At 38.3% G+C, this 72,089-nt stretch overlaps 3 protein-coding genes and 1 long non-coding RNA gene across 8 annotated transcripts; 2 read left to right on the forward strand and 2 right to left on the reverse strand.

Moving 5' to 3' along the window:
• The first annotated feature begins 9,811 nt into the window (after window positions 1-9,811).
• On the forward strand, window positions 9,812-10,711 carry LOC122195866 (uncharacterized). Its single transcript, XR_006186824.2, has 2 exons — window positions 9,812-10,214; window positions 10,478-10,711. It is a non-coding gene; the product is annotated as an uncharacterized LOC122195866 (long non-coding RNA).
• A 1,028-nt stretch (window positions 10,712-11,739) lies between these two features.
• On the reverse strand, window positions 11,740-14,279 carry LOC111881156 (methyl-CpG-binding domain-containing protein 7). 3 transcript variants are annotated; one of them, XM_042898096.1, is made up of 8 exons: window positions 13,939-14,279; window positions 13,254-13,349; window positions 13,024-13,146; window positions 12,887-12,952; window positions 12,674-12,817; window positions 12,404-12,568; window positions 12,084-12,317; window positions 11,740-11,972 (listed from the first exon to the last, which is right to left on the reverse strand). In XM_042898096.1, the coding sequence occupies exons 1-7, from the start codon at window positions 14,149-14,151 to the stop codon at window positions 12,099-12,101; spliced, it is 1,026 nt and encodes a 341-aa protein (XP_042754030.1). In that variant the 5' UTR covers window positions 14,152-14,279; the 3' UTR covers window positions 11,740-11,972; window positions 12,084-12,098. The 3 variants fall into 3 exon arrangements, with proteins under 3 accessions (XP_042754030.1, XP_023733321.1, XP_042754031.1); XM_023877553.2 differs by having other exon boundaries at window positions 12,069-12,317; XM_042898097.1 differs by lacking the exon at window positions 11,740-11,972 and having other exon boundaries at window positions 12,139-12,300.
• A 20,782-nt stretch (window positions 14,280-35,061) lies between these two features.
• On the forward strand, window positions 35,062-37,286 carry LOC111881151 (uncharacterized). Of its 3 annotated transcripts, none has more exons than XM_023877544.2 (6): window positions 35,062-35,293; window positions 35,466-35,514; window positions 35,647-36,561; window positions 36,658-36,723; window positions 36,808-37,006; window positions 37,108-37,286. In XM_023877544.2, exons 2-6 carry the CDS (start codon window positions 35,512-35,514, stop codon window positions 37,170-37,172), a joined length of 1,248 nt encoding a protein of 415 aa, XP_023733312.1. In that variant the 5' UTR covers window positions 35,062-35,293; window positions 35,466-35,511; the 3' UTR covers window positions 37,173-37,286. The 3 variants fall into 3 exon arrangements, with proteins under 3 accessions (XP_023733312.1, XP_023733313.1, XP_023733314.1); XM_023877545.3 differs by having other exon boundaries at window positions 35,064-35,293; window positions 35,389-35,514; XM_023877546.3 differs by having other exon boundaries at window positions 35,064-35,293; window positions 35,410-35,514.
• A 1,518-nt stretch (window positions 37,287-38,804) lies between these two features.
• Window positions 38,805-41,192, reverse strand: LOC111881152 (ras-related protein RABE1a). The gene is made up of 9 exons (XM_023877548.2): window positions 40,869-41,192; window positions 40,604-40,734; window positions 40,044-40,116; window positions 39,865-39,965; window positions 39,713-39,778; window positions 39,540-39,637; window positions 39,394-39,456; window positions 39,201-39,293; window positions 38,805-39,115 (listed from the first exon to the last, which is right to left on the reverse strand). Exons 2-9 carry the CDS (start codon window positions 40,674-40,676, stop codon window positions 39,035-39,037), a joined length of 648 nt encoding a protein of 215 aa, XP_023733316.1. The 5' UTR covers window positions 40,677-40,734; window positions 40,869-41,192; the 3' UTR covers window positions 38,805-39,034.
• Between the last annotated feature and the right edge of the window lie 30,897 nt (window positions 41,193-72,089).

The raw sequence follows: 72,089 nt of genomic DNA on the forward strand, positions 1-72,089 counted from the left end.
CCGCTATGGACTTAGTGTCTGTTGGATGAACCCTGGCAGTGATGTACTTCGTGCCTATTCCTTAGGAAAATCCTTAGGAATGAATGAATGATGAATAAACGATTCTTAAGGTAGATCCTTAAGAATAAAGAAGATAATGGGTATGGAAAGTTGGGTTAATTCTTCGATGATGAAACATAATAACTTTATTATTGTGGGTTAAAAACCCTATGTACACACCAGGTTTCCCAACCTGACCCACTCAGTTTACTTGTATCACAATTATCGATACGAAGCTACATTACACTGAGATATTTCATTTAAGGATATGTAAATCACTAGTGTAAATGAATGTAAGGTCTGTTTATGCTTATGTTTTTGTACATCCCAAAGTTTTAATATAAAAAAATACATTTCTTCGGAAATGCTCTGATAATATATTTATCATGTTTTCTGGAACAAATTCCGCAATATTATTCTTTAAAATGAATACTCTGATTTTCAAATAAGCATAAATAAAATTTTTAAAATGACTGTGAATTTAGGGATGTCACAGTTGGTATCAGCGCATTAGTTTAAGCGAACTAGGAATAAGGATTTATTTCTAGACTTAAACTTGGAATGCTAAGTGATGATCGTGAGGAGTGTCTCTAATATATTTTAGGAAGTACACCTGAATAGACACAAGCACTAGCTTATTTAAGGAAAGTGCCTAAAATGCTTTTTTTGTGCTAAATGATTTATGATGCTTTATGATGATATCGTTTGATCGGATCTATGGTCTGTTGTCGACCGGATCTTGGAACTTTATGTGTTCAGATTTCTAAACATTTAATTACAGTATTAGACCAGCATGTAACTTTTCGGAGTAATAAGAAGATTTATACGTCTGATTCCCCTATCTAAATTCTCGTCACGGCACACCGAACGTCTGATTTGGTGTATAGATCGAAATGGTGAGAACTCGCAGCGGATTAGGAAATGCTAATGGAAACCAACAACCACGAGTGATTGAACGTGAACCAGAGGTAGCAGCTGCACCCGAGCCAATCACGGTGGCAGGAGTCCAAGCAATGATTCAGGCTATGCTGGCCGAACAAAGGGAGGAGATGAGGCAAATGTTTCTTGATAGGGATGAACCTATTGTGCCTTTTGCGTACCCCAAACTGAATGAAGAACTATTAGAGGAGGGAAATTACAATCGTATTGTGAGTCAAGTTGGAACTTGAGTGGTCAGGAGGAACGACCCCGTACAGAATGATTAACAGGGATGGGCGCATGTATAAGAACTTCTTGGGTGCCAAACCACCAAGTCTTTTTGGAAGCCCAAAGTCAGTGGAAATTATGGACTGGATCTTCGAGATGGAAATGGTATTTGAAAGCTACAACTGCAGTGATAAGCAAAAGACCGTCTTCGTAATCAAACAACTAAAGACCATTGTTTTAAGTTGGTGGAAGTTGTTGGCAGATACAATTCCACGGGGAGAATCCATGCAGATGCCTTGGGAAGCATTCATGGAGCAGTTGAAAATGCAATACTGCTCAGAGATAGATCGGATAGACCTAAACAACAAGTTTCAGAACCTGAAGAAAGGGAAGATGAGTGTTGATGAGTATACCACCACATTCACCGAGTGGATGAAGCTATTCCCCTACTTGGTGCCTACTGAATTCTCCAAGACAGATAGGTTTGCTAACGGATTGCAAACGGACTTTCGCAAAACGATCAAAATGGCAACTACTTTAAAGACAGCGGTTAGGGCAGCTAAAAATATAGAGACCTAGATAAGAGAAAATGGTCTAGAAAAAGATAATGCAGGAGAAAAGAGGAAGCTTAAAGGATCCTTAATATCCGATAAGAAAGGAAAATTCTCGAAGTCTAACCTGGATGACCAAAAGTATGGATCCAAGTGGTGTAAAAAGTGCAAGAAGAAGCATTATGGGAGATGCGACGGAGAAGTGACTTGTTACAAGTGTGGGAGGATCTGTCACTATTCCAGGGATTGTACGCTTAATGATAATGTATGCTACAGATGCGGAGACAAGGGACATATGTCAAAATATTTCCTGAAGAAAAATGAAGCAGCAAGACCGAATGTGCCACCAAAGCCAAAGGCAAGAGCATTCCAGATGATCCTCGACGAAGCAGGTGACAATGAAAAAGGATCAGGAGTGAAGATCTATATATCTGAAGATCGGGATATAAAGTAGCCATGCGGATAGTATCATGTGGTGTAGCCTATTAGAGGCATATTATAGGTTGAACTTGAACATATATGTAATCATTTCAAGAAATAATATAAAGCTTGGTTATGTTATCTGATGTGTTAAATAACTATGTGAAATTCTTTTATGGTAACTTAGAAAAATGCGAGGCAATACTTGGGACAAGTATGAGTAGGTATGAATGGTAGTAGAGGCCTATACTATCGGAAGCACATGACTCGTACTTGGATCAGCGAAAGTCACAAGGTTACTAAGGCACTAGTAATTGATTATGTTTTGTTCATGTCTGTCGTTACCATCATTTCGGTAATAACTAAGAAGATGATTGGTAATCCAAACATAGTGGTCATATGAAACCGATTCAGACTAAGATGAGTATGTTACATGGTTCAAAAAAACGAAGATCGGTGTAGCATCTAACTTAAGCCAGGCGATTGAAGTGAAAGATAATCGAATCGATCAATAGAAGTATTGTGATCGTTGTTAACATAAGAGCTTATAGCTAGAAATTCTACATGCTAAAATGTGATTATATCACATTAGAACATGAAGGAAGGTATATTCCATTCAGGAAATTTGACTCTAAGAGACCTGAGTCTAAGCGTTGCATCATACGATGAGAGGTCATTAGAACATGACCCATCAGTCTGTCATGATAATCAAAGTAAGGAACTTCTCTTAAGTTAAGTCTGTAGGAGTCTCCAATAAGGATCGATTTTGTTACTCGAAGGTTACGATTGGAAATCCAACATAGAATAAAGAGCGGGTGCAAGATTGAGCACCGATGTCCAAAAGTTAGATACTCCTTCGAAGGAACATAGAAGTTACGATTATTACGTAGGATGAACATATAACTTATGGAGACATTATACACGCCCTGTTTCGTTGATGATTTCGGGACGTAATCATCCTAAGGGGAAGATAATTGTAACGCTCGTAGATTCGGGTAGTCAATTTAGAGATAATAAGTGTCAAAAATGACTTTTTGTTAAAATATTATTTAGAATAAATAATCTTAAATAACTTATAGTATGTGTTACAAGGGTTCCGTACATATAAACAACGCTAAAATCCGAGTTATAACGAAGAAGTTATGACCCGTCGAAGTTTTACGGTATACCGGCACGACACCGCGTAACATAAACAGTGAATTTTTGATCAAATACTTTTTAACCTTAGGGATCTAAACGAAATTCTTAGTATATGTTAAATCGAGAACGTACACAAAAAGAACGTCCAAATCTGACTTCGTATGAGGAAGTTGTAATTTTTCTAAGATTTGGTATAGTAGTATGCAGCCCAAAATTGGAATTTAGATTGATCGATTTTTAGCCAACACAACATAAACTAGAATTGAAGATCTCATTAATAGGATCTCAACAATAAAAAGACAATCGAAAACAGAGTCCGTATGTAGAAGTTATGAATTTTACATGGTCGTTAAACAATGTAATCTTCTCATACTATTAAATTTATAATCAATCGAGAATTAGCCGATTGAGTCAAAAGGAGAGTTGTATATCTTGTCAATACCAACGCGTAGATATAAAGAACATTGAAAATGGAGCTCGTATGCGAAAGCTATGAAATTTAGAAGTCGGAAAGGTGCTGCTGCGAAAGGGGTGATGTGCTTAATCTGGACCATTGCTTCCTCCCCATGCCTTGCCACCAGATGGTGATACTTGGCAATCAACTCAACGAGTTGGAGGCTCAAACTCACCGAGTTGGGCAATTTTTCATCCTATAAATACCATGTGAGAGCACCCCATTTTCCTCACACCTTAGCCTTTCTCTCTCTCTCTCTCTCTCTCTCTCTCTCTCTCTCTCTCTAACTTCTCTCTAAACCTTTCCAAAAGCCCCACTAACTCCTAATTGCTAGAGGAAAGCCTCGGAGCGCTATAGTAAAGCCTTGCAGCGCTAGAAGGCTATGAGAAGAAGAGCTTTCTACTAGAAAGTTCTGCCCTCACAGAGCCCGATTCCTAGCCAAACCTCCCGGTAAGTGAGTTATGCTTACCTTACTGCAAGTATAGCTTATGTTTAAGTTCAATATCGTTATTATAAACTTATAAATACTAAATATATTATAAATATAATATACAAAGTGTTATTATAATATCTTTTAACTACTTGTGGAACGGAGAATCTGGTTTGAAGGGTCGCATAGGGTTGTTGGACAGTGTCGTTTACGAAATCATTATACCAGTTTACGGAATCATGTCGTTCTAAAAATGGTCAAATTTGTTGCCTACACAGTTCTTTGATTTTACAAGGTATGAGTCGACGGTAGAAGCTCATGAAGCTGGAATGTGGTTTGAGAATGTTGAAAGTTATCCTCATTTGCGTAAGTTGTTGAAATTTGTATACGTTGTTGTTTTCTGCTTTTGCTCATTTTTTGTGCTTGATTATTAGTAGTAATTATAGTTTTTAGGTGATTTTTACACCAATAGATCATAATCATTATTGGAGATGTTTAATGTTTTTTATGATTATCATTTTGCAGGAGATTCTCAATGTGCATGATTATTGGAGATCTCTAAACGTCACTTTTATTGCATTTGTTAAAAACAATCACCTCTTTCACATAGACCTTTTTAATCTATGCGTGAATAGTTGGTTTGAGCTTTTATTATTTTTTTTATTATTATTTTATTTGACCTTTTCACCTTGATGGATTCTCAACCGTTCAGAATTGGAAAATATCTTTTGTTTGTTTTTAGCACACAACGTGTTTTTTGAAATGCTTCAAATGATTTTTTTCACCCTTTACCTTTTGTTAATTGTGCTTCTGTATTAGTAATTTCATCCCACTGAATGTGGTTCTTGTGACCTGCCACCTAAGGATATTTCCAAACCAAATGATTGGCAAGGTTTTGTTGACCAGCTAATCACTAAAGATGATGCTACAACGCCATATTAGGGAAATATTTGTTAACTATTAGAAGTTAACTTGGAAATCCACATTTACTTTCTCTATTAAGTCATGCTTTATGTCATAAGTAAAGAAGAAGTGGTTTGTAAGATGGTTTAGGAAGATTAAATATATAGCTTAATGTTTGATTTTGGAATCTGATTCTTTTGACACAAAAACTAGATGTAAAAAAACATTGAACTCTTTTGTATAACTTTAGCTAAATGTTTTATTTGTTCATTTGTTCTTAACAGGAACTAGTGAAACACAAGATGGAAGTAGCACACCGTAAAGAAAGAAGGGAAGACCACAAAACTTACAATTTCAAACACCAAATGGTTCATTAGAAGGTGTGATTAAAATTGTTATTCTCTTTTTAGAGCTTTAATCATCTGGCAAACAAAAATATTTCTGATGCTTTAGTGGGCTTAATGGGAATGCGACTTAATCTGGTAAACTTTATATAAGTGTTTCTTTTATACTTAATGTAGAAAGAAGTTACAATAGAGAAAATTTGGGAAAGGAGGCTTTCCGCTTTAAGTCCCAAATGTTTTATGAATTTGGCCTTATTATTGTTTCCTTTATTTTTGCGTTCAATTTCCCCAATATAGTCATCTTTTGACATATAGACTTTTATTTCTCTAGGGTTCTATGGTTATAAATGAGAGTATTTGGATGGATTATAAGGTATGTATTAAGATATAGCTCGAGATTTTGATTGTGCGGTTGATTTTTGTTGCTAGGTAGCTTTGGGGATTCATGTTTTAGAATTGTTATGTCAGCAGTCAGGAAGCATCAACTCTTGTAGCTTCATTTCCATGGCTATTTGTAATTCTCGCTTTTCTTTATGTTATTGCATTCGAAATTACCAAATTAAGTGAATTTGTTTTTCCAGATATAGAAAAATAAATGAGATATCAAATATTTTATAGAGATAAACTCACCCAAAATTCTTATTTTTATATATTCACATGAGAATATAATGTGGTATATTCACATGTTAGCAATACATGATATATTTGCATATCACCTAAAATTACTATTTTTACTCCCAGAGCTATGTGTTTGATTACTTTGTTGAAACACTCATCTTGTTTCCCTATTTCCTCACAGTAAGTTACTTATTTGATCATCTTTAAAAGCACTAAAGTTTAGTTTATATGTCAATCACATATGAATTACATGTGATTTACATGTAAAGTACATGTAATTCGCATATGAATCACATATGATTTGCATGTTAATCACGAGTGAACACATATGAATTACATGTGATTCACATGTAAATAACATGTAATTCACATATGAATGACATGTGATTCACATGTAATTCACATATGAATCACATGTGATTCACATGTAAATCACGAGTGAACAAATATGAATTACATGTTATTCACATGTAATTTACATATGAATCACATGTGATTCACATATACATCACATGTAATTCACATATGAATTACATGTGATTCGCATGTTATTCACATATGAATCACATGTGATTCACATGTAAATCACGAGTGAACACATATGAATTACGTGTGATTCACATGTAAATAACATGTAATTCACATATAAATTAAATGTGATTCACATGTAATTCACATATGAATTACATGTGATTTACATGTAAATCACATATGAATCACAAGTGAATCACATATGAATTACATGTGATTCACATGTAAATGACAAGTAAATCACATATGAATTACATATATATACACACATCAACTATCTACCCAACATATTTGTAGATAAAAGTATATATACAATTTAAAACATGTATACAACATTCAATCGATACTCATTTCACTAAAAAATAATATATAAACACATAGCATGTATTTTATGGAGAATATTTTGTATTTATGTGTTAGAAGAAAGCAACTACACACTTAATCAAAACGTATACTTAATACAATCAACAATACTTATATTAAATTGTGTTTATGAAAGATACTATGTACTCACTTGATAAGACGATGCTCGGACAGCACTATGGCTCTTAAAGCAGTATTCTTCGGTGAAACTGTGATATCTTCACACACTGGGCTTCTCGCGGGCAGAGCTTCGGCTCGAAAACTCTTTTCTTCTCGGGATCTTCGGTGCTTCGGGACTTGCTTCGGGTGTCGGGATGATACACGGGCTTCGAGGGTACTTCAAGACAGCTAGAGAGGGTATCGGGAGTGAGAGAGGGGGGAATTAGCAACCATGGCTGGCTGCCCTTCGATTTCTATTTATAGGGCTGAAATCCTAAATTCACGTTGTGAGCCACTAACGCTCACGTCGTGAGTTTGGTTGGGAATAGGTTATTGCTTTCGTCATCAGGCCACTTGCTCTCGAAGCTTCCATCACATGTTCAAGTCGTGAACATTGTGTTCACGTCGTGAACTCTGACATAGGTGGAAGTTCGTGCCCCGAACTTCGGAAATTCATATATTTCGCATATGAGCTCCGTTTTCGACGTTCTTTATATTCATGCGTAGGTGAGATTATACTCTACAACTCTCGTTTAGACTCCGTCGGCTAATTTTGACTTTAACTTTTATTATATTATTTTTAGTAGGCCGGGACATGAAAATTCCGTTAGAAATTCATAACTTCTTCATCTGACGTCCGTTTTCGTCTGTCTTTTTACCGTTGCATTACTATCGACGAGATCTTCGATTATCGTTTAGATTGTTTCGGCTAGAAATCACTCGATCTCATATTCGAACTTTGGGTTGCATATCGCTAAGTCGAAACTTCGAAAAATCATAACTTCCTCATACGAAGTCAGATTTAGACATTCTTTTTATGCACGCTATCGGTTTAACATATTCTACGACTTTTGTTTAGATTACTAAGGTTAAATATCGCTCTATCGTAAATTCACTATTTACGTCACACAGTGTCGTACCGGATCTGTCGTGAAACTTCGACAGGTCATAACTTCTTCGTTATAACTCGGATTTCAGCATTCTTTATATATTCTGAAACCTTGCCAAGACCACTACAACTTCCTTCATAGATATCAAATGGGTGGGGTTCAATAAAGAACCATAATTAACCAAGGAACCAATCTTTTTTTCAACTTTTAAAACTTATTTTTTTATCAAAAAAAAACTAAAAATACAGAAATTCATAACTTTTTATCCTTTTTCCAATGATATATATTTCGATTTTTTTTTTTTACGACAAATTCACAATGTGAATCTTCGAAAATTCACAACATGAATCCGGATTCTCACGGTGAATCCGAAAAGTATTTTTCACATTCACAATGTTAATATATGAATTTAGATATTTTTAGATTGTTTTTTCGATAAAGAATAAGCTTTAAAAATTGAAAAAAAAAAAATTGGTTTCTTGAAGAACCCATAATTATGGTTCTCTATTGAACTTTTCCATATATATATATATATATATATATATATATATATATATATATATATATATATATATATATATATATATATATAAAGTGTTACCTAGTGAAAGCCACGAACCAAAATCTGACCCAAAAATCCGAATCTGACCCTCCAACCCGTAAACCCGTATAAATAAATGGGTTGATGGTTCGTATATAGGTTTATGTTTCAAACCTGTCAACCCGTGACTTGTATAATTAAATTGGTTGTGTTCGGGTTGGTGTATTTTGACCCGCCAACCCAAACATAACACAATAAACTACAGTTTTTTTAACACAAACCATAAGCACTTGGACATTCGAGTGCTTCTGATTAGTAACAAAAATGCTTCTAATTTGTACATTCTAAAACGTTGTTCTATGTCATGTATAAATATTTGTATCAATAATCACGTAACCTAAATAGTTTTCAATAATTATCTAAACACCAAATAATTAACAAATTAAATCATAGATGAGCAAAAATCATGACGTGCGATGAGGATGCAGGGAGATTAAGTTTACTTTGGATAAACTCTACTTTGGATTTAATCGGTTTCTTATTTATTATCAACTACTTTTTTTATTGGTTTTTTACTTTAAGATTCTCCTGTTGGATAGATTTGAATTCCTTCCCTCTTTCCCATTCGTAATAACTTTAGAAACTATTTCTTTTGTTTTCTTGTTTTGCCCTTGCCTAATTTATTGCTAGGTTTCGGGTTCTATTAATATATTGTCGTTTCTAAAAAAAATGTCTAGTTTCTTGTTAGGTTTCGGTTCTATTAATATATTTTTCCGTTTCTAAAAAAATCTATCGGTTATAAACTTTCAATATAGTTATATACCTATTATATTGTTTTCAACGGATTTAGAGAAGATAAATATGATAGAAAAAAAAATAAGGTAATTCAGAAATATTTTAGGAGTAAATTAGAGTATTAATGTGTTGCGCTTTCAAAAAAGTCATTTGAATCAACCAAAAATTCTGTAATGAGATCATTTTTTTTTTGTTGTTGACAAATTAACCTCAGACCAAAAATCAATAATATTTTAGCTTCTTCAAGGTTTAGTAAATGACAAAATTGTAAGAAAGGTCCCTATGCTATGTAGAAAATTGTCATTTTAGGCCAAACAGGTTTTGACTAGCACCAATGGTCCAAAGGTTTTCATTTTGTTGCGAGTTTAGTCTATTTTTGTTTAATTTTTTATAAAAGGACGATTTTGCCCTTTGTATTTTATTTTTTTATTTTTTTAATTACGGAAAATAAAAATAAAAAAAAGAAAAAAGAAAATATACTCTCTCTCTCTCTCTCTCTCTCTCTCTCTCTCTCTCTCTCTCTCTCTCTCTCTCTCTCTCTCTCTCTCTCTCTCTCTCTCGTTTCTGCTTACAACCAGCTAAAAAAGAAGAAGTTGGCGGCTGTCACCAGCCTAGGTTGCCCCTCTGTCTCCTTCCGGCCAAGTAACACCACCCCAAACACCCACTTCGATCCTTACTGCCCTTTGGACCTCGACAGTCGACGACAAGAGAAAGTAGATCAAGATCTGAAGTTAGGGTTTAATGGCAGCTAGGATTTTCAGATGAGGCATTTCGTGACTAGAAATCGAGGGTGAGACACTTGCGATGTACTACACGGCGAAGCTAGGGTTTTTTAAACCCACGACGAGACCTTGGGCAAACCGGATTCACAACGAACACTACCATTCCAGGTCTGGTTTCAAAGACCACCTCAAATTTGTGAGAGATAGAGGGAAAATAAGAAAAATGGCGTTTTATATCTGTGTGTGAGAGAGATAGAATCGATTTTTTGGTTTTGTATATGTGTGTGTGTGTTTAATCTGTGTGTAAGTGTGTTTTTTTTGTGTTGAGTCTGTTGATAAATCGATGTATGTTTGTGTTGATATGTTTATGCGTTCTTCAGATTTCGTGTATGTGTGTATGTGTTCATCTGATTTTGTGTGTGCTTGTTCAGCTTTGGGTGGTGGTGGTCGAACGGGGGTGGTGGTAGATGTTCTTGAGTGCTCTTGAGGAGGAAGAAGAAAATAGGTAAAAAGATGTGTGTAGGATGGATGAATGTGTATGTATGTGTGTGAGAGAGAGAGAGAGAGTATTTCCTTTTTTTATTTCTATAATTAAAAAAATAGAAAAAGAAAATACAAAGGGCAAAATCGTCCTTTTATAAAAAATTAAACCAAAATGGACCAAACTCGCGACAAAATGGAAACTTTTGGACCATTAATGCTAGTCAAAACCTGTTTGGCCCAAAGTGACAATTTTCGATGTCCTTGCAATTTTGTCTTAGTAAATTAATAACTTACAATGGTCTGCTTAAAATATTAAAATTTATGATCAAATTAACCTCGGACCAAAAATCAACTGCTTACATGGACTATCGAGAAGACACTGGACTGTGTTTGGCAACTACTCGATCACAGGGTTTGGAAAAACATTATGAAGTCTAGCAGGTGCTTGGCTAATCTCAACATTGATCGTAGTGAGGTTGTTTCATGGAATCCGGAGATAAACAAATGGGTCTCTAGTTTTTCGTCAGAGAATCAATTTATTGTCAGTTTGTTACGAGAACGAATCGAGTTGGCGAGTCATATTGTTAGTGATGGGTCCTTTGATTGGTGCAAAGTGATCTCATACAAGATTCTATGTTTCATATGGAGGGCCAAATAGGAAAGAATTCCAGTTGTTGTGGCACTCAGTCAAAGGGGAGTTACCCTTCCTATCATTATATGTAGTATATGTAATGTTGGAGAGGAAACTAGTGATCACGCATTGATTTTATGTCATAGTGCAAAATCAATGATGGAATCGATACTATCTTGGTGTGAAATCAGAGGCGAATGCTTTACATTGGTGAAAGACATGGTCCTTTTTATCTCTCGATGGTCTAGGTGTAGAAAGAAACGGAGCTTGCTAAATGTAATTCTTTGCGGAGCTTTATGGGGCATTTGGACAGCTAGAAACAATGGATCTTTGATAAAATTCCAACAAATCCGGCGAGTATTGTAGAAAGAATAAAGGTTACTACTTTCTCTTGGTGCAAACATAGAGGTTCATTCAGGAAAATTGACTGGAGAGTGTGGAACATTAATCCTTTCTTTTGTTTGTAATTTGCTCGTTTTTTTTTCTCTTTCTTTTTTCGCTTTACGTTGTACTCTTTTTCCCCATCGTCTTGTTGGGGTTTTAATATATTTGCCGTTTTCCAAAAAAAAAAATCTAATCTTTAACTTTTAAGCAGACCCTTGATAAACCAACAAAAACTAACCATCCACATTTGACTCTAAAAGTCAAACACCATAAATATAAATACCATCATATCTCTGACTTCACAGAATAAAATAAAATAGAAATAAATAGAGAAAAAAATAAATAAAAGATGACAACACCACACCACTGTACAACTACTACAACATCACCTTGAACACACCATCAACTTAAACCCTCTCACCTGCATCCTAAAAATCCAAAAAGGTAGTTTAACTATTTAAGTAACATATGGGAAAAATGTTTTTAAAATTTTTGGAAAAGAAAAGAGTTAACTAAATAAATACCATGTTAGTTGTTACCCAGAAAATGGAGTATTAATTATTATGATGTTTTCCATTTGTAATGGCCACCATAAATGAGTCACTCCATTGTTTCTTAACAGAGTCTTGAACCAATGTATCATCCATAAAAGCATTCCACGTGTCATCTCCTCCACTACCTTGATCAATCACCCAATTGATTTTGTTCGGAGGTGAGGTCTTCTCTTTTCTAGATATCATGCTCTTCTTCCATGAACTGTATGAACCATGGTTCTAATAAATTAAAAAAAACATAATACCAATCAGTTCAATAACAAAAAGTCAAAAACAAAAAAAGTCAAAATACGATTGATGATGACCTTTATGGTAGTGCTTAATTTGAAAGCCTTGGAAATGGGCAAACTGTTTTCTCTGATTTCTTCAAGAGCGACTGATAACGGTGAGTTTTCTTCAACTTCTGTTAAGTGTTTTTGAACTGCTACCAAAGATCGGAATCTCTGTCCAGTTCCAGGCTCAAAGTAATACTTCAAAAAAATGTGGTAACACTTTTATGATTTTGATTTCAAATTTAACAAATTTAAATCCCAATATAACATAGGGAATATTTACAAAAAGACATACAGTATTACCTTGTCAGCATAGTCTCCAGAACTACGGGGTACCTCCTTCACAACCCAACCATAAGGAAGTTGGAAGTGTGAAACACTTGTAGTCGTAGGAGACACAATACCCAACTCATATTCCTTATCTTTATCCTCTTCCACATCTGACATCTGCAATCTCTATGTTACTATTATAATTTATAAAAACTACGTGTTTTATTATTTTTTTTTTAAAGCTACCTTTTCATTGGCCACAATCATATCTTGACACTCGGCGACAATCATCATATCTTGACTACCCGAATTCTGTAAAATTAATGAAAAGTAAGTGAAATATTATTGTACATTAATTATAAGCATAGAAATAAATGAATGACCTTTTCACGATGATTGTTGGGCTTCTTGAGTCTGGATTTTGTAGGTGTGACTCCTTCAGTTATGTATCTCTCCACCTCTTTAAGGGATCGGAATTGTCGTCCACTTTCTGGATCACGGTAATACTGCAGAATTACTATTTTATCAATATCTAGTTTTTGATATCAATCCTACTTTTACATTTTACAACACAGATTATGATATAAAGCACTTTAAAGTAATTTGGAATTACCTTGTCAGTTGTGCCTCCATACTTACGATGTACCTTTTGAACAGACCAGTCTTTTGGCAGAGTAAACTTGGAGGTGCCTATCATATTTGGAGTTGCCTGCAATAACCACTCCCTTTAGTATTTCACTTTTTACTTGAAAGGATAAGTTGCTCTTATAACAGAAAACACTGTGTTACTGATAGTTGTTGAGGTTTGGCTTTAATGAACCTGATAAAAGGCCTTTGAGGAAATGGCATCACTAAATAACCTTTGAGGGGAGAAATGAGAATGGGTCTTGACCCTTATAAGATGCAAAAAGTGGTGAAGTATATGCAGGAACTTCGCCATGGAAGATGCAAATAAAGGAAATCAAAAGGACCAAACGAAGTGACCATGTATGTATAGTTGAAACTAGGGGAATGCTTGTTAATCCCTTTTTTTCAAGCAAGTATCAAATGATTGGAACAGTTCGACTATAAATATGGATGTCAGGAAGGGGAATTTTGCTCCAAAACTTCTCTAAGAAACAAACCTAAATAATCTCACACTCGCAACTCACAAGTGATTTACACCATTTAGATCCCACATATGGGAACGTTTTGCCTCGATTAATTGCAGAAAGTTGAAAAAACGTAATCTTTCATCGAATTAAATAGTGTACTGAAATGCATTAAAGAATAAGGTCAAAGTATATGGATAGATATACCGGATTGGAGCGAATGTCATCGGAGCTGGGGACCGTTTGGAGGGCCGAACCGTCGTTAGGGGAGTTTGGGGATAATGGAGTGATAGAAGATGAACTGGAAATGGAATGAGAAATAGGGTTTACGACGTCCACGAGAACAAGCTGACGGTGGTGGGCGTAATCATCGCCGTCGGTGATCGGCTCCTCCATATGTTTGCTTATCGTGACACGCATCGACTGTCGTGACAAGCGCTGGTCATTGCTTGTTTAACAGTCAAACACCATACTCAGACAAGTTGAATTTGGGGGTTAGGGCATGGTGTTTTACTGTTTTATTGTCCCTTTTTTTACGGCGATTAATGTGATTTGTATGATTAAAAAAGATCTCTAAAGTTATTAACATTAAAATACCGAGGTATCATATGTCGTATGTTTGTGTGTTGTATAAGAATAAAATTGTATAATAAAATATTTATATATTAAATATAGGTTTAATGTCTTAAAAGTCATGAAGTTTGTTTAAATGTTTGGTTTTATCCTCTTCAAACCGAAAGTTAATAAAAAAAAGGTCAATTTTATCATTTTGCGTATTTATGGTTAATTAAAGTTCTTAAGGTGTGCATATATGATGTGGCACCGCGGTGTGTGGTAAATAGGAATGACAAAAAAGCCCGAACCCGATCATTTCAGGTCGTTATCGGGTTTTTTATCGGGTTCGAATCATTTTGATGTTAATTTCACGCATTCAAAGATAAAATATTTACTGTGGATAATCTTTTTGGTTATTAACAATCTGGTGTGAATGATCATTTTTTATGTTTTGACGTATTACAAATAATTTTTAATATACGTCCAGTTTATTTTATTAAAGTGATTAATCATATATTTAACTTAAAATGGAAGCTAGAACAAGTATTTTTTATAAGACATCAAGGTACCCTAAAACAGAATAAAAAATTGAATTGTTGTAAACCCGATAAAAAACCCGAAACCCGACGGAAAAACCCGAACCCCAATGGGGCGCCTCGATAAGATACATGAAATATATCGGGGCGGTTTGGGAAACCATGCCCCGCCACCACACGGACCCCTATAAAAAAATGTATAATGACTTGAGAGGTAACCTGTTTTAGGTTTTGGTCATATGTGGTCACTAAATTATTTTTCGTGATTTATTAACTTTTAAACTTGTTGAAACGTGTACATTATACAAGTATGACCAGTAATAGTAGGTTTTGCCGATTTCCGGCGTTATGTCCGGCCAAACATGAGTTCTCCGGTCAAACTCGATTTTTCGGCGTTGTTTCCGGTAAAGACCAAAAAAATTTCTGATCACTCATAAAAACCACCGAAAACAGAGTTCAAACCCCAAAAAAATCCACAAGAAAACATAGTTGTCTCATCAAGTGTGTGATTTGTAGAAAAACATCCACCAAAAATGGAGTTCAAAATTTTTAAGAACTGAAACATGTATCTGCCAAAAAAAAGAGAATGAACATGAACACGATTTTGTACATCTTCATCTTTTGGTATATCCATCTTCACCTGAAACATGCTCATCTTCATCTACGTCAGAAAAAAAAACGGAGTTGAATTTTATTTTTTTAAGAATTGAAACATGTTCGTCTTCATCTTCATCAGCATATATTATTACAAAATGTCTAATCAACTACAAATCAAGGTTCAAGCTTTATACCAACAAAATGTTGTGGATGAGGCAAGGGGTTATGGATCTACAAACTCCTTCTTGTGTCCTCAAGCTTTTCCTTCTTCCAATGGCTTCAATCCATACACTAAAACACTTAGAATGGCTCACAAACACTCACAATAGCATTAGGGTTTCGAGATTTAGGGTTTGGGACTTGGAGGCTGGAAATGAGGCCAACATGAAAGGTTTAAGGTGTTTAAATAAGGTGCAAACCCCGGAAATTAGGGTTTCATCTCTGCCAGCTTACTCGTTGAGTTGAGGCCTCCTAACTCGTCGAGTAGGTCACTTAAAGGTGCAACCCTTATGATCTCTACTCGACAAGTTTGGAGCTCCCAACTTGTCGAGTTGCTCAAAAAAATAGAATAAATTATAAATTAATATGTACCATGAACCATGCGTTACATATGGTCTTCACACAAGTGCCACGGGTTACCATCGGGGTCTTCAGACAATTAATTGCATGACAAATATCAATCCACATGTCAGATAATGGGTCGGCATTGGTGCCTTCGACTCACCTCATATTGTTGATAAAAATACTGCTCGACTACCGGTTCGAATATCTCGCACTGAATATACACAAGTTAACCTAATTAGAATCAAGTCACAAACTCAAGGCATAAGCTAAAACCCTAAGTCCAAACTCCTCCAATAAGGCCCAAAAGTCTTTCTGCTTTAATGGGTCTAACATCCAAGGTCTAAAACAATAATGGCCACAAGGCCTAAAAGGCCCAACCATGCCATCTATGGTCCAACAACAAGATTAAAGGCCCAAATACTCTAATAGATCCATGCCTAAGGCTAAGTAGGGTCCAAATGGCTCAAAAGCCCAACGAAAGCCCAAAACCCACTAGAAGAGTACGCCCAACGTACATCATCAATATGCTTATCGTAGTGGGTTCTTTGGCAGTACGTGCAACGTACAAACTAGTACGCCCAACGTACAAGCTGCTTTGCACAAAAAGCCATTAAGTACTTAATTCATGAAGCCACTTCGTCAAATTCCAGATCTTGGTCATTTTAAAGGTCCTAGGGCATAAAGTTGGAAACTTTATGCCTTTGCATGACATATGGGAACCCAATGTGACATCCCCAATTTCACGGCCAGAAAAGACCTATTTGTTTATGCTTTGTTTTTAAAATCAGAGTAATCGTTTAAAGAAAATTGTTGTGGAATTTGTCCCCAAAACAAAATATGATAAGAATTTATCAAATCATTTCTTAAAGAAAAGTATTTTCATTATATAACAAAATCTCGGGATGTCATGTTCCGATACAGACACATAAGCATAAACAGAACTTACATTTATTTACACTAATGATCTACATCTCCTTTAATCTCTCAGTGAAATATGTCTTCGCATTGATACCTGTGATACAAAGAAAACTGAGTGGGTCAGGCTTGGGAGCCTGGTGAGCATATAGGGTTTTCAACCCACAATAATATAATTATTATATTTAATCATCAAACAATCAACCCAATTACCCATCCCCATTATCTTCTTTTAGTATTCCTTAAAGATATTATCTCAAGGGTCATCTCCTATATCATATTTACTTCTCATCTCCTTACATCGTATTTCCTTATATGTTTGTTCCTACGAACTTTTACTAAGGATCATCGCCTACATTGCATAGACAATACTAATTCGGGGATTACTCCCTCAATATGTGTCTAGCAAGGGTTAGGGTATCATCGCATGATTACACAGCCACAACATCGCCTGGACTTGTAAATCATAATAAGGGTTAGTCTATCATCGCATGAATACGTAGCCACAACATCGCCTGGACTCGTAATTCATAATAAGGGTTAGACTATCATCGCATGAATACGTAGCCACAACATCGCCTGGACTCGTAATTCATAATAAGGGTTAGACTATCATCGCATGAATACGTAGCCACAACATCGCCTGGACCCGTAATTCATAATAAGGTTTAGACTATCATCGCATGAATACGTAGCCACAACATCGCCTGGACTCGTAATTCATCACCTATATATCATCACCTAATTATCATCACCATTATATCCTCACCTATCTCTCATCACATTTATTTTTCATCACACACCAACTATTTCATCTACCCATGTTCTACCCAACATATTTGTAGATATAAATTACATATACAACTTATTTAAAAACTCGTATAAAACATTCATTCAGCATCCATCTCAAGTAAACAAACAATGTATAAACACATAGCATGTATTTCATAGCAAATACTTCATATCTATGTGTAAGATGAAAGTGACTATACACTTACTTGATTAGAAGTTGATCAGACAGCACTACGACTTGTAGAAGTAGTATTCTTGGGTAGATCTGGAAGATCTTCACAAAAACCGGGCTCCTCGTGGGTAGGGCTTCGGCTCGGGAATCTCACTTATCGGGATCCTTGGGGCTTCGGAACTTGCTTCGGGGCTTGGGAATGATATCGGGGCTTCAGGATATAATTGGCACGCAAAACGATGCAAAACTTAGAGAGAAAGGAAGAAAATTAGCAAGGGAAATGGCTGATCACGGGTTCTATTTATAGGCTGTTGGGTCTGGGATTACGTTGGGCGTAATTTTGGAATACGTTGGGAGTAATTTTGGAGTACGCTGGGCGTACATAGAGTACGCTGGGCGTAATCTTCGGATAAGCTTTGGTATGCGTGCCACGATCTTCAAAAATTCATAACTTTCGCATACGAGCTCCGTTTTCAACGTTCTTTATATCCACGCGTAGGTGAGATTATGCTCTACAACTTTCATTTAGACTCCGTTGGCTAATTTTGACTTTATTTTTATTATATTATTTTTAGTAGGCCGGGACATGAAAACTCCGTTATAAATTCATAACTTCTTCATCCGACGTCCGTTTTCGCCTATCTTTTAATCGTTTCACTACAATTGACGAGATCTTCGATTCTCATTTAGATTGTTTCGGCTAAAAACCGCTCGATCTCAAATCGAGTATTCGGGCTGCATACCGCTAAGTCGAAACTTAGAAAAATCATAACTTCCTCATACGAAGTCATATTCGGACGTTCTTTTTATGCACGCTCATGGTTTAACGAAATCTACGACTTTCATTTAAATCGCTAAGACTAAATATCTGTCTAACATAAATTCACTATTTACATCGCGCTGTGTCGTGCCGGTTCTGTCGCAAAACTTCGACAGGTCATAACTTCTTCGTTATAACTCGGATTTCGGTGTTCTTTATATGCACGTAAACCTTGTAACATATACTATAACTTAGTTAAGATTATTCATTCTAAATAATCTTTCATCAAAAATCCATTTTTGACGTCTATCGTCTCTAAATTGACTAGCCCGGATCTACGGGCGTTACAATTATCTCCCCCTTAGGATGATTACGTCCCGGAATCATCAACGAAATAGGGCTTGTATAATGATTCCATACGTTAACTTTCCATCCTAATTAATAACCGTGATGTTCAATCTTACATCTGCTCTTCATACTATGTTGGACTTCCAATCGTAACCTTCAATTTATAAAATAAGTCCTTATTGTGGACTCCTTCTTCTTCTTAGGATAAATACATTCATTTATCTATTGTAACTGAATGATGAGTCGTGTTCTACTGACCTCTCAGCGAATGATGCAATGCTTAGACTTAGGTCTCTTAGAGTTAAATTCCATAATGGAATATATCTTCCTTCATATTCTAATGTGATATAATCACATTTTTATATTTAGCATTTCTAGCTACAAGCTTCCTTAACAACGAGCGTGATGCTATCGATCACATTGATTTCAATCTTTTGACTTAAGTCAGATGCTACCTTGAACTTGGTTCAATGAACCACGTAACAAAGTCATCGTAGTCGGACTCAATTTGATATGACCACTAGGGTCGGAATAACAACCATCTTACTAGTAATTATCGAAACAAGGGTAATGACATATCCGAATAAAACGGAATCAATCACTAGCTTCTTGGTAACCTTGTGACTTTCCCTGATCCAAGTGTGAGTCCTGTGCTTCCGATAGTATATGCATCTACTACCTTTCACACCTACTCATACTCGTCCCAAGTATTGTCCCACAGTCGACCAAGTCACCATACAAGAAAATCAGACAATCATTCAACACACCATATAACAAAACTAGGGTTTATATTAATTCCTTGAAACTATTACACAAAAGTTCAAGTTCACCCTAAACTATGCCTTTAATAGGCTACATCATAAGTTACTATTCACATTGCTACTTCATAACTTGATCCTTGGATATAAAATCCTCATTCTTGATTTGCTTCGTCAAGGATCATTGTGACATCCCCAAAATCTCGGCCAGAAAAGACCGATTTTCATTTATGCTTTTAAATATTTTCAGAGTAAATCCTTTTGATTTGAAAGAGTTGCGGAATTTGTTCCCAAAAACAAAACATGATAAAACATTGTTTACCGAAGCATTTCATAAAAGAAATGTATTTTCATTATAATCAAAACTCGGGGTGTCATGTTCCGATACAGACCAATAAGCATAAACGAATACATTACAAGTCATATAACAAATATAACATATGCAGACTTGTAAACAAAACAACTTGATGGTTCATCCATCTCATGCCCTTCCGCCACTACCTGTAATACAATTTAAAACTGAGTGGGTCAGGCTTGGGAGCCTGGTGAGCATATAGGGTTTTCAACCCACAATAAATATCATATTTAATTTTCACCAACCAACAATAACCCAATTACCCATTCCCGTTATTCTCACTTTAATGTCCCTAAAACAACTAACATAAGGGACCTAGTCTAAGAATATTTCATCGGGGCGACAACACATGCTTCGGGGGTACCTCAGCAATATAAGTCAAATAAGGCAACCATGAGGGGGATGGAGTACAACGAATGAACACCCAAGTTCATTAACACCTACAGGTGGCGAACCTGCTAATGTTTCCACAAGACTGTCTAGAATAGCCAGTGGTCGTCATCTAAACTCCGCTAGATGACTCAATCAAACAACAACGAGGCCTCTCATCTGTTTATTACACACCAACTGTCTACCCACGTTCTACCCAACATATTAGTAGATAAAAATATACATTTGTATACATAGTTTAAAGAAAACCTGTATAGCATGCTTTAATCAACACATATATCACATAACAGATGAGGCACAACACACATAACCCATATCTCATAAAGAAATAAGCAGATCTGTAAGATAGAAGAGAGTGAATACTCATTCACACATAACACAACCAAATATATACACATAGCATGTATTTTATATATAATACTTCGTATTATTGTATTTGGAAGGAAATAACTACACACTCACACTTATAAACAACAATACACTTAATACACTTAGACCAAACTTGTATTATTATCGTGTTTATGAAAGTTAGTATACACTCACTTGATCAGAAGATGATCGGACAGCACTACGGCTTATAAAAGTAGTATTCCTCAGCAGATCTGGAAGATCTCCTCGAAAATCGAACTTCTCGCGGGCAGAGCTTCGACTCGGGAACCACACTTCTCGGGATCTTCGGGATCTCGGGACTTGCCTCGGGGCTAGAGTATGATACCGGGGCTTCGGGGTAGCTTCGGGGGTAAAAATGCAGAGCTTCGACACGAAAATGAGAGGGAATTGGCAAAAATACCCGGAACCCTCGCATCCTATTTATAGGAGGCTGGAGCCTCGGAGTACGCGGGGCGTACTGCCCAAAACGTCATTGCTTACGTATCCGAAGTGCTCGAGTGCGAGTGTCGACATCCCTCGGAGTACGCTGGGCGTACTCGAGTACGCGGGGCGTACCTCGGATCAGATCGGTGACTCCTTCGGATAATGCTTCCGAATTTCCAATTAAATTTAAATACAAAATATTAAATAAACTTCGGAAATTCATATCTTCTTCATACGAACTCTGTTTTCGACGTTCTTTATATCCACGCGAAGGTGAGACTACGCTCTACAACTTTCGTTTAGACTCCGTCGGCTAATTTCGAATTTATTTTTATTATTTATTTTTAATAGGCCGCGACAGAAAAACTTCGTTATAAATTCATAACTTCTTCGTTTGACGTCCGTTCTCGCCTAACTTTTTATCGCTTTGATACCAACAACGAGACCTTCGATCCTCGTTTAGATTGCTTCGGCTAAAAACCGCTCGATCTCAAATCGAGTATTTCGGGCTGCACACCGCTAAGCCGGAACTTTAATAAATCATAACTTCCTCATACGAAGTCAGATTTGGGCGTTCTATATATATTCGGAAACCTCGTTTCAACTACTACAACATAGATCAAAGATATTAAGTTTATTTTACACTTAAATTTTGACGCTTATTTTTATTCTTAATTAATCAAACCACATAATTAAGCAATTAAGCACAAAACACATAATACTCAAATAATACAATCTTATTATTTCAAAACGGGTTACAGAGGTCAACCTAGACTATTACATTGCTACAAATGGCAAGCCCGAAACACAGGCGTTACAATTCTCTCCACCTTAGAATGATTCCGTCCCCGGAATCACACATCAACAAACAAATGCGGATAGCGACTCAACATGTCACTCTCCGACTCCCAGGTGAGATTCGGCCCATTCGTGTGTTTCCATCGGACAAGCACTAACCCAACCATTTTGCATCGCAACTTCTTAGTCTTTCGGTCAACAATTGCCTCTGGTTCTTCAATCAACCTTTTGTTCTCATCAATTCTCAATTCAGAAATTGGAATTATATCGGGAACTTCTCCCGTGAACTTCCTCAAATAACACACATGAAAAGTGTTGTGAATTCCATTCAGTTCTTCGGGTAATTCGAGCTTGTAAGCTTGGTTCCCAATCCTCTGAAGGACTTTAAACGGTCCAATAAACCTTGGACTCAACTTTCCCCTTTTTCCAAATCTTATAAGTCCCTTCCACGGCGAGACTTTAAGCAAAACCGAATCTCCAACCTCAAAAGTCATCGGTCTTCGCTTCTTGTCAGCATAGCTCTTTTGACGATCTTGAGCTGCTAACATTCTTTCCTTAATTATTTTCAACTTTTCAGCAGTTTGATGAACCATCTCCGGTCCCATAAACTGCTTTTCCCCAGCCTCAAGCCAACAAGACAGCGTACGACACTTCTGTCCATACAAAGCTTGATAAGGTGCCATCTTAATGCTCGAGTGAAAACTATTATTATAGGAAAATTCTACCAACGGTGAATGTTCATCCCAATTACCTAGGAATTCCAAGGTACATGCTCTCAGCATATCTTCAAGTGTTTGTATTGTTCTTTCACTCTGACCATCAGTCTGCGGATGGTAAGCTGTGCTTAAACATAACTTGGTACCCAATTCCTCTTGTAGACTTTTCCAAAACCTTGAGGTGAAACAGCTATCACGATCCGATACAATCGTTAACGGAACACCGTGAAGCCTCACAATTTCCTTCACGTAAGAATTCGCAAGCTTCTCCATAGACCATTTCTCCCTGGCCGCTATGAAATGCGCACTCTTAGTGAATCGATCAACGACCACCCAAATCATGTCGTGACCATTCTTTGTTCTGGGCAGTTTAGTGACAAAATCCATAGCAATGTCTTCCCACTTACCCATAGGCACAGGCAATGGTTCTAAACTCCCGTAAGGTTTCTGATGTTGTGTCTTGACTCTCGCACAAGTCACACACTCGGCCACATACTTTGCAACATCAAGCTTCATCGTCGGCCACCAGTAGTAGGGTTTTAGGTCCCTATACATTTTAGTGCTACCCGGATGAATTGAGTACATGGTTTTGTGAGCTTCTTCCATCAGAAGATCCCTAATTCTTCCTGACTTAGGTACCCAAATACGATCTTGGAATACCTTCACTCCATGACCGTTAGTACCAAACACCAACGTTTTACCCAAACGTTCCTCCTTTCGGTCATTTTTCTCAGAAGCTTCCTCTTGAGCTTTCTTTATACTTTCCACAATGGTCGAGACAACTTCAATTCTCAACGCTCTTGGCCTCTTCCTTTCAAGATTGACCTTCCGACTGAGAGCATCAGCAACAACATTAGCTTTACCGGGGTGGTAAAGTATCTCACAGTCGTAGTCTTTAAGTAATTCTAGCCAGCGTCGTTGTCTCATGTTCAATTCTTTCTGATTAAAGAGGTATTGGAGACTCTTATGATCAGTGAAAAGTTTGCACTTCGTGCCATAGAGGTAATGCCTCCATATTTTTAGAGCGAAAACTACCGCTGCCAACTCCAAATCATGAGTCGGGTAATTCTTTTCATGCTCTTTCAGCTGTCGAGACGCATATGCTATCACCTTTTCTCTTTGGGTCAAAACACAACCCAATCCAACACCAGACGCATCGCTATAAACAGCGAAGTCTTCAACTCCATCGGGTAGAGAAAGTATCGGTGCCTCGCATAGCTTCTTCTTTAACTTCTCGAATGCTTCTTTATGCTTCTCACTCCAAGCATAAGTAGCTCCTTTGTGGGTCAAAGTTGTCAATGGAGTAGCAATCGAAGAAAAGCCTTGGATAAACCTGCGGTAATATCCGGCTAATCCCAAAAAGCTTCGAATCTCTGTGGGACTTTTCGGTTGTTCCCACTTCGTCACAGCTTCGATCTTCGCTGGATCAACCATTATCCCTTCTTGGTTGACCACGTGACCCAAGAATTGGACCTCGCGAATCCAAAAATCACATTTGGAGAACTTCGCATAAAGCTTCTCCTTCTTCAAAACTTCTAACACTTCTCGCAAGTGTCTGCCATGCTCCTCCTGGCTTTTCGAGTAAATCAGAATGTCGTCTATGAACACTATCACAGATTTATCAAGGAACGGGTTACAAACCCTATTCATCAAATCCATGAACGCTGCTGGAGAATTGGTTAGTCCAAACGACATAACCAAGAACTCGTAGTGTCCATATCTAGTTCTGAATGCAGTCTTCTCGATATCTTGCTCTCTTACTTTCAGCTGATGATATCCTGACCTAAGATCAATCTTCGAGAAATAGCTCGAACCTTGCAATTGATCAAACAGGTCATCAATCCTCAGCAACGGATATCTATTCTTTATTGTTGCCTTGTTCAGCTCTCTGTAATTGATGCACATTCTCATACTTCCATCTTTCTTCTTCACAAATAACACGGGAGCTCCCCAGGGCGATGAACTAGGTCTAATGAAACCTTTGTCCAATAACTCCTGAAGTTGCATCATTAGCTCCTTCATCTCCGTTGGTGCTAATCGATAAGGTGCTTTTGCTATTGGCGTGGTCCCTGGTAACAAGTCTATTCTGAACTCCACTTGTCTATCAGGTGGTAATCCAGGAAGATCTTCGGGAAATACTTCCGGATAATCACACACCACTGGAATACTCTGCATCACCTTTTTTTCTTTCTTAGCATCAATCACGAATGCTAAATATGATGTACATCCCTTGGTCAAACACTTTCTGGCTTTCATTAGAGAAATGATTCCAGAATTCACTCTGCGTTTGTCCCCATACACCATAAACGAATCCTTTCCAGGCGGGTTTACTTTAACTATCTTTTTCTTGCACAAAATTTCGGCATCATTGGCGCTAAGCCAATCCATTCCCAACACGATGTCGAAACCATTAAGTTCGATAGGCAATAACGCCTCGTGAAACTTATTCCCATTAAGGTCGATCAAGACGTCTTTCATACGATGGCTAACAGGTACAAACTTACCACTAGCTACTTCGACTAATAAAGCATTATCTAGTCTGTCAATAGGCAAAGCTAGCTTTCTACCAAACTCATGCGAAATAAAGGAGTAGTTGGCTCCAGAATCAAACAATATATGAGCAGGTAATTCGTTTACGAGAAAGGTACCTGAAGCGACATTAGCTTCATCCTTCGCAGCTTCCAGTGTCCTCTGGAATGCTCTCGCCTTTGGCTTTGGTGGAATGTTGGGCTTTGCTGCCTCCTTCTTCTTTGGACAGTCTTTCAAAATATGCCCCTCTTCATTACACCCAAAACACATCCTTTTGTTGTTCGGAAATTCATTGGCAAAATGTCCGACCTTTCCACACTTGTAGCAGGTCACATCCTCGCTACATTTCCCAAAGTGCTTTTTCTTACACTTATCACACCACTTCGCCTCGCCTCCTTTTCCTCCAAACTTTTTCGAATCAGATTTCGAAAATTTTCCTTTCTTACCGGAACCAGATGTTCCCTCAAACTTCCTTTTCTCACCAACATCAACCTTGTTGGTGGTTCTCCCCTTGATCATGTTCTCCACAGACTTGGCAGCCCAGATAGCTGCCTCTAGAGTAAGTGCCTGACGTACTGGCACCTCGTACTCCCATGGAAGTCCCTTTGCATACCGATCCACCTTTGTCAGCTCGTCTGGAACGATACGCAAGGCAAACTCCATCTTATCGGTGAAGTTATTGGTGTACTCATCCACTGACATGCTACCCTTCGTCAATGTCAAAAACTTATTCTCCAACTCCAACAGATTTTGAGCCGAGCAGAACTTACGCTTAAACTGCACCAAGAACTCTGCCCATGACAATTGCAGTGGCTCGTTAGGGCTCAAAGTCTTCCCTAGAGTGTTCCACCAACGAACGGCTCCACCTCGGAATTGTCGCACAGCATAGATAGTCTGCAACTTGCCTCTACAGCCACATGTCATAAAGGCTAACTCCATTTCGGAGATCCAATCCATAACCCCAATCGGATCCTCCTTTCCATTGAAGGTCGATGGTTTGCAAGTCAAAAAGTCCTTGTACTTGCATCCCATTCCATCATTCCTTCCTTCATGGTTATCTTGCCTAACTATCGGTGGGTTGGCTGGACCAACAGACCCACTGAAGTTTCCACCTTCCGAGTGCCCTTCATTTAATTCAGGCTCTTCCACACGAATCGACAGTTCTTCACGATTTTGTTGAACCAACCGTCTAGTTTCATCCATCTGACGATCCAACATCGTCTGAATCATCAATTGCACACCAGCCATGGTTATTGGCTCAGGTGCTGCTGCTACGACAGGTATTGGCTCAATCACTGGTGGTTGATTCCTGTTTTCGTCAGCATTTCCAACTCCACTTCTTGTTCTCACCATTTTGATCTACACACCGAATAAGGTGAAATTAGATCCTCAATCATGATAGATATTCAAATCATCCTTATCACTCCGAAACGTTTACATGCTAGTTCTAATATCGTAGACGTACGCTTAGAATCCTACACACATAAGGTTTCTAGATCCGGTCGGCAACAGACCATAAATCCGAACAAATAATATCATATATGGCAACATATAACATTTAGCACATAAAGCATTTTAGGCAACTTTCCTAAAATAAACTAGTGCTCGTGTCTAAATCACATCAGACACACATCTCAAAACTTCACTTAGCATTCTAAGTTTAAGTCTAGAAATCCTACAAATTCCTAGTTCGCTTAAACTAATGCTCTGATACCAACTGTGACATCCCCAAAATCTCGGCCAGAAAAGACCGATTTTCATTTATGCTTTTAAATATTTTCAGAGTAAATCCTTTTGATTTGAAAGAGTTGCGGAATTTGTTCCCAAAAACAAAACATGATAAAACATTGTTTACCGAAGCATTTCATAAAAGAAATGTATTTTCATTATAATCAAAACTCGGGGTGTCATGTTCCGATACAGACCAATAAGCATAAACGAATACATTACAAGTCATATAACAAATATAACATATGCAGACTTGTAAACAAAACAACTTGATGGTTCATCCATCTCATGCCCTTCCGCCACTACCTGTAATACAATTTAAAACTGAGTGGGTCAGGCTTGGGAGCCTGGTGAGCATATAGGGTTTTCAACCCACAATAAATATCATATTTAATTTTCACCAACCAACAATAACCCAATTACCCATTCCCGTTATTCTCACTTTAATGTCCCTAAAACAACTAACATAAGGGACCTAGTCTAAGAATATTTCATCGGGGCGACAACACATGCTTCGGGGGTACCTCAGCAATATAAGTCAAATAAGGCAACCATGAGGGGGATGGAGTACAACGAATGAACACCCAAGTTCATTAACACCTACAGGTGGCGAACCTGCTAATGTTTCCACAAGACTGTCTAGAATAGCCAGTGGTCGTCATCTAAACTCCGCTAGATGACTCAATCAAACAACAACGAGGCCTCTCATCTGTTTATTACACACCAACTGTCTACCCACGTTCTACCCAACATATTAGTAGATAAAAATATACATTTGTATACATAGTTTAAAGAAAACCTGTATAGCATGCTTTAATCAACATATATATCACATAACAGATGAGGCACAACACACATAACCCATATCTCATAAAGAAATAAGCAGATCTGTAAGATAGAAGAGAGTGAATACTCATTCACACATAACACAACCAAATATATACACATAGCATGTATTTTATATATAATACTTCGTATTATTGTATTTGGAAGGAAATAACTACACACTCACACTTATAAACAACAATACACTTAATACACTTAGACCAAACTTGTATTATTATCGTGTTTATGAAAGTTAGTATACACTCACTTGATCAGAAGATGATCGGACAGCACTACGGCTTATAAAAGTAGTATTCCTCAGCAGATCTGGAAGATCTCCTCGAAAATCGAACTTCTCGCGGGCAGAGCTTCGACTCGGGAACCACACTTCTCGGGATCTTCGGGATCTCGGGACTTGCCTCGGGGCTAGAGTATGATACCGGGGCTTCGGGGTAGCTTCGGGGGTAAAAATGCAGAGCTTCGACACGAAAATGAGAGGGAATTGGCAAAAATACCCGGAACCCTCGCATCCTATTTATAGGAGGCTGGAGCCTCGGAGTACGCGGTTTCATCTCTTCCTCCCGATTTCGAGAGTTTGGTTTCTTTATCGATCATTGAAGATCCCTCATGTTTCCTTTTCCCTCCAACTTCAGCTCTCTCCAGACCCTTTTCTTTTATTTGGGTCTCAACATTTTTAGCTGCCCAGATGGTGGCTTTCATAGTGGTTGCTTGCTTGACTATCGGACCATAGTCTGCTGGTAATCCATTGAGAAACTTGTTGACCTTGGAAATTTCAGTTGGAATTAGGTATGGAATAAGATTCATCTTGTCCGTAAAGCTTGTAGCGTATTCAGTGACGCTCAATTTTCCTTTCTTCAGATTCTGGAGCTCATTGTTGATTTCCAGAAGATCCTGCTCAGAGCAGTATTGCATTTTTAGTTGCACCACGAACTCTTCCCAAGACATCTTGCTAGCTTCCCCCTTGGGCATCGAACCGGCCAGTAACTTCCACCACCTCAGTACTCTAGATTTTAATAGAGGAATTGCAAGATCGGTCTTCTGTCTGTTTCTACACTCGCAACTTTCAAACATTGTCTCCATCTCGGAGATCCAGTCCATGACTTGCATCGGCGTCGGGCTCCCAGATAGACACGGTGGTTTGGATGCCATGAAATCCTTGTATTTACATCCTCTTCCATCATTTCCCCCATCACAATTGTTTTGTCTAACAATTGGTGGGTTGGCTTGACCAACGGTACCACTGAAGTTTCCACCTTCCGATGGACCTCCATTCACTTCGGGCTCTTCAACTTGGATTGTAAGTTCTTCACGATTTTGTTGAAGCAGACGTCTAGTTTCTTCCATCTGACGATCCAACATCGTCTGAATCATTAATTGTACACCAACCATCGTCACTGGCTCAGGTGCAGCAGCTACAACAGGTATTTGCTCGATTACAGGTGGTCGATTCCTGTTTTCATTCGCGTTTCCAACTCCGCTTCTTGTTCTTGCCATTCTTGATCTATACACCGAATAAGGTAAATTTAGATCCTCAATCACGATAGAAATCAAATCGTCCTTATCACTTCGAAACGTTTATATGCTAGTTCTAATATCGTAGCCATACGCTTAGAATCCTAAACACATAAGGTTTCCAGATCCGGTCGGCAACAGACCATAGATCCGAACAAATAATAGCATCAATATAGCTATCACACAAAACATTTAGCACATAAAAGTATTTTAGGCATCATTCCAAAAATAAACTAGTGCTTGTGTCAATTTAGGTGTACTATCTAACATATTTTAGACACACTCCTCACAATCATTACTTAGCATTCTAAGTTTAAGTCAAGAAATTTCCTACAAATTCCTAGTTCGCTTAAACTAATGCTCTGATACCAACTGTGACATCCCCAATTTCATGACCAGAAAAGACCTATTTGTTTATGCTTTGTTTTTAAAATCAGACTAATCGTTTAAAGAAAATTGTTACGGAATTTGTCCCCAAAACAAAATATGATAAGAATTTATCAAAGCATTTCTTAAAGAAAAGTATTTTCATTATATAACAAAATCTCGGGATGTCATGTTCCGATACAGACACATAAGCATAAACAGAACTTACATTTATTTATACTAATGACTTACATCTCCTTTAATCTCTCAGTGAAATATGTCTCCGCATTGATACCTGTGATACAAAGAAAACTGAGCGGGTCAGGCTTGGGAGCCTGGTGAGCATATAGGGTTTTCAACCCACAATAATATAGTTATTATATTTAATCATCAAACAATCAACCCAATTACCTATCCCCATTATCTTCTTTTAGTCTTCCCTAAAGATATTATCTCAAGGGTCATCTCCTATATCATCTTTACTTCTCATCTCCTTACATTGTATTTCCTTATATGTTTGTTCCTACGAACTTTTCCTAAGGATCATCGCCTACATTACATAGACAATACTAATTCGGGGATTACTCCCTCAATATGTGTCTAGCAAGGGTTAGGGTATCATCGCATGATTACACAGCCACAACATCGCCTGGACTTGTAAATCATAATAAGGGTTAGTCTATCATCGCATGAATACGTAGCCACAACATCGTCTGGACTCGTAATTCATAATAAGGGTTAGACTATCATCGCATGAATACGTAGCCACAACATCGCCTGGACTCGTAATTCATAATAAGGGTTAGACTATCATCGCATGAATACGTAGCCACAACATCGCCTGGACCTGTAATTCATAATAAGGTTTAGACTATCATCGCATGAATACGTAGCCACAACATCGCCTGGACTCGTAATTCATCACCTATATATCATCACCTAATTATCATCACCATTATATCCTCACCTATCTCTCATCACATTTATTTTTCATCACACACCAACTATTTCATCTACCCATGTTCTACCCAACATATTTGTAGATATAAATTACATATACAACTTATTTAAAAACTCGTATAAAACATTCATTCAGCATCCATCTCAAGTAAACAAACAATGTATAAACACATAGCATGTATTTCATAGCAAATACTTCATATCTATGTGTAAGATGAAAGTGACTATACACTTACTTGATTAGAAGTTGATCGGACAACACTACGACTTGTAGAAGTAGTATTATTGGGTAGATCTGGAGGATCTTCACAAAAACCGGGCTCCTCGCGGGCAGGGCTTCGGCTCGGGAATCTCACTTATCGGGATCCTCGGGGCTTCGGAACTTGCTTCGGGGCTCGGGAATGATACCGGGGCTTCGGGATATAATTGGCACGCAAAACGATGCAAAACTTAGAGAGAAAGGAAGAAAATTAGTAAGGGAAATGGCTGATCACAGGTTCTATTTATAGGCTGCTGGGTCTGGGATTACGCTGGGCGTAATTTTGGAGTACGCTGGGCGTACATACAGTACGATGGGCGTAATCTTCGGATAAGCTTTGGTATGCGTGCCACGATCTTCAAAAATTCATAACTTTCGCATACGAGCTCCGTTTTTGACGTTCTTTATATCCACGCGTAGGTGAGATTATGCTCTACAACTTTCATTTAGACCCCGTTGGCTAATTTTGACTTTATTTTTATTATATTATTTTTAGTAGGCCGGGACATGAAAACTCCGTTATAAATTCATAACTTCTTCATCCGACGTCCGTTTTCGCCAATCTTTTAATCGTTTCACTACAATTGATGAGATCTTCGATTCTCGTTTAGATTGTTTCGGCTAAAAACCGCTCGATCTCAAATCGAGTATTCGGGCTGCATACCGCTAAGTCGAAACTTAGAAAAATCATAACTTCCTCATACGAAGTCAGATTCGGACGTTCTTTTTATGCACGCTCATGGTTTAACGAACTCTACGACTTTCATGTAGATCGCTAAGACTAAATATCTCTCTAACATAAATTCACTATTTACGTCGCGCTGTGTCGTGCCGGTTCTGTCGCAAAACTTCGACAGGTCATAACTTCTTCGTTATAACTCGGATTTCGGTGTTCTTTATATGCACGTAAACCTTGTAACATATACTATAACTTAGTTAAGATTATTCATTCTAAATAATCTTTCATCAAAAATCCATTTTTGACGCCTATCGTCTCTAAATTGACTAGCCCGGATCTACGGGCGTTACACCCAACACCTCATTTTATCGATTAAGACTCCCTTTAAGATCTTAAACTCATGCATGGTGACATAAAAACCATCAAGTTGGCATTTTTATGCTTTCATCATGCCAAAGGAACTCATATCTAACATTTCTAACCTTTGGAGTTGCTCAAACTCACAAGAGATGATCCTTAGACCCAAAAATGGACTTATTACCAAACCCTAACTCAAACTAGCAAAAGGATAAGCAAGGTCTGGACCTTTTACCTCCAAAAGTTCCCCAAGATGAAGTAGATGTTGGATCTAGAAGCTCAACCACGTCCAAGACTTGATTACCACCTTCTCCTTCTTGCAAACACACTAAAATGGCCACCAAAATCACTTTTAAGCTCAAGAATCACACTTACTTGCAAACTAGGGTTTAGGGATGATAAGAGGCAATGGAGGTTGTTTAGGGTTAGGTCCAAATGGCATAAGAGTGTTTAAATAGGGTGCATGCCCTATAATTAGGGTTTTTGTCTTAGGCCACGTACGCCCCGCGTACGTGGTGCATGTTCGCGTCCAAACCACCCTAGTACGCTAAGCGTACGCATATGTATGCCCAACGTACGCCCCGCGGACGTGGTGCATGTTCGCGTCCAAACCACCCTAGTACGCTAAGCGTACGCATATGTATGCCCAACGTACATAGGGACCTCCTTGCAAATAAGGTTCATTCCAAGGGTTAAAAGGGTAGATACATGCATTTCGAATGTTACATTATTTATGTATGTATGGTATGTGGTGTTTTGGGGAACTCACTAAGCTTTGGACTTACGGTTTTCAGTTTATGTTTTAGGTGCTTCTGGTTTCAAAGGGAAGAGCTCGGAATGATTGCAGAGCACACACCACTCGATTCCACATTTTATGATTTACTCTGATATTGATGATGTATCGATACATTTTGATAACCTAGGTTTGATGGTAATGATATGGTTTGATGTCTTATTAATCTAAAAAAGAAAAAATTTATGGTCTTGTTTTTGGGACGTTACACAAGGTACATCAAGAACACTCCAAATCACTTAAAAACATCTTCTTTTTGCTCACAAGGCTCGATCTAGGGTCAAGGTTACAAGAGAGGGTGTTAGAGAGGTGGAGGCTGAGAATGAAGTGGGTTTGGGGAAGTTAAAGAGCTTAAATAGGATTCAAACCATGAAAATATGGTTTGGGCACTGATCACGTACGCCCAGCATACTCAAATTTACCCCCAAGTACTCAGGCATACTCACTATGCCCAGCGTACACGGCTGACCCAAAAATCGTCCTAACTTCAAACGGTCGTATTTTCTTCGTTTCAACTTCGTTTTCGACGTTCTTTATATCAACGGAAAGGTATTGAAGATATCTAAAATATCATCTAAATATCTTGGACTAAAAACTTCTCGAACAAAAATCCATATTTCATGCAAGAACACAACCTAAGACTTTCCCCTTTCTACCATTCGACCCAAAACACAATTCAAGGGTTAAATCTTTTAACCAACATTACCTCCTTCCACAAGGACTAAACTTTGCCTCCTTAAGGTCCAAAGCCTCACACAACCGACTTCCAGTCCATGGCCCAGAAATGACAGGAAATAGAATGTTACATTGTGGGTCAAAGACACCAATGTCGGCTCACTGGATTGTGTTATGTGGAATGTTACTTGTCTTTGTGATTCTTGAATGTATGATTAGGTTGAAATACACCCCAAGGTTGGGCCCTTCATTGTATGTTTGGGTTGAGATAAACCATAGAGCTAGGCTCATTGATATGTATTGGGTTGTGACATACCCCAGGGCTGGGCCCATGATTGTATGTTGGGTTGGAATATGCCCCAGGGTTGGACTCACTGATTTGTATGGTATATGGTATTTGAGGAACTCGATAAGTTTTGTGCTTACAATTTATGTTTAAAACATTTTCAGGTACTTTTGGGTTCAAAAGGAAGGGTCTGACTTGATTACACTACATCCTCTAGAGATTTATTCTGCACTGAATGTTTACGAATTACTTTGATGTTTTGAAAATATTTTTATTCTGATTGTCTTTTAGTTAATGAATGAATGGATTGACTTATTTAAAAATGAAAATTTTACTCAATATTTTTGGGATGTTACAAAAACCGAAACAAACTGAAAACCAACTAAACCAAGACCATATATACTCAGTTTGGTCTTTGGTTTGTAAAAAAATGTTAATTCGATCTTGGTTCGTTCCCTGGACCACACCCTACTCGTGATCCCGAGAATTGAACCAAAAAAAAAAGATCAAAAACGAACCAAAACCATACATACATATTTGGTTTATATGAAATGTTAATTATGTTTTGATCCAACTCAAGTCTTATCCGATTCATGGACCACACTCACCCTTATCGCACACATTTCTTTTGGTCGTGTATTGATTAAAACTAATGGTGTTCATCCATTGGATGTTAAATTTTTTCAACCGATCCAATCTTATTGAGTATAAAAAACCGAACCGGACCGATCAAATTAGATATTAGATTTGATCGGATTTATCAATTGGATATTTTTTTTTGATTTAATCCATTGGTTTTTCATCATCCAACCAATTTTAATTCCTTTCTATAGAATGTAAAATATAACTATCATAACTAAAAATAAAACCACATACAATTACGTTAAATAAGACTAACAATGTAACTTTAACTTCAAGTCAACAATTTATATTTTATTGAATAACTAATAATAATCGGAGGTGGATGATAATATTAGAAATTTATTGGATTAAAATTAGACATTTGAATCGGTTCGAATCAGTTATCATGTGATTTTTATGATGATAAATTAGATCTAATTCAACTAGATTATAATTTCATATCGGATACAATTCAATTACAACATCCAATCCAATCGGTTAAATTGATTAATATTTGCATGCCCCTAATTAAAACCCGTAGATCTTTGAACACTAGACAATTAGGGTCGCACCCATATAGAGTTTGATTTCAAACTCTTCAACGCTATTTATAGCTCCATGTAGGCATCAACTCATTGGGACATCCAATCCAACGGCCACAATTGATGGAAATAACACAGGAGCTCTCAGTAGGGTAACACCCGATCCCATCCGTATACTCAAAATTAATTTTCCTTCGCCAAGAGAAAAAATCCTGTGCTCCTCATCCACCGTAAGTAACCTAAAATATTCCAACTTCGCAATCGCCGGCCGTTCGCCGCCGGCAATGGATCTCGTCTGGACCTTCAGTTGATCACATAGATCACTGCTGTCCATTCGCAGGTAAAAATTAACCAAATTTTTTTTCTATTCCGTTCTATGCATTTGAGTTCCGCGTTAGGGTTTTGAAATTTGACTGTTTCCTTCTTCATTTTAAGTTCATCTTTTTTGGTTCCTAGAGTTGAACTCGAAAGCTTCTTCGTCTCGTAACTTTTCCTTTCTCCGCTATTCATAGATACTTTCCGCCTGTTCCTGGCTTATCGAGGAATATTCATCACACAATGGTATGTTTCCTTAGCATTTATGATCAATTCACTCTCTGATTCCTTTGTTGACATGCATGTTTACGTTTTTATTCCTAGTGTTCAAATTTAGTTTAGTATTTAAGCATTTTTCTTATGATTTTCATGATCCAGTCGTTCCATGAGAAAGGATTTTGGATGACGAAAGGGAATAATCATCATATGACCGATGGAGACGCCATATTTGGTAACTCATCCAGACTAGAATCAAAACGCTCGCACCAATGGTTTGCAGATGCAACAGAAGCAGAATTATTCCCTCACAAAAGACAAGCCATAGAATCTCCAAACAGCAAATCAATTTCTGTATATCCAACTTCTCATCTGTCGTGGGACAATGTTTCTGTTTCTGCTCTCCAATCATCCCCAAATCAGTTCATCGATCGTTTATTGGGATCTCCTGATGGAAATCTGAATAAAAAAATCGTCCATGATCAAGTTCAACTTGAAAACGGATCCTCAGTTGGTTTATCTATGTCCTACACCATTGAAGACCCCGATAGTTTGATCTATGGAGGGATTAGGAAAGTTAAAGTGAATCAAGTTAAGGACACTGATAACAACGACACCAGTTTCATCACAATGGGGCCTAACACCAACTATGGCAATGAAGATGGAAATGTAACTTTAATGGGACATTCCTATACAGGATTCGATCCTGCTCCTAGATCAGCCATTGCTACAAGCAAAGATGAAGAGAATTCCATATCTTTTGGTGGATTTCAAGATGAATCTGAGATGCCAATAAATGGGTATTATATCAAAGCCATGAACAACTATGGGTTATCATTTGATCAATCTACAGTCAAGACATTGCAGTCTCCAGAGATTATTAAAGAGTTGGATGTAGCCAATGTGCTCGGTGTTGTTGCAAATACACCTCAGAGTGTTATTAAATCAAAGAGCAAATTAGAAACAAAACCAGCTAAAAAAGAAGCACCTAATAGTTTCCCTTCAAATGTCAGAAGCTTAATGGCTACTGGTATACTTGATGGAGTCCCTGTCAAATACGTTTCACTTTCAAAGGAGGTAAAGTAAATAAACATCTTTTTGCATTCTTCAAACCATCATACTCGACTTTTGAACAATCTGACAAATCCTGATGAATTTAATCCGTATAATTAGGAGCTTTGTGGGATTATAAAAGGTTCTGGATACTTGTGTGGTTGTCAATCATGTAATCACTCTAAGGTGAGAGCTTACTTTTCATAATCTTTATGCAATTCTATATGTTTTGTTGTCAAAAATTTAGTTTACACCATTTTATCGATTTAGGCACTGAATGCTTATGAATTTGAGAGACATGCGGGATGCAAAACAAAGCATCCAAACAATCACATATATTTTGAGAGTGGGAAGACAATATATCAAATAGTTCAAGAGTTGAGGAGCACCCCTGAGAGTTTATTGTTTGATGCAATTCAAACTGTAACTGGGTCACCCATTAATCAGAAAGCATTTCGCACATGGAAAGGTAATAATTTACTAAAATTGATTATAGATATTTAGATATAAACAGATGATTGGGATTTGGTGTTTATGTTTGGTTTTGATAATTTGATTGTGTTTGTGTAGAGTCTTTTCAAGCAGCTACTCGTGAACTTCAACGCATTTATGGAAAAGATGAACTCAATATATAGGATTTTTCAGATTGTTTAAAATGTAAGAAAGAATCAACTATGATGCTTGTCAACTTTGATAACCATTTGTACATGAGTTTTTATATATAGGTTTGATTTTTTTTTTTTGCTGCAGTGTTTGTCAAATTTGATTCTGATAATATCATTTTTAGGGTAGCTTTTGAGAGCTTCTAAAAGCTTTTAGCTTTTATGTTTTATCTAATTTTACAAATTTCAAAAGCGTACAACTATTTTTCTTAAGAATTTCTACACAAATAAAAACTATAAGTAGCTATTTTGGCGAAACATCCCTAAGAAGTTATTTTTAAAGTCCTTTTTGTAAAAGGATTTTTTGTAAAAGAACTTTTTACAAAAGTTATTTTTAAAAATGTGTTTGGATTAGCTTTTGAAGGGAAAAAGTCAAAAATTAAAGTGTTTAGTTTAACTTTTACATGTAAAATGACAAAAAAAGACATGTTTAGGGTAGATGAGGGGTGTATTGGTAATTTAATATTTTTAGCTGGTGAAAAGTTAGGAAAAGTCAGGTAATTGTGATTTTTCAAAAAGACTCAAATTACTCTATAGGAAAAGTCATTTACAAAAGTCCTTTTCCCTTTACCAAACATCTTTTGAGACTTTTTCTAAAAGATAAAGTCAAAAGTCATTTAAAAAGTTAAGCCAAACACACTCAGTTGAAATAGTAGACGTGAAACATTTAGAAAAAAAAAGGTGCTACCACCCTCACTTATACATAATAAAATCATGGCTCATACACATTCACTCACAAAGTACACGAAACAATTGAAGGTATGTATAAAATTAGCCAAAAAAAAAACTATGTTTCATATTCCGCAAAGGGCAAAGGTTAAAAAAAAGGGTTATTGTCACCGTTAAACAATGGTTTTTAGCCTAATTTGGTCACTAAATTATATTTCTCATAGTGTGGATTTTAAACTATAAAATTACATGATAATTAATGGAACCCTTTAAAAACCCTTCGACCATGTAGTTTCCTATGTGTGTGTGCGCGCGCGTGTGTGTAAGCTACTTTAATACACTTTCCTTGAAAAAAGTCATTACTAACACTTGGTTTCCGTATATGTAATCCCCAAGAACATCTCCCAAAATTGCTGGTAAATTTAGTGTTAATAAGTTGTGTATAATGTTTAGTTTTCATAGAAAGTGCCGATTTTATGCATTATGAATTTATGTTTGTAAACCCTAACTTCAAGCTTTTCCTACTTTGAATGTTACTACTTTGTTGAAGTGTGCGTGTTGAAGGCTAAGAAAATGAACAAGAAATTGTTCAGATTCTGAATGCCTTGGAGATGGTCACCCAAAAAGTTGGCCATTGTGTAAACTTTTGGTACTTTTGTAAAGGTTAATGAACACGGGAAATAATAAAAGATTCCCATTTTGCATATTTCTAATTCAAATTTATAATGCATTATTGTTAGTTGACCACAAGCACATCAAAGTTTCATGCATGTAATAAGATAAACAATTATAAACAAACAAACAACATTAGATAAAGATTAGAAAAGTTCAACGGATTGGTAGACACATTCCTTGCACCATATACCCCGTTAATCTATTTACTAAGTATTCTTTCAAGATCAATGTGGGTGTAAATTAAAGAGCAAAAGAAAATCATAATTCAAGAAAATCTATTACTAATTTACAAGGTTAATGTTGTTTATCCACGTGCAGAGAAGAAAATTAATTACAAAAATTAAAGTCAATGTCACATCATGAAAAAAAAAAACAAAAGACCGTTTCATTTATGGAACAATGGTGTAAACGACATAGATTTTCACACTACCAGAAATAAAATTCAATGACTAAATCAGTTCAGTTCAAACTGGGCAACACTGACAATAACCCTAACCGCAGCATGCTGACTTCTGTTCAGATTGACTGTTTGCACCTCCACCCTCTGGTTTATTAATCTTGATTGTTGATGGCTGCCATAATATTAAAACCAAATACTTTGTAAATATAAATATTAAATATAACACATATTTAGAAAGCAAAAAAAAAAAAAAAAACCTCAGGTTTAGAATCAGTGTCTGCGAGTCTTTGCTTGATATCTGTTGCTACTGAAAAGAAAACTTGCTCCACATTTAGGTTGGTTTTCGCACTCTGTAAAAAGTAAAAACACAGCTTATGTTCCTCAATAACAATATTTATTTACAAAAAAATAAACATAATCCAAATTGAAAATGTATTTTTATTTACTTACAGTTTCGAAAAATTTAATGCCATACTCATCTGCTAGTGCTTGGCCCTTTGAGGTAGGTACAGCCTACAAATATTACGTAACTAAATAAGAATAAAATAATAATAATAATGGATTAATGGAATCAGGTTAAAATCTATAAAAATTACCCTCTTGCTTTCATCCATATCAGCTTTATTCCCAACAAGGATCTTGTTCACATTATCAGATGCATGTTGTTCGATGTTGCGAATCCAGTTTCTTATGTCTGTAACATCATATTAATTAGATTAATATGATAATATTAATTAGTTAATTAATTATTCAGGAAAGAAAATCTTACTGTTGAAAGATGATTCGTCTGTAACATCATACACCAACAAAATTCCCATGGCTCCTCTATAGTAAGCTGGAGGGAAAAAAGATTATGTAAATTATAACTTAAATTGACATGTTAAAACAAAAAATCATATCATCATAGATTCATAGTGATACCGGTAGTGATTGTTCGGAATCGTTCTTGGCCAGCTGTATCCCAGATTTGGAGTTTGATCCGTTTCCCATCAAGTTCAATTGTTCTTATCTTAAAATCGATACTGCAAAAAAGATTAATGTCAGAAATGTTTGTATAAAAAAAGATGATATTTTGATGTAGAAAAGATGAATTAGTTCACCCGATTGTAGTGATAAAACTTGTAGTAAAAGAACCATCCGAAAATCGTAAAAGAAGGCAACTCTTTCCCACACCTGACATTCAAAACAAGTAACAGTTGATAAATGGAAGATTGAGAACAGATATCAGACATGAACTCGATCATTGATCAATCACAAACGCAAGTTTACAGCAGCAATTCACAGATTCTTCATTAAACAAGTTACAGTTGATGAATGGAAGTAACACTGACATTCAAAACAAGTAACAGTCGATGAATGGAAGATTGGGAACAGATTCCAGACATGAAATCGATAATGATGATCAATTACATACACAAGTTTATAGCAGCAATTGACAGATTCTTCATAACAGTTGACTTTCCTCTAGCATGATAACGCTAATGAAATTCTTAACAAATACAAGACCAAATCATGATAAAGCATCAAATTAAACCTAGATCCGTACAATAAACCACCTCCAGAATCAACTAAGAACCAATATCACTAGCATAGCATATAGACGAAAAAAAAAAAATCAAACAGTTAAATTGTATTTTAAATGACGAAAATTATGACTCACCGCTATCGCCAATCAAAAGGAGCTTTATGAGGTAATCATAATCTGCTCGTGCCCTTGCAGGTGGAGCGGCCATTGAAGGATCGGAAGAGTTTTCAACAAATAGAGTCTAATAATAAACCGCGTAAATATATCTGTAACATCGATTAAACCAACAAAATTACAAACAGAATCAAAGTAAATGAATGCGCAATCAACAGCAAACACACCAGACTAGTAACCGATAAGAGATCCGCCATTGAAAATCTAGACAGAGAGAAATTATTACCTCGGAATGCTTAGAAAACAAAAAGAGAGGAATCCAGCCTACAATGACGGTTGGCTAAGATGCTCCAGTTCCCCTTTCTTCTTCTGTGTTTTCAGGTGCCTGTACTTTGCTAAGGGTGCGCTGTTGGCTCTCCTGCGCAATCTAGCAAATACGGGGAAAAAGAAGAGTAAACGAATGAACGAACGATGGGGGAAGCAAGTATCCGGTGTTGACGCGCACAAGATTAACCGGTAGACAGTTGTTGGATTTAAAGGAAACGAAGTGGCCGATCATGGTAATAACCGTGTGCGCGTTGCAGGGGCTAAAATCTGAGCTGGATATTGTAATTTGGAGCCTTCATAAGGTTGAGGTCGTCATTTTTGTTACAATCTTTTTAGGAAAATGACTTATAAAGTTTAAGGAAGTTTTCGAATAGTTCAAAAAAATCTTTAAAAAATTTTAATTATGTTTTGTTTATTTAAGAAAACCCAACAAACTTAATATTTTATTTAAAAAATCTCAACTAACTTATATTTTTGTTCAGTTACTATTAGATCAACCGGCTAATGAAAATCAACGAATGACATGAAATTAAATATCGGGAAAATGACTTGTAAGACCAACAAAGTTTCGAAATCGTTCAGAAAACCTCAATCATGTTTTGTTTGTCTAAAAAAAACCAAAGAACTTACATTTTTGTTCAATTCTCATTAAAGGCAACCAGATTCATTAGATATACAATTGCTTTTACACTTTTAATTATACTTTCTCGCCATGTACTTGAAAAAGATTTTAAAGTGAGACTCTCTTTAGGTAATTAATACTACGTATTTATGATTTTTGACAAACGATAAATAAGTTTGCAAAACTCTTACATGTCATGTAGCGGAGCACTAGAAGCAAATGTAAGTCCGTAGAAAACATTTTATATTAGAAATAATTTTTTATTTTCTTTAGATATAAATACTTTCCTTAATTTGTTGAAATATTTTAAAGTCTATGAATAGATTTTTTTTTTATTTTCTTTGATTTTTCTCATAATTAAAATAATTTCAAGATTGCAACCAAATGTTATATTGTATACATAAGTAATGGACATAGATAATTTCTTTAATTGTAACATATAAAATGTATTTTACAAAAATACCAACACAATAACTATATATTTGTCCTAAAAATTGAAGTTGCCTTAAAATCGAAGGTCATGTACGACCACACCGCCAGCACACCCCACCTGAGGGTCGTCATGAGGGTCGTCACTGACATCAAACATGAAAGCTGAACGATTTAGTATTTATTCAAAACGGTGGGCTATTCTAAAGTTGTTTTGGTATTCAAACTTTAAACCATCTTTATTTATATATATTATGAATTAAAAAGATCATTACAAAATCATCTTTATCTTGTTGAGGACATAGATTGAATTAAAGATTAGTTTATGAGTATGTTAGATTTGCAATTAAAAAAGAAAAAAAGTACATATTATCATTAATCAAAATACTGATTATTTGTTATATTTGAGTTAATTGTTTAAAGGGACATAACAAAAAGTCCTAAGCAACCATTGACTTTTTAACATTCTACTTCAATGATAGTACTAGAAGTTATGTCATGTCGCTTTTATTTTTAAAGATTTCATTTTCAAGTGGGGCTTCGATTTATTTGTTCTTTTGTTAATCTTTTCTACTATAAACAAGTTGTTATGGGTTTCTTTCGTTTCATAGAAAGTGTCCAAAATTGGCACATCGAATTGTGAGGTCCCATTTGTATCCTTCATATACGTTTTAACTTTCAACTTATGTTGTTTAAATTAGATAAAATATTTTTAATCATTTTATAATAAAGTTACAGTGTTTTTGTAAAAGAATTTGTTTTATATCAAATACATATTTTTGAATAATTATTTTTTAAATAGTTTAATTGGTTTTGGCAATGACTTTTGACTTTGGGTGTTGTGTCTTAACTTTTAGACTTGGTTTCATGTTATGCCCTTGATTTATTTTTCAAATAGTCTAAATGCTGTTTGATAGCCTCTTAATTGAGAAATTAAGAGGGAAACTTTTAAATTTTCAGATTCAGTACGTTTGATAGCATCTTAATAAAAACCTCTTAATTAATCAATAGCCTCTTAAAAATTCAGACTTGGAACCATGTCTGAAATAAAAAAAGACATGTGTATCCCTCTTCTCTTCTTTATACTCCACGACACTACCGCCCCTTCTTCCTCCCACTCCGATCTTCAACGCTCCCTTTGCCTCCCCCCGCCAACGACACCGTCGCTGCCAGCCCCACCAGCGACACCGCCATCGCCTCTGACACCCTAGCCATCGTCGCCTCCCTGTCTCTCCGACCTGGTGCTTCAACATCTTCCTGTCGCTTCCTATCCCAATAATACTCATACCTTTGGTTATATATTTATATGCCCCTCTACCATCGATCGGTTCCCCGTTGTCATCGTTTTAATCAATTTTTATTTTCAATTTTCGATTTTGGATTTGTAGGTTTTTATTTTCAATTTTCTTTTTCGTTTAATAGGCCAAATGACCTGATGTAGGATTGGATTCAGATCAGGTCATTTTTTGGTTTATGATTTGGTCATTGCTCATGTGATTTGCAGGTTTTGTGTATGGATTAGAAGTGGATGTTTTTTGTTTCTTATTTGGTTATTGTACTGTAATTAACTAATGATGTAGATTGATAGAAAATTGGCTGAAGCATGAACGAAGTGTTGTTGTTGTATTCTCATGGATCTATTTCAATTACCTTGAATTCTACACTTCCCATTCCTCCTCTTAATAAGAAAATGGTATCCTTTCCTTACAAGTCAATTACCTTGATTTTGTGATTTTTTTTGAAGTAAATGTATGTTAGATTTTATGATTTTGGTTGGGGTGAGCAAAAACCGAACCGAAACCCAAAAAACCTGAAAAAACCGCATTAACCGAAACCGATAAACTGAAACAAAAACCGATGGTGCGGTTTATAGTTTAGCAAAAACCAAAAGTTTTCAGTGCGGTACAATTTTGATATACATAATAACCAAAAAAACCGAACCGAACCGCATATTATATATTAAATAAGATATGTATTTATATTATATATAATAGCAGTTATTTAATTAATAATATATATTTATACAACTTTGTCCCGTTGATTCTGTTGTTGTTATTCGATTTATACAACTTGTTTCTTACATCTAAGTTCTAACTTGTCATTATTTTACAAAATAATCTAATGAATATTTAAATATTGTTTTTAAATTTGGAAATCTTCCGTTAGCATTTTCAAGTTTAGTTTTATGTATGTATTATATTTATTTGGGGTATATGGTGGATAAATTCAATCGATTACTTTGATTACGAAGGAGGAGAATAAAAGGAACTAAGCTGTAATGTTGTATAAATTCTGATTTGTGTGGAACAATGAAAGAAAGCAACAAAGGTTCTTGGCCGGTCCATCTATTGCACACCGTTGGGTGTGAAACAAATTGGTGGCAAGGTAGCACTATAAGGCCGGACCGAGTGGGAGCGGGGAAGGGTCGCGGGGAGGTTCCCGCCCGGCAGAACACCGCACCGTCGGTGCGGGGAAGGGTGGTGCGGGAATGGATGAGGGGACGATACCCCGCGTTCTCTCTCTTCCTGTGAATGATTGAAATTTCTTTTTTTTTTTTTCTTTTTTTTTTGGAGTTGCAGGTTTAACACAAAAAAGATGAAAGAAATGGCATATTTAGCCCCTATGTTTTGGTTTTATGGTAGAATACACCCAACTTTGAATTCTCTTCATAAAAATAGTTTTGGAAAATTACAAAATAAACCCTATATTTTTAATTTTCCACTAATTTAAATATTAGGTTTAATGTAATTTTTATTTTAATTAATTAAATGCTTTTTATTTTTAATTAAATTTTTTGGTTGTTTTTAATTTAAAAATTATAAATCATAAATATTAATTAATTTTATTTAAAAAAAAAGAGTGAGGGAAGGGCTTCCCATCCATTCCTTGGGTTTTAGGTGAGAGAAAGAAAAGTGAGGGAAAGGAAGGTATGACCCACAAAAAATGAGAGAAACTTCCCTCCCACTCCTTCCGGTCTAAAAGGACAAGCATAATAAGCTTCGAGGTTTATATTAATTCTCCAACTAATTATTTTCAAGTAAAGATTATAATAGTATGATAATCTTTTCTTAAAAATAATTAGTTTGGAAAATGAATATAAACCCCGAAAAGTCGATGTGAGAAAAAAAAAAACTAAAGATTCATTCATCGGAGCTACCTCCGCGGAATGGATCTTTAGTGTTTTTTTTAATACATTGATTTATTTACGATTTTGCCATTCCGCGGAGCTACATTAGATTCCGCGGAATGCATGTCTATATCCGTAAAAGTCCATTTTTATGTCTATTTTTTGAAAATACCTCATTTTTTTTGACTATTTACGGTATTTTCCCTTTTTTTATAACCATTAATTAAAATGGTAAAACTATGGGGGTAAAGGTAATTTTTGATGTCAATTTTTTCTCATGGTTTTGAGATGTACACAACTTTAAACAAACTTGTACATATAAATTGTATGGACTGAAAAATGGTAAATATTCCTAAGAGCTTTCTTAAATAAAACCAGTTAAACCAAATGGGCATGTGAGGGTTTTAGAAAATCGTCACTAAAAAAGATTTTCTTGATAACTAAAAATAAACTCAAATACAGTAACACCTCTACAGCTTATTTTCTTTTCCACTTTTTGAGATGAACACTAAATCAGTAGAAACAACTTGAATGAAGCTGTATACGAAAAATCATTGACTAAAAATGATGTTCCTTGAAATAATGAGCTAGTAAGAAGGGTAGAAACTTGTACAAAATTCTTTTCTCCTTACCTTGCTGAATAGATCACTAAAATGTGAACAAAAAACATTTGAAAAAAAAAATTCGTTTTCCTTCAAACTTCTAAAGGAAACACTAAACAAACAACTTGGTAAAATGTACAAATATTACAGCTATTCTTACAATTAGCTGCTGCAGGGAGTGAAGTTTTGCACAGAAATCTTAACTAAAAAGCGATTTTCTGGTAATATGAGCTTGATTAAAGGCTAAAAACTTGTAAAAATTTATTTTCTCCTTCCTCAGTTGCTGAAGAAAATATAAACGAAAAATAGATCTAAAAACTGAACAGATCTTGAGATCTAAACTTAAAATTGAGAGCAGATCTAAAGATCTGAACTGAAAATGAAGTAGACCTTGAGATCTGAGTGAGAAAAACTCAACAGATCTGAAAGATTGTGAAGCAAATATAATAAGAACTCATAAAAATTTTATTTTCTTTCTGAACTTGCTCAATCAAAACCCCTAAAATATGAACAAAAACGGATCTAAGAAGATTTTTGCAAACTTTGGGAATATTTGAGTGAAGAAAATCGTGTAGATCCATAGATCTGAATTAAAAACGAAAATAGATCTACAGATCTGAAAGATTGTGAAGCACATTTGAACATATCTTGGCAAGAAACAAGGAGATCTGAACAAATGATGAGCAGAATATGTACAGATCTAAAAAAACCTGAAGTAAGATGCAACAGATCTGAACAAATCTGAGAGAAAAACCAGCTTGAAACCAACTCAAGCTTTTGCTACTTGCTCGAATTCGGGATGGCGCCAAATGATGCGACATCGACCTCCGGCGGGTCTTCTGGTCTTCTTCTGCGGCGGAGATCTGGATGTCACAGTGCAAAGTCGTTAGAGCCGTCCCAGGGACTGTGCCCCCGGAGCGGACTCCGACGGTCAAGTTAGATCAGCTAGAAGATTTGATATGGTCCTCCATAGCTGGAGAGAACCATCTTGGTGCTAGTGGTGTGTGGTGGCTGACGGCGGCGGGTGGCGGCTGAGCCACCTAAGAGAGCCCCCTCTCCATGGAGGAGGTACTGTTCACTATATAAGGGACAATTAGGTCAAGGGAAATTAGGTCATGCCTTGGGCCAGCCCAAATCAGGCCCAACTAGCAAGAAGCTGGGCAAGGCCGCCCGGAGGCGCCGGGCGCGGTTAGCGGGCGCGCACCAACAGAGGATGGCAAGGGAGTGCCAGGCGAGGGAGCGCCTGGCCGAGCCGGCAAGAGAGTCCCCAGCAAGGCTGGCAAGGGAGTCCCCAGCAAGGCTCGCAAGGGAATGCCAGGCAGGACTGGCAGGAGCGCACCAGGCCAGGCTGGCGCGCTAGAGTAGTCTAGGCCATGCCAATGGACCATATATCATCAGACAGCGAGATACAGTCCATGTATAACAATCAAGTTTGGAACTTGGTTGAGAATGTACCAGGTCGTAAGACTGTAGGGTGCAAATGGATCTTCAAGAAGAAGACCGACATGGATGGTAAGGTACACACTTATAAGGCACGACTGGTTGCAAAGGGTTTCTCACAAACTCCGAGAGTTGATTATGATGAGACCTTTTTCTCTAGTGGCCAAGATTAAGTCTATTAGGGTTCTGTTAGCCATAGCCGTATTTCATGACTATGAAATATGGCAAATGGATGTCAAAACCGCTTTCCTTAATGGAAAGTTGGCTGAGGATGTTTACATGAGTCAGCCAGAGGGTTTTGTCAATACAGAGTACCCTAATAGAGTGTGTAAGCTTGAGAAATCCATTTATGGGTTAAAGCAAGCACCTCGCAGATGGAATCTTTGCTTTGATGAGAAATTCAAAGAATTTGGCTTTTCTAGGAGTGAAGATGAATCTTGTGTATATGTCAAGGCTAGTGGGAGTATAGTTAGCTTTTTGGTGTTGTATGTGGATGACATACTACTCATAGGAAATGACATCCCAACTCTACAGGAAGTTAAGTCCTGGCTTGGGAAGTGTTTCTCTATGAAGGACCTCGGAGAAGCTGCCTATATTCTAGGGATAAGGATCTTGAGAGACCGGAGTAAAAGACTAATTGGACTTAGTCAGAATACCTACTTGGATAAGGTGTTGAATAGATTCGACATGCAGGACTCCAAGAAAGGAGAGTTACCCATCCAGAGTAACGCCAGATTGAGTAAGACACAAAGCCCTAGTACTGAGGCTGAGATAGCAGAAATGAGTCGAATACCTTATGCTTTGGCTGTAGGATCGATCATGTATGCTATGACGTGTACTCGACTTGATGTAGCCTTTTCCTTGAGCATGGTTAGTAGGTATTAGGGGAACCATGGCAAGGCACACTGGACTGCGGTAAAGAGTATCCTTAAGTACCTACGGAGGACTAAGGACTGGGTCCTTACCCTCGGTGGGAGTGATGACTTGAGAGTTGTAGGGTATAGTGATGCTAGCTTTCAGAATGATAGGGTAATTTCCGCTCTCAGTCAGGCTGGGTCTTTACCTTAAACGGAGGAGCAATTTCTTGGAAGAATTCCAAGCAAGAGACAGTGGTTGATTCAACTTGCAAATCAGAGTATATTGCAGCTAGCGAGGCAATATGGCTGAAGAACTTCATTGGAGACCTTGGATTTGTACCAGCTATTAAGGAGCCAATGGAAATTTTCTGTGATAGTGAAAGTGCAGTTGCCTTAGCCAAGGAACCAAGGTATCACGGGAGATCCAGACACATCGACAAAAAATACCATTTCATCAGACATCGAATAGAAGAAGGACTCCTCCTGGAAAAGAGGGTATCATCGGATGAGAATCCAGCAGATCCCCCCGCGAAGGGACTGACTCGGGTTAAGCATTCCAGCATGCTCGGAGCATAGGGCTGAAGGATGATATTAGATTTAGTAGTTAGATAACCTCGAAATCTGTAAAGTGTAATTGACATTAGATGATGAATAAAAGGTGTTTTATTTATGAGTAAAGTGTTGCTATCTCTTGTCGATCGTTTACTATATTTCTTTTGCATGTTTTGACTTCCAGAATAATTATGTTTGGTATATCATATTATTCGAACCTCCACAGTTGGTCATATGTCGGAAGTTGGTATGAATCAAGGCTGTCATGATTGGTTGTAGAGGTCTAAGGTGTTGGACATGGCTACAACAATCATGAGTGCTCATAAGTTTTGAGCATTGGACTCAACCCACGCTCACTGGAATCACTTCGTGGAATTTATCTCGAGTGATCGTGAGACGGTAATATCATATAAGTCTTAAAACCTAGAGATATGATTTGTTACTTATGAGTTGGTTATGCATTGATTGTACGTAAACACATTGGTAACTCGATGTTATAAAACGTGCTCTTGGGTATAATTCAATGAGTAGTAGAACAAACATATGAGTCGAAGTTTATCTATTCCTTCTTGGATTAGAAGCTGATATATGGGCCCCTCGATGATTTTGTTTTGACCTATGTACCGGGCCCGGTCAGAACTAAGTTGATGTGTTCAATTAAGTTCTTTGTCAAACAAATCGGAAATCGGGAAACAAACTGCTGGACAATAAGTAAGACATTGTTCTATGTATTTGTCCGGCTGATATCTAGAACAGAGGATTATATGATCACTTATCTTAAATGGCGTATCATCATCTTCTCAGTTTCGAGAGACCTTGAAAGAGCTACGATTGCTAATTGGTTCCTGAAGTCATACTTGCAGTTATAGTTATTAGACTTATCCAAGTGGGAGACTGTTGGATAAGGTGTGTAACAGCCCGAAAACTAGGTACCCTTCTATTTATCCCTTCATCTTTGTTATGTCCTCTTTTTAAGGTTGCATGATTAGCGAGTACGCTGGGCGTACAAGGAGTATGCTGCGCGTACTCGTGCGCTTCATTTGGACGCGTTCACCCTCAGGTACGTTGGGCGTACCTAAGGTTACGCGGGGCGTAACCGGTCCAGACCTAAAAACCCTAATTCATTGGAGGGCTATAAAAGGAATGTGTGGCTCGACTTCTCAACCACCATCCCTCAGAAAGAAACCCTAAAGAGAGTGTGCAGCTGTTCTTAGGCCATTTGTGAGTATTCTAAGCTTGGTGGTGCCATTTCAAGGTAGCAAGGGAGAAGAGGAGCTCATTAGGGAAGGCTAGAAGTGGTACTCAAGTGTAGATCTGAGCTTAGCAAAGGTTGAGGCTTCATTTCAAGGTAAAAGGCTCGGATCTTGTCCTAAAGTTCTTGTAATATGCTTCATGTACCATTTTTTAGGGTTTTAGTCCCAAAGGTGGAGACTTTTGAGCAAATGGTCTCCATAAGCTTAGATCCTTCGTATTTCTGGTCTATTTGAGTTGTAGACTCATAAAAATGCAATCTTGGTCGTGAATATTGCACCATGCATGAGATCTAGGTCCTTGAGTTGGAATAGAGTGATGTTATGAAGTGTTGGAGCCTTTACAGCCATGCCAAGGCTTAAAGGTCTCGACTTTATGGGTATAGACGCATAAACAGAGCCGGATCTAGAAGTTGGAGTAATGGCTTAACCGATTAAGACCAGAAATGATGTATGCTAAAGTCTGATGGTTACGCTGGGTGTAACTTCCAGTACGCGCAGCGTACTGGGTGGAGACCCCGATCCATGGGTTGGCGATGTACGCCCCGCGTACATCAAGCAGTACGCCCCGCGTACTCGTAGGGTTGACTTTTTAGGGTTTTGGCCAACATGAGGACTTTGGGTCAAGGAGGGGTAAAATGGTCTTTTACCCTCCGAGGATGATGATAAGGGTTAAAGTTTAGTTGTGGAAGTCTTGATTATTAAATGATATTTTTATATGATTAGGCGAGATAGAGTCGTTGTTGGGTTTTGGAGATAGCGAGTACGCGAGATCTTAGACTTTCCACGAGGTGAGTCTTCTCATTATACGTTACCTCGAGTGGTATTCTGGGTTGGCCAGAGAGTCTTATGTGATATTTATGAGATTGTATGCTATGTGTTATTTGTATGCGGTATGACTATATAGACCGGACCGGAGGGTCCAACGATTCAGAACGGGCCAGAGGGCCCAATGAGCTATGACTGGACCAGAGGGTCCGACGAGCTGCAGGACTGGAGGGTCCCGCTGAGACATCTTGACTAGAGGTCGGGTTTAGCCTCGAGTGGCGTATTTGTGGTATGTGGTATTTTGGGGAACTCACTAAGCATTATGCTTACAGTTGTTGTCTTTGATTTCTCAGGTACCAGCGAGGACCGTGGGAAGGCGACGACTTGACTCGTACACACTCACACCGATGGAGCTCACATTTGAGAGATCTTGGGAATTTGTTTTGAAAACACTGTTGTTTCGGATTGAAATTATGATATGATATAGATTTTGTGGTTTTAAAAATAAAAAATTTAATTGGAAATTTTACGTTGTTACAAGTTGGTATCAGAGCCTTGGTTTGAGGGATTCGGATGCACCTTCGGGCGTATTTGAACTCAAACTGAGGATTTGAGAAATTTTACAACCAAAACTGCAAATTTTCTAAAAAGAAAAAGAAGTTTTGGAAACAAGCAGAGTGGATGGTGTGTACGGTCAGCCAACGCCCGAACGGTGAATCCCCAAAATACCCTTACATTATATGTTATCAGTTATGAGATATTATTTATGCATGATAGAGAGGCTAGGTATTCCTATAAGGACTAGAGTGGCCTGATTTGTGATGCCTTAGCCTAGGAGACTACTGCTGCTATGAGATACTTTGAGAGTGAGTAGGTAGCAGTGAGGAGCTCATGATAGGTCTACTGAGGGTAGCCAATGCATAGCGAGAGTAGAGTATTTACGACTTGGGATCCTAGGAGGAGGACTTGGATTGTATATTGATTCGATGTGGACAATAGTATTGGGCCCGTACTATTGAAAACACCGGATTGGTGAGCAGTCCAAGTAAGAATCCTTGGGGGTACCAGGAGTGAGGATGTTTGAGTTATCGAGTGTGAGTATACTTGAGAGTATCCCTGATATTTCTTATGTTGTGTTTCAGAGGTTGATCATGGTCGGGACACGCCATAACCCCGAGAGCAGTGGGGTGAGCGACGAGGAGATCCGTAGGATCATCCATGAGGAGGTGGCTGCTGCCATCAGAGCCGAGATTCCGGAGATGTTTAGGTCTATTAAGACCACACTGATCGAGACGTTTGACGAGCGTTATGCTGCCTTGACTGATGCTGCTGTTACTGCAGCCACAGCAGCTGTAGCTGCTGCAAGACCCCAGGGTGGTGATTCGTTGCTGTACCGAGAGTTCAGCAACACGAAACCACCAGAGTTCGATGGTACGCAGGACCCGATCGCCGCTATGAGGTGGATCTCAGACATGGAGGGGTGTTTCTATACGTGCTCGTGTCCGGAGCACTTAAGGGTGCGATTCGCACTCAACCAGCTTCGCTTGGGGGCGAAGGACTGGTGGAAGTTTGTGACCGCGAGCTATTCTACAGCTGAGCTGACTGCAGTGACCTGGGAGAGGTTTACTGCGATGTTTCGTGACGAGTATGTTCCCCAGGTGGAGAGGGAACATTTAGCTCAGGAGTTTCTGACCCTCAAGCAGGGGACAGAGTCGGTGACAGTGATTACGAGGATGTTTCATGAGCGGGCGCTGTTTTGCCCGGAGTTGGTGTCCACTGAGCAGGATCGCATGAGCCGTTATCTGAGTATTTTGAGGAGGGACATCCGCGAGTTCGTGGCGAACTCGATTTACCTGACATTTGCCGAGCTCCAGGCAAATGCCAGGAAGAGAGAGATCGAGCTTGAGACACAGGCGAGGGAGGAAACTGAGTTGTAGAGGGGTGATCGACGACCGGCGCAGTCGCAGCCGGCTGCCAAGCGGGCAAAGCCCGTTGATTCGAGGACGGGTAGTTCGAGGGGTCGCACTTGTGGGAAGTGCGGCAAGAGCCATGATGGGCCGTGCAAGACTGGGGTATGCTACAAATGCGGGAAGGAAGGACATTTTGCGAGGGAGTGTCCGAAGGGGTTCTCGGTTTGCTTCCATTGCAACCAGACCGGCCATCGGAAGGCCGAGTGCCCCTAGCTTCAGAGGTCAGCGCAGGGATCTGCACCTGCGGTTCGAGCTGCTGAGACCCGACCAGTGAAGGCCGAAGCACCGAAGGCTAGGGGGAGAGCCTTCCAGCTGACTGCGGAGGAGGTCCGCGCAGCACCTGACGTCGTGGCGGGTATGTAATCTTTATCTATTTTTATGTTGAGTTTATGCTATTGTAATTGCTATATGTTATGCGTAGGTACTTTTCTTGTGAGTTCTATACCTGCATTGGTTTTATTCGACTCGGGTGCGAGTCGGTCTTTCATATCTCTGGCTTTTAGTCGGCACATTAGTATTCCGAGGGAGGCGTTGAGTCGACCTCTGCGGGTTTCCATGGCAGATGAGCGTGAGGTATGTGCTACCGAGGTGATACGTGGATGCATGCTGGAGATCTTCGGGGTGGAGTTCCCGATTGATTTGATTCCGATCGCTATGGGGGATGTTTGTGTCATAGTAGGAATGGATTGGTTGAGCCGTTTTGGGGCTGTCATAGATTGCGAGCGTCAATTGGTGACGATCTGAGATCCTAGTGGGGGAGCACTAGCGGTTTATGGCGAGGGGAGTCGTGGTGGTTCGGTTTTCTGTTCGGCCGCTAGAGCGAGGCGGAGTTTGCAGCAGGGCTGCAAGGGGTTCGTAGCCTATGTGACAGATGTGCGAGAGGCCGCTGGGAGACCAAGTTCAGTGGATGAGGTGCCGATAGTGCGTGAGTTCCCGGATGTGTTTCCCGAGGAGTTGCCGGGTGTGCCTCCCGAGAGGCAGGTGGAGTTTCGTATCGATTTGGTTCCCGGGGCTGCGCCTATCGCCAAGGCGCCGTATCGGCTAGCACCGCCAGAGATGCAGGAGTTATCCTCACAGCTGCAAGAGCTGTTGGGGAAAGGGTTCATCCATCCCAGTAGCTCTCCCTGGGGAGCGCCGATCCATTTTGTCAAGAAAAAGGATGGTTCACACCGGATGTGCATTGATTACTGGGAGTTGAACAAGTTGACGGTCAAGAACCGTTATCCGTTACCGAGGATCGACGATCTATTCGATCAGTTGCAGGGGGCGTCTTGGTTCTCCAAGATTGACTTGAGGTCGGGATATCACCAGATGAGAGTTCGGGATGAGAATATTCAGAAGACGACGTTTAGGACTCGTTACGGGCATTCGTGGTGATGCCATTCGGGCTCACCAATGCACCAGCGGCGTTGGATCTCATGAACAGGGTGTGTAGGCCGATGCTGGATCGTTCGGTAATTGTATTCATTGATGACATCCTGGTGTATTCGAGGACCAGAGAGCAGCATGCAGAACATTTGAGGGAGCTCCTCGGAATTCTGAGATCGGAGAGGCTCTTTGCCAAATTCTCCAAGTGCGATTTCTGGTTACGGGAAGTCCAGTTTTTAGGGCATCTCGTTAACCAGAACGGGATATTGGTTGACCCAGCCAAGATTGAGGCTGTGATGAGTTGGGAGGTGCCGAGGTCACCTACGGAGATCAGGAGCTTCTTGGGGCTGGCAGGCTACTATAGGAGATTTATCAGAGATTTCTCCAAGATCGCCGTGCCACTTACCAAGTTGACCCGGAAGGGTGTTTCTCATGGGGTCCGGAGCAGCAAACCTCGTTTGAGACCCTTCGTTAGAGATTGTGCGAAGCTCCTGTACTCGCACTACCGGAAGGGGTAGAGGATTTCGTGCTGTATTGTGATGCTTCGATATTGGGGATGGGAGCGGTATTGATGCAGAGAGGGCATGTGATCGCGTATGCATCGAGGCAGTTGAAGCCTCATGAGACGAGATATCCCACCCACGATTTGGAGCTGGGGGCTGTAGTGTTTGCCCTCAAGATCTGGCGTCACTATCTGTATGGGGTTCGGTGTACGATATACACTGACCACAAGAGCTTAAAGTACTTGATGGATCAACCAAACCTGAATATGCGCCAGAGGAGATGGTTGGATGTGGTGAAGGATTATGATTGTGAGATCCTGTACCACCCGGGCAAGGCTAATGTCATAGCCGACGCTTTGAGCCGTAGGTCGGAGAGCGCCCCGATCCGAGGCATTTGTATGAGGTTGACGGTGATGACTCCGGTATTGGACACCATCCGAGGAGCCCAGGCTGAGGCTGCGAGACCAGAGAATCGAAAGCGGGAGCGGGTCGTTGGGCAGGTGTTGGAGTTCGTTACCGATAGTCAGGGGCTTATGACATTTCAGGGTCGGATTTGGGTACCGTTTATGGGCGGGACGCGCACCATTTTGATGGAGGAGGCACATCGATCGAAGTTCTCGATCCATCCCGGGGCTACCAAGATGTATTTGGACCTAAAGAAGGAGTATTGGTGGCCGTGTATGAAGAGGGATGTTGCTTGGTTCGTCGAGAGGTGCCTAACTTGTCGCCAAGTTAAGGCCGAGCACCAACGTCCGCATGGTAAGCTGCAACCGTTGGAGATTCCCGAGTGGAAGTGGGAACATATTACCATGGATTTTATCACCAAATTGCCAAGGACTGCAAGAGGAGTCGATGCAATTTGGGTGATTGTGGACAGGTTGACGAAGAGCGCTCATTTTCTTGCTATTAGTGAGAGCTCTTCTGCTGAAAGGTTGGCAGAGTTGTATGTGAGGGAGGTGGTATCGCGGCATGGGGTTCCGTTGTCGATCGTTTCAGATCGAGACGTGCGATTTACTTCCAGATTTTGGAAGAAGTTCCACGAGGAGTTAGGTACGAGGCTGCATTTCAGTACCGCATACCACCCGCAGACGGACGGACAGAGCGAGCGGACGATTCAGACGCTTGAGGATATGCTCCGAGCATGTGTTTTGGATTTTGGAGGGAGTCGGGACACCTATCTACCCTTGGTAGAGTTTTCATACAACAACAGCCATCATTCGAGCATTGGTATGCCACCTTTTGAGCTGTTGTATGGGAGGAGGTGTCGCACCCCCATCTGCTGGGGAGAGGTGGGGCAACGGGTAATGGGTAGCACAGAGATTGTACTCCAGACGACCAAGCAGATACAATAGGTCAGGCAGAGATCGTTGACCGCGCAGAGTCGCCAGAAGAGTTATGCGGACAGGCGTCGGTCCGAGCTCGAGTTTCAGGTTGGTGGCCTTGTGCTCCTAAAGGTCTCTCCTTGGAAAGGAGTGATACGATTCAGGAAGAGGGGCAAGTTGGGACCCCGATACATTGGACCCTTCAGGGTAATTGCTAGGGTAGGCAGGGTAGCCTACCGGTTGGATCTCCCTGCTGAATTGGGACAGATCCACGACACCTTTCATGTTTCTCAATTGAGGAAATGCATTGCCGACGAGTCAGCCGTGGTGACTTTGGATGATATTCAAGTGGATGCAGGCCTGAATTATGTGGAGAGGCCAGTGGCGATCAAGGATCGGAAGGTTAAGGTTATGAGGAACAAGGAAGTACCCTTGGTACAAGTGCAGTGGCAACATCGGAAGGGGTCCGAGCTAACATGGGAGCCCGAGGCTGAGATGCGGGATCAGTATCCGGAGTTGTTTTCGGTATGAGACTTCGGGGACGAAGTCTGGTTCTAGTGGGGGAGAATTGTAACAGCCCGAAAACCAGGTACCCTTCTATTTATCCCTTCATCTTTGTTATGTCCTTTTTTTAAGGTTGCATGATTAGCGAGTACGCTGGGCGTACAAGGAGTACGCTGCGCGTACTCGTGCGCTTCATTTGGACGCGTTCACCCTCAGGTACGTTGGGCGTACCTAAGGTTACGCGGGGCGTAACCGGTCCAGACCTAAAAACCCTAATTCATTGGAGGGCTATAAAAGGAATGTGTGGCTCGACTTCTCAGCCACCATCCCTCAGAAAGAAACCCTAAAGAGAGTGTGCAGCCGTTCTTAGGCCATTTGTGAGTATTCTAAGCTTGGTGGTGCCATTTCAAGGTAGCAAGGGAGAAGAGGAGCTCATTGGGGAAGGCTAGAAGTGGTACTCAAGTGTAGATCTGAGCTTAGCAAAGGTTGAGGCTCCATTTCAAGCTAAAAAGCTCGGATCTTGTCCTAAAGTTCTTGTAATATGCTTCATGTACCATTTTCTAGGGTTTTAGTCCCAAAGGTGGAGACTTTTGAGCAAATGGTCTCCATAAGCTTAGATCCTTCGTATTTCTGGTCTATTTGAGTTGTAGACTCATAAAAATGCAATCTTGGTCGTGAACATTGCACCATGCATGAGATCTAGGTCCTTGAGTTGGAATAGAGTGATGTTATGAAGTGTTGGAGCCTTTACAGCCATGCCAAGGCTTAAAGGTCTCGAGTTTATGGGTATAGACGCATAAACAGAGTCGGATCTAGAAGTTGGAGTAATGGCTTAACCGATTAAGACCAGAAATGATGTATGCTAAAGTCTGATGGTTACGCTGGGCGTAACTTCCAGTACGCGCAGCGTACTGGGTGGAGACCCCGATCCATGGGTTGGCGATGTACCCCCCGCGTACATCAAGCAGTACGCCCCGCGTACTCGTATGGTTGACTTTTGTTGACTTTTTAGGGTTTTGGCCAACATGAGGATTTTGGGTCAAGGAGGGGTAAAATGGTCTTTTACCTTCTGAGGATGATGATAAGGGTTAAAGTTTAGTTGTGGAAGTCTTGATTATTAAATGATATTTTTATATGATTAGGCGAGATAGAGTCGTCGTTGGGTTTTGGAGATAGCGAGTACGCGAGATCTTAGACTTTCCACGAGGTGAGTCTTCTCATTATACGTTACCTCGAGTGGTATTCTGGGTTGGCCAGAGAGTCTTATGTGCTATTTATGAGATTGTATGCTATGTGTTATTTGTATGCGGTATGACTATATAGACCGGACCGGAGGGTCCAACGATTCAGAACGGGCCAGAGGGCCCAATGAGCTATGACTGGACCAGAGGGTCCGACGAGCTGCGGGACTGGAGGGTCCCGCTGAGACATCTTGACTAGAGGGTCGAGTTTAGCCTCGAGTGGCGTATTTGTGGTATGTGGTATTTTGGGGAACTCACTAAGCATTATGCTTACAGTTGTTGTGTTTGATGTCTCAGGTACCAGCGAGGACCGTGGGAAGGCGACGGCTTGACTCGTACACACTCACACCGATGGAGCTCACATTTGAGAGATCTTGGGAATTTGTTTTGAAAACACTGTTGTTTCGGATTGAAATTATGATATGATATACATTTTGTGGTTTTAAAAATAAAAAAATTTAATTGGAAATTTTACGTTGTTACAAGGTGTCTAAGTCCATAACTATTTCTGGTATGTACTTGACCCGACCCGGCATGGTCCATTTGGGTTGCATGACACCTTGCAATTAGATAGACTAAATGAGAGAAAGAACACTTGTGGTTTATTAATATATTATAAGTTCTAATATATTAATAGTATTATTTAATTAGTATTGATCAAGAATTAATTTGGAATTAATTAAGTGATCAAAAGATAACTAATTAAATATGTAAATCATCAATAACTTGTATAGTGGGCTAAGAGGCTCCATGGATTATCAAGTTCGGTTAAACCCACAGGATGCTCCATGGGAGTTACAAAACCATGGGTCATGGAAATGAAGAGTCATGACACATTAGGGTTTACATGGTGTAACCCTAGATGTGTCAACACTATATAAGGAACCCATTCTCCACCAAAATCGGACACACATGAACAAGTGAGGGCTAGGCCGATTTTTGCAAGTGTAAGATTGTTTCAAAGTTTACTCTTTTGCATTTGGTGTTGTGTGAAGCATTTGAGGCATCACACTTGGGGTGCTAGGCTCACAAGGTTTCAAGGATCATAAGCAACAACAAGGTAAGTTATTCTATCTTTCATTCAAGTTAAAAATTGTTCTCCATGTATGCTAGATAGGAATATAACCTTGGAATTCAACTTTGCATGATAATTAGACAAACATAGATCCAAGGTTATTAGGGTTGCATGTACACTTAGGAAGTGTTAGAATGCTCAAAACCCATCAGAAATTTCATGACAAGTTGGGTACTCGTCTGCACTTTAGCACGACCTTTCACCCATATACGGATGGTCAGAGTGAGTGTACCATCCAAACTCTGGAGGATATGTTACGGGCGTGCGTCCTCGACTTCGGTGGTAGCCGGGATACCTACTTTCCCTTGGATGAGTTTTCCTACAATAATAGCTACCACGTGAGTATTGACTGTCCTCCCTTCAAGATGTTATACGGGAGGGAGTGTAGAACCCTGATATGTTGGGGTGAGGTTGAACATAGGGTCATGGGGACTACGGAAGTGGTACTCAAGAAGACAGAGAGGATACAACACGTTAGGAGCAGGCTTCAGAATGCTCAGAGTCAGTAGAAGAGCTACGCCGACAGACGCCGATCGGACCGAGAGTTTTAGGTCAGGGATTTGGTTCTCTTGAAGGTGTCACCTTGGAAAGGTGTCATCCGGTTCAGGAAGCGTGGCAAGTTAGGCCCTAGGTATATTGGTCCTTTCAGGGTTGCAGCCCGGATGGACAAGGTGGCATATAGGTTGGACCTGCCAGCCGAGCATAGTCATATCCATAGTACCTTCCATGTCTCCCAGCTGCGGAAGTGCCTGGCAGATGACTCCGTGGTGGTACATTTAGAGGATATTCAGGTGGATGACAGTCTGAACTATATTGATCGACCGGTAGCCATCCTCGATAGGAAAACAAAGGATATGAGGAACAAGAAGGTCGAGTTGGTGAAGGTGCAGTGGCAGGACCGCAAGTAAACACACACACACATAGTTATAAAGACAGTAAAGGAAGAGAGTTAGACAGATCAACCATTGTCATAAATATCAGCATGCATTGTACCTTTATTGCATTTTGAACAATACCTAGAAAAAATAGTCCCTTTTTGAAACAAAATTTACCTGCTGTCAAAAATTTCAGCATGTATTGTACCTTTATTGCATTTTCCCTCTGTACCAATCCATAACCATAAAGCCAAGAATAAACTCGTCATCTTTAATAATAACCAAAAAAGGACCATTTTTCCTTTTGGAAAGATCTTAATCAATTTGCAGTTGTTCATCACAATTTAACTGTAAAATCATCAAATTATAAAGATTTTAAGGGCAAAGAATTTACTTGTTGTTGTACTTCTGTAGAGATCCCAAGTTTTTTTTTACAAATCAATCCATGTAAAGCTTCACACTACGAAATTTAATCATCATTGCATTACTAACCAATACCTGAAACATAGATTAACAAAAAGGGAAAAAAAGAATAAGTTAGTTTTTTGACATTAATACCCTTCTAAGCTCTTAAAACAAAGTTGATAATTAGCAAAGAATGACCAAAACGATATTGCTTTCATTTTTTATCTCTTGATAATGTGATTTGAAAGGAAGATGTACCTTTAAGTTGAAATTTAGGGCTTGAAGTCATATGCTTTCTCCTTTATCATGTCTGAAAAATATGAAGATCGAGAATGTAACAAACCAAAAATCCAGATAAAATGTTCACCAAAAAAACTTTTTGGGATTACCTGATATAGAGGGGTTTATGGAAGAACAAATAAAATATAGATATTCATTTCCTGCTGCTCATCCCAATTTTATCTTGTAGTAATAGAAACCTGGAAATCAAAAAGTAACAAAGAGAAGTCACATTTTGCTCACTGTTAGAAAGATAAACAACTCACAGAATTAAAATAAGAAGCATAGCTCATATATAACTAAGAAAACAGAAACAAGGCATGTATTACCTTGGCAATGACGGAAGGTGTTAACGATATCTTTGAGAAATCCTTCCATATTTTTGTTAAGAGGGTACCCTAATTATATTAATCGACAAATCAAATCGTATAACATCATGTAACGCCTCAACGTTTCACATTTTTTTAATGAAAAAAAATATATTTTTTTAACAAAATATGCATTTATAAATCCTTCCATTGATGTATATTCCAATGATGCATACAATTACAATCTTAGTGATAAAAATTGTACTGATGTAACCCATCACCAATTGTCTTTTTAAGGACAACCACCCCAAAAAATCCCTAAAACAAAAAGAAAACAAATTATCAAACTATAATTTAGAATAGAAATTAAAGCGATTAGAACCATCTTGGAATTTGAAGATGTTAGATCTATAATACTACAGTAAAATGAATCAAGTTTCTTGAAAATTACACCAAATTTGAGTAAAATTGAATGAAAAGGAACCGAAAACAAAAAAACAAAGCTCAAGTGATCATAATGAACTCAAGAAGGAACTCTAAATGGACAACACACAAGAACATTGATATTTCTTACATGTACATCTAAACATTTAGAAGCCAAGTATTCGTGCTTGCATACCTCATGTTCCTGCCAAATTCTTCTTTCCTCATGATATTATATATCATAATTTGAAAATTATGTTGTTTGATATATGGTCCACCTTTTATAAATAAAAGATTGATGCTAAAATTTTATAAAAAAAAGAGTCAGTAATATACCTGGAATGTGTTGATGTGTTGAAGATTCCATATATCTTGGTCGGCTAAAAACCAATAGTAGAGACATATAATGTGTAGTATATATTTCCCATAAAAATCATATATAGATCCCTATTCAAGAGCTCCTGAAGTCATGTGTGCAACATATGGTTCACCCAATAAAATTTCAGAATGTATTAGAAAAGACATGTATCATCAAACGTACAAAAATATAACTAATTTTGTATATGTGACATAATCATAATAGTCAAAAAGAAAATAAATATTACCATCATGTTTACAAAACACATGAAACTAATTCATCGATTGTTCATGTTCATTGTACAAGATCTAAACACACAATCAATAAATAATAATGAAATTTCTAGTTAATATGATATATTTCAACGATGGTTGAATCAAAAATCCATACAATAAGCAAATAGGGTAAGAAAATCATGAAGGCTTAGAACATTTACATCTAATGGGCAATACATCATTTCCCCTACAAAATCACTCTTCCAATCATATAACCAACCCTCTATCCTCAACAAAACTTTTTGTGCTCTATACAGCCTCTATAAGGCATCGACTTCTACAAGCTATATGTTGAGCCATCATCAACAATTTGATCAGTGTACAAGTAATCTGATAAGTTGGAAAAACATAAAAACACACACACACAAAATTGATGCATAATTACCTCATCAAAATGTGTTCTTGATCAGTGCAAGGTGTTGGGATTCTCGATTTGTTCAATATGAAATCAACAATCTGGGAGTACAAAAGAACCCGAAAAACTAAAATCAACATCAGTAATCTGATAAGTGTTACCATTCTAATCTGATACGCTGGAAAAAAAAAATCGCAATTGAGACAAATGGGAAAATAAAAAAGAAGCACCTGAGAGTTGAGATACCAAAATTCCATTTTCTTGTGGTGTGGTTTGGCATGACCTAGGGTTAGGGTCAGGGTTGTGTGACGATGACGTTGATGGGGACGGCGGGATAGGGTTAGGGTTTCTCGTCTCGACAAAAGGTAGAAGCGAAGCGACATATGGGGTGGTGAAGGTTGGTGGCGGAAAAGGTGGACTTTTAGGGGGTCGATCATCTAGTTGAGAGGGAAGAACATATGGGTGGCCAATGACCTACTTTTGGGTTGTAGGGACGACATCATGAGGGTGGTGGTAACGGAGGCTTGCCAAGGATTGAAGAGAGCAAGTAGAGAGCCAGAAGAGATTTGGGAGGAACGATGACTGATGGTATGTAGATGATATTAGGGTTTTCCACACACAAGTATGTTTTTATTATGCTTAATAGGATTGTACATGGTGTTCTAATAGGTGTAACTTTTAATTTTCAATAAATGGGCAATATGTTTAATAATATAGTAAAGATATATATATATATATATATATATATATATATATATATATATATATATATATATATATGATGTGAGTTAGGTTCAAATGTTTTCAACAAATATTGTGTGCCTAAATGCACCAATGAGAATTCAAGAAATAATAACTAATTAAATAAATCAATAAAGGGTATTTTGGACCTTTTGTACTTTTAATTAAGGAAATCATTTAATTGAAATGTAACGCCCGTAGATCCGGGCTAGTGAATTTAGAGGCAATAGGGGTCGAAAACGACTTTTTGACAAAAGATTATTTTGAATAAATAAACTTAACCAAGTTGTAGTATATGTCATGAGGTTTCCGTACATATAAAGAACACCGAAATTCGAGTTATAACGAAGAAGTTATGACCCGTCGAAGTTTCACGACGGAACCGGCACGGCACCGGGAAACGTAAATAGTGAATTTACGATAGAGAGAGTTTTAGCCTTAGTGATATAAGTAAAAGTCGTAGAGTATGTTAAACTAAGAACATCGATAAAAAGAACGCCCAAATCTGACTTCGTATGAAGAAGTTATGATTTTTCGAAGTTTCGGATTAGTAGTGTACAGCCCGAAATTCGAATATTAGATCGAGTGATTTTTAGCCGACACGACCTAAACAAGAATCGAAGATCTCGATAAGAGTAGCGTAACGAGAAAAAGATGGGCGAAAACGGACGTCGGATGAAGAAGTTATGAGAATTTAACGGACCAATCCTGTCCCGGCCTGTTAATAATATAAAATTTAAAATCGAGTCAAAATTAGCTGACGGAGTCTAAATGAAAGTTGTAGAGTACGTTCCTACCTTCGCGTGGATATAAAGAACGTCGAAAACGGAGCACGTATGCAAAAGTTACGATTTTTAGAAGTTGAGGGTGAGATTTGCGAAACCGATGCACGGATTGATGACGTGGCCTAGCTCCCAGCCGTCTGATGAACTCGCTTCGTATGAGTGACATGCCACCCTCGCATTACGCCCAACGTCCGAGCTCGGGTACGCGCCGCGTACGCCTTGCACTCCTCGGTCCAGCTTGAGCCACGTCGCCCCGTCCGAAGCTTGCCACTTGTCTGCCTTATCCGAAGCTACGCCCCGCGTAGAGCTTCTGAACGCCCAGCTAGTGAGGCCCTCGCGGCTATAACAGGAGGCCGAGGCTGCCCGCATTTTTCACACCAAAATCCTTTCTCTCTCTAATTTCTTTCTCTCTCTAGCTTCCCAAACCACCCCTAAGCCCTAGGAAAAATACATAGCACCCTAAGGAAGCCCCAAGGCTCCCGGAGTCCTGAGAAAAAGGAGTCTTTCGGTTTCGAAACGCTGCTCCAATTAAGTTCCGGTTTTCGATAAAATTCGCTGTAAGTGAGCTACGCTTACGCAATTTTTAATATAGCTTTCAAATCATTATAGGAATGTTATTAGGTCCTTAATATAATTATTTGGGCTATTATTATGAGTTATATTGAGTGTTATTTAATGCTTATATAATAATAATAATAGTCAGACTATTAATTTGTCGCGGTTATCGTTAAACTAAACCCTAGTGGTATTGGTACTAGGTTTTATCAAAGGAAATTGTTTTGAGAGTATCGAAGCGCTGTCCGAGTGCTGAGTCACCACCTTTCAGGTGATTGCATGGTCCCCTTCAACTTACACATAGATATGAAGTATTTACTACGTGCTATGTGTGCATATTGTCTGTTTACTTGCTGTGTATGCTCGGTGAAAGATTTTATACATGTTTTAAATGATTTAAAGTATATATGTATTTTATATCTACGAAAATGTTGGGGTAAAACATGGGTAGATATAATAGATGAAATATGAGTTGGACGATGAGTTGAGAGGTGATATAGACTATGAGGTATGGGTGAAAGGTGTACGATGTGAGAAGCCTTTTTCCTAAACGTTGTCCCCGTCATTCAGCAGAGTATTGATGACAACCACAGACTATTCTAGATAGTCCAATGGAACACTAGCAGGCTCGCAACCTGTAGGTGTTGTGAACGATGTGTTCACTCGGTGTACTCTAAACCTTGGTGATCATGCAGACTTGATACCTAGAACCTGGTGATCATGCAGACTTGGTGCCAAAACCATGGCGACTATGCAGACTTAGAGCCTATTATACAAATTCTGGCGACTATGCAGACTTAGTGCCTAAACCCCGGTGACGATGGACTTCGTGCCGATTCCTTAGGATGATCCTTAGGAATGTATGAACGAGGAATGGTTGATTATTAGGGTAGATCCTTAAGAATAAAGAAGATAATGGGGATGAGTAATTGGGTTGATTGTTTGATTGTTTAAACATAATTATATTATTGTGGGTTGAAAACCCTGTGTACTCACCAGGTTTCCCAACCTGACCCACTCAGTTTATTTATATCACAGGTGTTGATATGAAGTCACATTACACTGAGGATTTAAAGAGATGTAGATCACTAGTGTAAATAAATGTAAGTTCTGTTTATGCTTATGTTTATGTATTAACGATGACATCCCAAATGTTTTAAAATGAATAAAATACGTTTCTTCGAAAATGTTTTAATAGCGTATTTATCATGTTTTTCCGGGAACAAATTCCGCAATAATTTTATTAAAAGAAGTACTCTGATTTTTATAAAGCATAAACAAAAATCGGTCTTTTCTGGCTGTGAAAATGGGGATGTCACATGAAATCCTATAATTATGGAAATAAAGTTAATATATTTGACCTAATAACCTTATACAACATATCACATACGCCTCCTCCAAGGATGATCGTCTGCTCCTGTCGTTGACTCCTCAAGCGATCCTCCCCTGCTCGCCGCCGTTAGCCATCTCCTCGTCACCGGCCGGAGATCGTCGCAGCCCACCGCAACACCGGAGCTGTCGCTTTTTCCTTCGACCGCACAGGTTCGTGTTTGTTCCTACTGTCTGCATTCTTCTTTCTCTGTCTGCTTTCATTCGTGTTTTTTCCTTGCTGTCGATTTGTGCTTCTGTCGATCTTCATTTTTTCCCTATTTTCTGTATCTGTTAGATTAATTTTTTGGTTCTCTGAATTTTCAATCGATATTTATACTGAATTGAATTGAAACTCAAAAAATCGTATACTGAATTGATTCCATATATAAAATGTAGAGATTAAAATCTAATATGTTAAGATTTGTATTTAATGTTTCTCTTTTTTTGACAAAGGAGTTGTCGATTTTTTGGTATCTGTTTTCTGTTTCATGATATGAATTTTCCTTGCTGTCGATTTTTTTGATTTGAAGTTAAATGTGAAATGAGAACTGATTTTGAATGAAATACCTTTGAATATGTAGTTTACCTTTGAATGTGAAATGAAGTATGTGTTTGTTCTTCAATTTTCTATTGAACCTAGATGTTATTCTTAAGATGCTTATATGATAACTGGAACAATATAGTTATAGTTATATTCTATTTGTAGAAATTATAGTTATATAGATGTATTTTGTTAGAATGTTTGAGAATAATTGTCAACAACAAGAAATTATAGTTTATATAGATGTATTCTGTTAGAATGTTTGAAAATAATTGTCAACAACAAGTACATTCTGTCAGAATTTATAGTTTTTATTCTCTTAGAATGCATTGAATTTTTTAATTTTTGAAACTTGATTATGTTTTCTTTGTGGATTTAGGTTTTGAAGAGGCTAACATTGATGTGGAGAAGGAAGAAAACATAGAGAACGAGAGTGTATTATACCAGAATTTGTTATGCTACAATGTATAAAGTGTTGCTAAAAAATAATATTCTATTAGAATAGATTAGTGTTTTTGTTAGATTGTAATGTTTATTTTTCTTTTTTCTTTCAGAATGTTGTTATTATTCAATTAATCATATTTCATACAATGTAATTATTTGGATATTATTAGTTCAAGAATTGATTTTGTGTATTCTTTTTAGAATGTATTTACTAGTTTATGGTTGGCATTCTGTCATTCTGACAGAATATAATCGACGAATATATTTACTAGTTTATGGTTAACATTCTACCATTCTGATAGAATAAAATCGAATTTCTAATTTTGAATTCATTTAAAATATTCAGATTTTTAAAAATAAAGGAATTAATTATCCCTAAAAATCCGAAAATTTCCTTTTTTAATATAGGTTAATTGACTAAAATGCCCTTATGCTGAAATTTGTGTGATTATATAGTATATGTTATCCTATTCTACTATCATAGACCCTCAGATCATTACCTTTGATTATATTCCATCCGATGGTCAAGATCTGTGCATTCTGGCACACAATAGTTACTAGAAACAAAATAACCTAACCCTATATGATGTTATTAAAAAGAGATTTGGTATTATAAATTTTGTTTTGAATGTCGACTTTTATTGCATATTTTGTTTTGAATTTCATCTTTAACTAGTCGTTTAATAATATGTAAAATTTGTTCAATGATGTTCTACAATAAGCAAAAAAGAATCCTTGTTATGTTATGGTGTATTGTTTATAATTTCTTGGGAAAACTACAATAAAGTCCCTACATATTGACCTCATAATCGATTTAACCCTTATATATTTTTTTTATTCAATTAAGTCCCAAATACCGGTAATCGTATTCAATTTAACCTTTTAACCCGGTCAACAGGTCATCTAACTTTCAAAAATTACATTTTCGGCCCAGATTTCAAAATTTATTACAATTTTGGTCCAAAATTTACATTTTTGGCCAAGATTTTAATTTTCTTTTTACAAATTTGGTCCAAAATCTATCCTTTTTGCCCAAATTTTAGAATTTATTATGAATTCATCATAACTTTAGTTTTTTTACAACTTTTTTTCTCAAAAGTTTTTTTCTAATATGTTTTTTCTTTAAAACTCATATTTATACAAAAAAACATATTTTCACATAAAAATCTTATTTTTTCTATATAAAAACTTTTTTTAAAAACTTTTTTGTATATGAAATATCTAATTATAAAAATAGGTTTGGATTATTTGTGTGATTTCTCTTAAAAAATCAATTAAGAAATTAAAAGTAACCCTAAATTATACTATTAAATTATAGTTTGTCAAAAACTAGTTACACTAGTTACCCTAAATTAAAAGTAACCCTAAGTTATACTATTAATATAGAGATTTTAATATGTGTTCTATTTAGTGTGTATTCTTTTTTATATGAGATTTTAATATAGTTATTTATATGTATTTTCAATCTGTTGCATCTTCGTAAATTAAATCATACCTTCGATCACATATATAAGACAAAAGGTATGTAAAGTTTTTCTAATCTCATATATGACAATCCATATTGATTTCAGTAGGAGTTGTAATTATCAACGTTTGTAATACTTTTTTACATTTGTTAAATGCCCTTTTATGCCAAAATCCTCCTTATCGACAAATGACAATTGCTCCATTCTAGATAGTTATTTTTTGTTATTACAACAAACAAAATTGACACATGAATCCGATTTTACAAAGAAGTTTAAATAAAGAAATCCAGAGTGATGATGAACTATATGCATGAACATGTATTCAACGAGAAACAAAAAATATGAAGTTTTCAATATGTAGCATCTTCTATTATTTAAACTTTTCCTATAAATGTGATTAAAGAACAAATAAATAATATTAAAATCAGTGTAACTTGTTTTTGACAAGCTATAATTAAATAGTAATATTTAGGGTTACTTTTAATTTCTTAATTGATTTTTTAAGATAAATCACACAAATAATCCAAACCTATTGTAACACTGTAAAAATTAAAGCCATTTTTTTTCAAAACACATTTTCCAGACACATTTATTAACAAATCTCATTGTATCATATCTTTGTTTCACAAAAACATTTCCCAAGATCAAATTACATAAATCCCATGCGTGTGTACGAATCATGTCGGCGCCTTCCCGCGATCATCGCTGGTACCTGAAACACATAACACATAATACTATAAGCATAAAGCTTAGTGAGATCCCCAAAATACCACATATTACACATATTAGCCACTCGAGGTTATAACTCTGTGGGCCCTCTGGCCCTAACTCTGTGGACCCTCTGGTCCTAACTCTGTGGACCTTCCGGTCCTAACTCTGTAAACATGTACAACATAAATCACATAGAAATAATACAGTGCATCACATAACATACATAGCATACAAGTACTTTATCACATAACTCTGGTTACCTACTCAAGGTAAAGTATAGTGAGAAGACTCACCTCGGATAACTCGGTAAATCTCGATCTCAGAACACTGCACTAGCCTCCGCCTAATCACATAGATAATTACTCTAATTAATACACATTTATAGGCTAGGCTAACCCCTATCTATAGAAGTCCTCTAAGAAGGGTAAAAGACCATTCTACCCCTCTAATGGCTCTAATGTCCAATCATTGACTAAACCCTCAAAGTCAATGAAGTCAACGGTCAACCTTGACCAGACTCGTCGAGTGCACCACTGTGACTCGACGAGTCCATGCGTGTCCCTCACACTCCTAGACCTTACTTGACTCACTGGGTCAACCCTCCACTCTTCAATCCAACACTGATCGCAATTCGCGGAACAACCCGTCCCAACTCGTCGAGTCCGGCTCTTGACTCGGCGAGTTTAGTCGTGACTCTAGTCCTCTAACTTCCCTCTGACTCATCGAGTCGCTTCCCTAACTCAGTGAGTCACCAACTGTGCGATTTACGGGAAAACCCTAGTCCTACTCGTCGAGTCTACTCTTGGACTCGGCAAGTTTATGCCATGTTCAAACTCAAATGACCTCCTGAGGTCAGATCTGTTCCTTTAATCCATAGATCTGACCTTCCCAAGAATGATAATAACGTAAAGCTCAGATCTTGACACTCATGCAACGTCGAAGTGGCTTCACTTGGTGATTTAGCCCAGAAACAACATCCTAAGTTCATTTCCTCCATAGCTCAACATAAAGCCAGATGGAATAAGCTCTTTAGGCCACTATGGGTCCAGATCTGAAGTCTCAACATGAAGAGGGGCCATACTCTCACAATTCATTTCAATAAAGGACATAAAAACCATACGTCTATGGATTCTTTCAACAAAACATACAAAGGATCGATACAATACCTCAAGGATGAAGTCCTATGCTTGAAATCCACAGATGTACAACCTCTTTGGTCTCCTCTAAGCTGGAATCACCTCTATCTTGCAAGAACCAACCACAAAGATCAAGAAATGGCTCCTTTCCTCTCACAAACGCTCTAGCTCTCTTAGGGTTTCTCTCTGGGGTTTGGTAGCCGCAAATGAAGGCCCTAAGGACCTTTAAATAGGTCCCGAACCCGAGAAATTAGGGTTTCATTAAACAGCGCGGACTCGTCGAGTCCGGTTATTAACCCGGATAGAATTCGCGACTTTACTCGGCGAGTCTAAGCATCAACTCGCCGAGTTCCTCCACAAAACTCAAAATAAATGAATAATATAATATACCTAGGAAACCGGATGTTACAATTCTCCCCCACTAGAATTAGACTTCTCCTTCGAAGTCTCATTCCGCAAACAACTCTGGATGCTGCTCACGCATCTCACGCTCCGGTTCCCAAGTCAGCTCAGACCCTCTCTAATGTTGCCACTGGACCTGTACCAGGGGTACTTCCTTGTTCCTCAAAACCTTGATCTTCCGATCCATAATCGCAACCGGTCTCTCAACATAGTTCAGGCTCACATCCACCTGAATATCCTCTAATGGTACCACTGCCGACTTATCGGTTATACACTTCCTCAACTGAGACACATGGAAGGTGTCATGAATCTGACTCAACTCCACAGGTAGCTCCAAACGGTATGCTACCCTGCCCACCCTGGCGATCACCCTGAAAGGAACAATATACCGAAGCCCCGACTTGCCTCTCTTCCTGAATCGGATCACTCCTTTCCAAAGAGATACCTTCAGGAGTACGAAGTCACCAACTTGGAATTCGAGCTCCGAGTGACGCCTGTCTGCGTAGCTCTTCTGACGACTCTAATCCGTCAGTAACCTCTACCAGACCTGCTGAATCTGCTCAGTCGTCTGAAGTACTATCTCTGTACTACCCATCACGCGCTGACCGACCTCACCCCAGCAAATGGGAGTCTGACACCTCCTCCTATACAACAGCTCAAAGGGTGGCATACCAATGCTCGAATGATGGCTGTTGTTATAGGAAAACTCAGCCTAAGGCAAAAATGTATCCCAACTCCCTCCAAAATCCAGTACATATGTCCGAAGCATGCCCTCGAGTGTCTGAATCGTCCGCTCGCTCTGCCCGTCGGTCTGTGGGCGGTATGCAGTGCTAAAATGCAGCCTCGTACCCAACTCCTCATGAAACTTCTTCCAGAACCTGGAAGTGAAACGCACATCTCGATCTGAATCGAGATCGACACCCCATGCCGTGATACTACGTCCTATACGTACAACTCTGCCAATCTCTCAGCGGAAGAGCTCTCATTGATAGAAAGGAAATGAGCGCTCTTCGTCAACTTGTCCACAATCACCCAAATTGCATCGACGCCCCTAGCTGTCCTCGGCAATTTGGTGATAAAATCCATGGTAATCTTTTCCCACTTCCACTCGGGAACCTCCAACAGCTGCAACTTACCATGCGGTCTCTGGTGCTCGGCCTTAACCCTGCGATAGACCAAACACCTCTCAACGAACCATGCAACATCCCTCTTCATACAGGGCCACCAATACTCTTCCTTTAGGTCCAAATACATCTTAGTGGCCCCGGGATGGATCGAAAACTTCGATCTATGCGCCTCCTCCATCAAGATGGTGCGCGTTCCGCCGACAAACGGCACCCAAATCCGTACCTGAAAGGTCATAAGCCCTCGTCTATTGGTGACAAACTCCGATACCTGCCCGATAACCCGCTCCCTCTTATGGTTCTATGGTCTCACGGCCTCAGCCTAGGCCCCTTGTGACATCCCCGAAATCACGGCCAGAAAAGACCGATTTTTGTTTATGCTTTATAAAAATCAGAGTACTTCATTTTATAAAAAGGTTGCGGAATTTGTTCCCAGAAAAACATGGTAAATACGTTATTAAAACATTTTCAAAGAAACGTATTTATTTCATTTTAAAACGTTTGGGATGTCATCGTTAATACCGAAACATAAGCATAAACAGAACTTACAATGATTTACACTAGTGATCTACATCTCTTTAAATCTCTCAGTGTAATGTCACTTCACTTCGTCCCCTGTGATATACATAAACTGAGTGGGTCAGGTTGGGAAACCTGGTGAGTACATAGGGTTTTCAACCCACAATAATATAATTGTTATGTTCAATCATCAAACAATTAACCCAATTACCCATCCCCGTTATCTTCTTTACTCTTAAGGATTTAACCTAAGAGTCATCTATCCTGCATTCGTTTATTCCGAAGTCCCTTACTTCCAGGGTTATAGGACTGGCACTAAATCCATAGCTGCCGATGTTCGTTCGTAGAGCACTAGTTCCATAGCTGCTATATCTTACTCATCGGGTACTAAATCCATAGCTACCAGTGGTCAATAGGTACTAAGTCCATAGCTACCAATTCCTAACAGGTACTAAATCCATAGCTACCAGCGTCTAA

The sequence above is a fragment of the Lactuca sativa genome, chromosome 9 (genome assembly GCF_002870075.4).
Source record: "Lactuca sativa cultivar Salinas chromosome 9, Lsat_Salinas_v11, whole genome shotgun sequence".
NCBI lineage: Eukaryota > Viridiplantae > Streptophyta > Magnoliopsida > Asterales > Asteraceae > Lactuca > Lactuca sativa.

Coding starts and splice junctions, on each gene's coding strand:
- LOC111881156 (XM_042898096.1), bottom strand. CDS start 14,151: ATGCGTGTCACGATAAGCAAACATATGGAGGAGCCGATCACCGACGGC. Junction 13,350..13,938: donor ATGACATTCGCTCCAATCCG/GTATATCTATCC, acceptor TGGTTATTGCAG/GCAACTCCAAATATGATAGG. Junction 13,147..13,253: donor ATGGAGGCACAACTGACAAG/GTAATTCCAAAT, acceptor GTAATTCTGCAG/TATTACCGTGATCCAGAAAG.
- LOC111881151 (XM_023877544.2), top strand. Junction 36,724..36,807: donor AATCATGTAATCACTCTAAG/GTGAGAGCTTAC, acceptor TTATCGATTTAG/GCACTGAATGCTTATGAATT. Junction 37,007..37,107: donor AGCATTTCGCACATGGAAAG/GTAATAATTTAC, acceptor GTGTTTGTGTAG/AGTCTTTTCAAGCAGCTACT.
- LOC111881152 (XM_023877548.2), bottom strand. CDS start 40,676: ATGGCCGCTCCACCTGCAAGGGCACGAGCAGATTATGATTACCTCATA. Junction 39,779..39,864: donor ATTCCGAACAATCACTACCG/GTATCACTATGA, acceptor TTTTCCCTCCAG/CTTACTATAGAGGAGCCATG. Junction 39,638..39,712: donor AGACGAATCATCTTTCAACA/GTAAGATTTTCT, acceptor ATGATGTTACAG/ACATAAGAAACTGGATTCGC.